The sequence below is a fragment of the Homalodisca vitripennis genome, chromosome 1 (genome assembly GCF_021130785.1).
Source record: "Homalodisca vitripennis isolate AUS2020 chromosome 1, UT_GWSS_2.1, whole genome shotgun sequence".
Taxonomy (NCBI): domain Eukaryota; kingdom Metazoa; phylum Arthropoda; class Insecta; order Hemiptera; family Cicadellidae; genus Homalodisca; species Homalodisca vitripennis.
The window spans coordinates 24,221,398-24,276,583 of NC_060207.1; the positions used below are offsets into that span (position 1 = coordinate 24,221,398).

The 55,186-nt window shown below is 32.1% G+C and overlaps 3 protein-coding genes across 3 annotated transcripts; 2 read left to right on the plus strand and 1 right to left on the minus strand.

Annotated features, from left to right (window-relative positions):
• The first annotated feature begins 4,528 nt into the window (after window positions 1-4,528).
• Window positions 4,529-19,958, plus strand: LOC124358370 (U6 snRNA-associated Sm-like protein LSm8). Its single transcript, XM_046810674.1, has 4 exons — window positions 4,529-4,706; window positions 9,069-9,109; window positions 13,989-14,116; window positions 19,678-19,958. The coding sequence occupies exons 1-4, from the start codon at window positions 4,676-4,678 to the stop codon at window positions 19,766-19,768; spliced, it is 291 nt and encodes a 96-aa protein (XP_046666630.1). The 5' UTR covers window positions 4,529-4,675; the 3' UTR covers window positions 19,769-19,958.
• Window positions 19,959-28,809: 8,851 nt separating this feature from the next.
• Window positions 28,810-30,018, minus strand: LOC124355607 (nucleolin-like). Its single transcript, XM_046806795.1, has 3 exons — window positions 29,799-30,018; window positions 29,251-29,504; window positions 28,810-28,974 (listed from the first exon to the last, which is right to left on the minus strand). The coding sequence occupies exons 1-3, from the start codon at window positions 29,839-29,841 to the stop codon at window positions 28,810-28,812; spliced, it is 462 nt and encodes a 153-aa protein (XP_046662751.1). The 5' UTR covers window positions 29,842-30,018.
• Window positions 30,019-32,371: 2,353 nt separating this feature from the next.
• Window positions 32,372-50,925, plus strand: LOC124358380 (phosphoglucomutase). The gene is given in 10 exon segments (XM_046810684.1): window positions 32,372-32,532; window positions 34,045-34,163; window positions 35,536-35,692; window positions 37,089-37,279; window positions 38,233-38,387; window positions 39,506-39,616; window positions 41,114-41,254; window positions 42,174-42,357; window positions 45,326-45,493; window positions 45,495-50,925. Coding segments are annotated over 10 exon segments (1,422 nt in total). The 5' UTR covers window positions 32,372-32,393; the 3' UTR covers window positions 45,552-50,925.
• The last annotated feature ends 4,261 nt before the right edge of the window (window positions 50,926-55,186 follow it).

The window sequence follows — 55,186 nt, forward strand, 5'->3', positions numbered from 1 at the left end:
TTTTAATTCCTCCCTCCCTTGTCTCCTTAAACAATTTACTAAGCTGTAAGATCTCCTCCTTGCCTTCCAGAATACTTTGATTCACCCATTGATTGGAACTGTTAAAATAGAACATAAAAAATTGAGAAATATTTCATATTTTAAATTGACTGCAGCCTGGTAAACTTCCATCCAAGACTCTACCGCAATTTCTCTGGAAAATTTTTGTTTATTTGTTTTATTGATTTTTCTAGTTAGCTGTTTGTAATTTACATTGTTTTTTTCGGTATTTTTTTTATTTCTGTAATTTGTGCGTCATGGTCTGATAATTCTGTTATGATGCCGGTAGTAACTAAATTTGGAATGTTGCTAATGCAGTTATCTATGGCTGTTGAGGTTGTTGCGGTTATTCTTGTCGGGAAGTCAACCAGGTATTTCAGATTGAAAGCAGTTAAAACATTTACAATGTTGGTATAAGATACATCCCTAACCAGTACATTTATGTTAAAATCACCTACAATTATTATATTACTATTGTTTTTTTAATAAACCGTTTAATAACAATTCTAGTTTCTCCAGAAAATTGTGTTCATTACATCTTATTGGAGATCTATAAATGCAAACTAATGTAATGTAATTTTGTTCAATTTTAAATTTAGTCATACAGTATTCAAAGACTTTCTCCTGTAACAGTGATTCTCATCTAGGTTGTATAAATGCCTGAGTTTTTATACTATTTTTTGCTAAGATCATTACTCCCCCGCCCCCTGATTTTCCCTCGCAAAACTAGCACAAATCTTGTAATTACTAACATTTACTCTTTCTATGTCGTGCCGCGAAACCTTATGCTTGCTTAAAGCTACAAAGTCAGGTTTCAACTCTTCCAAGGTCAAACTTAGCCCATCGATCCTAGACGGTAAATGCTGTATGTTTTGATGAAAAATTGAGATTGTGTTATTTTTAGATTGAAAAACAGTTTTTTTTTTTTTTTTTTTTTTTTTTTTTTTTTTTTTTTTTTTTTTTAACTGAAGGAATGGTTTTAGTAGAACTATTGGAATAAACAGTCTTATCTGAACTATTATTTTGGTAAGAACTTGTTGGTAAGATGACCCTAAAAGAGTTATTTACATTGTATCTAACGGGTGATTGTGTAGTAAGTTTAAAGGGGTGCCTGGAGAAGCTGACAAGGATTCATTCGAGTTGTTCAGGTCAGTCCTTAGTTGGATGTTAACTGGTCGATGAATGTCACTTAAGTTCCAGCCGCTGAAAGAGGGAGTCTCACTGTCACTCGTGTTTAGGTTGTATTTAAAAGATCCGTTGCTGCTCTGCTCCTGCTCCTGTACCATGGGAGATGATGTAGTGGCGAGTTCTAGTCCGTCCTGTGGCTCTGGCAGAGTGTCTGTTTGCTTCTCGACAAGCCTCTTCAACTCCTCAATGAATTATTTATGGCTCAATCCGTTGCAGAGAGTTCTTTTTGCCTTCTGTTCGCATGATACGACAGAAATTTCAGCTCCCGTTGTCCTCTGGAATCTTGCAAGTTTTGTTATGAAGACACTTGGCTGCACGTTATCCCTCATACAACCCATGGGTGAGCAGATCAGCCGCTTGAAGTCTTTTCCTTTGAAGTCATCAATAAACTGCTGGAAAGCCACTTCATAGTCTAAGGGTGTTGGTTTCTCGTAGTATTTTGGTTTTGTAATCATCCCATACACTCCAGCTTGATTTTTTATTTGTTGGTAGGTCTGCTGTGAGCCGACACGATCAGTGGTTGTTGGTTTATTGAAGTTACGGCTGAAGATTACTGCAACCCCCGTCGACATAATATGTTGAAGTTCACCAATATCTGCTGATATTGAGTGGCTGAAAGCTATGGATTGGTCATCTCTGTATTGACTTATCATTGTACTCATGTTTTCTTCTTTAATTTAAACTTTATTCTTAAATGTTGCGGGTAGATTTTTGAAATTCAGGAATGATGATTTTTCTTCTTTTGTTTGTGGTTTGAGAGTGATAAAGTATCCTGATATAAGTCTAGTTATTTTATTTGTAATCATCTTCTTCCCAGTTTTGTTTAGATGAATACCTGCTGTGGTGAACCCCACACCAGGCACTGATGTCATGTCCAGAAAAGTTGTGTTCATTTTTCTTGAGACTTCATACATATGAATGTTGAGGCTCATGATATCTTCATTTACTTTGTTACTGAGGTGAATATCCCGTCTAAAAGGGATACCACCAACTATTAATTTTGCAGGTTTTAGTTTTGTGATGGATGCCTCCAGGTATGTCAAGATATTCTTTCCTTCTAAATTGTAGGCGTCATTTGATCCTGCCAGAAGAATAACGTGGTCTTTATCTGTAATCTCTAAAGTTCTAGTCTGGTCTATTACCTCCTTCAATTTAGCACCCGGTTTAACTAATTCCATAACTTGGAATTTTCTTGCCAAGTTCAAGTCTTCAAGAATGTGGTTTCTTATGCCTTTCCCGTGACTATCACTGAGGATGATTATTCTCTCAACTGGTTCAATCTTTCTGGGTTCCATTAAGGATGAGTCTGTTTGAGCTTCGGCGTCCACTACTTTATTACTTTTGGACACATACACTTTGCTGCCTTGTATTGTTGAGCTCATCTGGTTTCTTATATCTGTAGTTACCTCCTTTTGCACAATTTTCTCAGAATTTGATGTATCTTTCATTGTCAAAATAGTTCGTACTGTAGAAACTTTGATTGAGGATCTGTTATAGATCAAGTAGGCCATATACGCTCTCTTGGATATGCAGGCCAATGAGTCTAGCGGAGGTATGCTTTCTTGAAACAAATGTTTTAGCTTATGATTCAGTATGAGATGTTCAACAGCATGGCTGAGATATATACCACAGTCAGAATGGTTATTTTGCCTTGGACCTTTAATTTCAATCAAAATTGGGGTATCAGTGCACAATGGCTTTAACCCTCCAACTGGCAGTCATTTTTTCCTGTAGTGGCGGCATGTTTTCGAGCCTCGTGCAAGGGTTTTTTTAAAAAATTTATTAAAAATATAAATTAAAAGTAATATATATATAGAAGTATATATTTTTGTGTTCAGAATTAAACATATAATAATATTAGTATTTAAATTTGGCCTTAAAAAAATGTTTACTAAAATTTTTTTTCCATGAAATTCAAAATTTACATTTTTTTTTTTTTTTATTTGGGGGGGACTATACCTAGCAAACCAAGTTATAGTAAGAAAACTATAAAAGTAAGAGTACCATTGTGTGTCAAATTTATTCTAGTTTCAGAAACACATAAGCATTATACAAATTTATGAAACTATAATAACACTATATAACAAAAAGCAGCGATGCGCATAAATTGTGAAAATAGGGTGTATATGTAAGAGTTTGCTAATAAAAGTTTTACTAATACAGTTTTACTTCTATACATGTTATATTGCATATTTTATTACTCAGAATGAAGTAAACTATACAGCAGTAGTAAAATAAATTCCATAACTTTTTTTGAAGAGTCAAAAAAAGTTTCATTTTGTCATTACTCAAAAATTTTGCGAAAAATTTTCGAGAAAATTTATTTATTCTAAAATATATTTATTTGCACTACTGCAATATTTAACAATTCACCACACACTAAACACAACACTAAAACACAAATAAACCTACTAAAACTTACTAATAAACACGACTCGTCACATCAACAACTCAGACGGCATCGACAACGTGGCGGTCACATCTTTTACGTTCCAAACTACGAACTTGGTACGTTGCAACTACAATATAAAGAGGAATAAAACTATAGTATTCCTTAGGCTTTTTTTCCCCGAATCCAATGGTGCATGAATCGAATCGATACGTTGCCGGAATATACTGTTATGAGTGATTATGCAAGGGAATGTTTGTTTATCAAAATTTTGACGAACAACAATCCGCTAAGGGTTATGTTTATCAAAATTTTGATAAACAACAGTTGGAGGGTTAAGTATTTCTGGAGTTTTGACGCTGTTCTCTTAGTAGCCTCTAAATTGTATTTTCCCTTAGAATCGTATGAAAAAAAACTGATCTTTATCTCTATGATATGTTTAATATGGAGCGTTTGGTTTATGGACGCACGGAGCAGCCGCGAGCTGGTCGGTAGTTTGAGTGTTTATTTAGTTTTGAAAGAGCTCTGTTATGTATAGTGAAGTCGGAGCAGCCGCGAGCTGGTCGGTAGTTTGAGTGTTTATTTAGTTTTGAAAGAGCTCTGTTATGTGTAGTGGAGTGAGATTGTGTTTCTACCATAGAGGAACCTTCTCCTACAGAGGAACGTTCTACCAAAGAGGAAAATGTAATAACTTTGTGTTGGGGATAATGTAATGGTGATGTGACAAATTATTCACTCTATGTATACATGTATCTAATCCTACTAATGTAATCACCGTTTACAGGCAACCACCATTATGTTTTTTTATTAAATAAAAATATGGTAATTTTAATTAACAAAATAGCAGTGTACATTAAGGCTTCGTGGGAATTACCCAAAGCCAGCCTTAAGGCAAAAAAGAAAAAAAAGAGCTGGTCGGTAGTTTGAGACAGTTTGAGTGTTTATTTAGTTTTGAAAGAGCTCTGTTATGTGTAGTGGAGTGAGATAACGTTTAATTTCAAATTAGCATTAGATATTGTTGTTTTTTTATTTAAACGACTGCCTATTCAAATTTCTTAAATGGCGTCTGCTTTGGAGAGTTATGTAAATAGTATCCTTATATGTGACTTGATTTAGGTTAACATTCTAACTGGCATTAATTTCCTACTTAGTGTATTAGTATAGGCTTATCTACAATTGTTACTAACTATTAACGGTTGCAATATTTACTGAATATTTTGTATATGTTTGTAAATAATTGTTTAGTTGGGTACACAGATTAATCTTTGTTAGTATGATTGGAAAAATTAGTTGTAGGTTAGGCCTATGCATGCTACCTCCGAAATAAGAAGAATATGGCTTGTACAGTGATTTAGCATAAATCTGTGAACCTTTGGTTTCAATTAGCCTATTTGTAGTGACAGGTCAATTTCGGGTTATTTGTACTTTCCCTGTAAGTATTATATGCCTATTTTGTATTTATTTTTAACCAACCTGTGTTTTCATATATTTGATCAGGCCTATTTCCCATTTTTTATATAAACAATTGTAGACTTTAAAAATATGTGCTCTTTTAGTAGCCTAATAAACATAATATAATAATGGCTGAAGTGGCAAAATACACGTTACACATTTTAAACTATTGCTGCTGTCTTCTTGAACAAACTTATGAAGGTTTCAAGGGGTTAAAAGTACAATTAATGAAGTATAGAATATTATAAGTGAATCTCCATGCTAAGCAATAATTTCCTTGTTCTATATCTGCACGGGGCATCACGTGCTATTTAATAAGCAGAAATCACCACAATCGAATCATGATTATTGAATCCTCGGTACCCAAGACTACAATAAAATACTGAAAACAAAAACGTCAGAACCAACTTACGTAATAGGTATTTCAAATAACATTATAGTTTAGCTGGTTTTAAATCTTAAAAATTAATATATTAACCCTTTGAATGCCAGGGATCTCTCTACGAGACGGTGTAAAAACACGCTTGAGAGCTGAGAGTCTCGTTCCGAGACGACACGTTCCTACACGAAGAATGCTGGAGTCTCGGAACGAGACGATTTCTATTTCATTTGTAGTATAACTTATCTATATAACTATAACTTATCCCATAAGGCCAATACATTAACTAAACTAACCTTTTCAACTTTTTAATGCTGTTAGTGTGCTATCCACAATTTGCTGCCCTCCTCCCACTCACCAACCATGTAGGTTTACCTTTGTACCACGGTGGGTCGACGCGACGTCAGCAGTAGCGAGGTGGCCACGCTAAGCTTGTGTAATAAAACTCAAATAAAATAGGTTGAATTGTCAACATTGAAGTTACGTAATTTTTTTCACATATTCTTAACTTTGGGAATTTTTTACTTTTTTACCAAAATTATTGTGATTTGCACCTTCCTAAGACCATATATAGTTTTGTTCATAAGAACAAGCAGAATACGTTTTGGAATAGTGATTGGCAACTCCTGGGCCATTAATATTCATTGATACGTCACTTTCTTTGCTTAAAATCTGTTTTTGATAGTAGTGAAAGAAACAGAATTTTTCTGTAAACATTTGCCATTGTTCAGTGATACAAGTAATCAGTATCGTAACACTAAGTTTTGATGGTTGCAATCTCTTCCTCAGGTAGATAGCTAACCTAACAAATGTTAACATAACAAATCATACAAGGGGGCATGTCCATGGTAACTCACGTTACATTTCAACGTGGGTCCTAAGTTAATTGTTGAAAATATTTTAATTTTTAAAGCATAATATTAAGCAAAAATATCTTGCAGTATTAAGCAAGAATTATAATACACACTGGCCAGATTTCAACTTCCTGAGACTAATAATTAAGGTAATAATAATTCTCTAGTTTTGGTAACTCTGTTACACAAAAAAGGACGTCATAATTTGAAAGCAAACTTTAACATGAAACAACTTTTGTCCTAAATGTTTAATTTTCTTAATCTAAATACTTAAGATTGGCTCAAGAGTTTGTAGTTTAACTGTGACAACTACAACAATAAAAACTGAAAAACATAATTTTAATAATATAACTATTGACCTAATTGACAGTAACTCACGTTACAGTAACTCATGTTACATTGTGTCTCTTTCCTAAGGACATTTGTTATTTGTAGAAATAAATTTTGTTATGTAATTTTATATATTGAATTGTGTTTAATAACTACTTTAGTATCAGTACACTTAATTATTTTAGTTTTGGATGATTAAATAGTTGTTTTAATTGTAAAAATAATACATCTTTTTACAAGTGTAAAAACAAGTTTTAACTTATTATTTCTAAAAAACAACATATTTTTTTTGCCCTGTTCTATAACTTCTAGTTTGTATTTTTTCTCATAACACAACTATGAAAGAATAAAAAAGATAAGATCAAATAACTTTATGGTAATTACAGACTACATTTTTTTACATGGTTTGATATATAAAGAATATTCACTAACGCTTAAAACAATTAGACAGTCTGTGTAGCTAACATTTTACATTTCTCTGATATTTATTTTGTTTTTAAAATAATAATAATATCTACCACCTTTCATTTTAATTTCTGGAAGAGGCATGACACTCAAAATTTGTCCAAGTTTGACGAAAGTAACATAATTTTCGATTGGTTTGAATGTATAACAGTTTTTATCACTTTTCAAACACATTACTTGGGTCTCCAAACTTGTCAATACCACTTTGGCAAATAGCAACATAATTAAATGTAACCAAAGAACCTTTTTCACTTAGGTGAAGTGGTAACTCACGTTACAACATATTGGTGTGTACTTGAAGTGGGCCTAATAAATCAAATAATAATAATTTCAAAAAAAAAGATTTTATAAGCTTATAATGTAAGGTTTATCTCAGTAAAATGCAAGTTTTATATTTATTAAAAATCATAAGATCAAACCCAAAATATTGGAACAAATTTCGGTAACTCATGTTACACTTATATTTAGAAGTATGTTTGAACAATTTAAAACAGGCATTATATTCTGACCAATACAAATATAAATATTACCATAAATATTTAATTGTTTTGAGGTTAACTATGTTAAGAAGCTTGTTTTGTATTAGTATTAACTCCAATATATAAAACAATGTTTAAAGTGCTATGAATAAACATCTTTACAGTAACTCACGTTACAGAAAAACTTTATATGAAATTCCTGCAAATTAAACAAATTAAAAAATTTAAAAAAATAGTACCATACTTGTAATAGTTTTCTTAAATAGAATCTGTTTTTATTATTGTTATTTGGTTGTGTGTATTACATGAGTAAACTTGAAAAATCTGTAATTTCGGGAAAACTCACGTTACATGAAGTAAGGTTTAAAAGATAACCTAATAGAAAAGAACAATTCTTAACCTAAATTTAAAAAAAAGCATAATTTTAGTTAGCTTTTGTTCCAAAGATGGCTTCTTGGTACTGGCCACCTTCTAGATTAATGTATAATCAGTTATAAAAATTGAGATGTGAGACTTAACAAACAGCCATCAATGAACTCTGCTAACAGGTGTTAACTAAACACAAAATACCAACAAAAATAAAATTTTTTCCTCTAAAAAGCTAATGCTGTTAACATTGCTCAGAATAAATCTTTTATCTGAAAACATTCAAACCGTAGGTTATTTCATAAAAATATTTTTTTTAATATTTTTGTCCTGTTTTACATGGACATACCCAAGGGCGTTGTGACATGCATAAAAGTCAGTAATCACAAGAAACAGGTTGTGTGTCAACTTCATGAACACCATCTCTACAATTCTCGTATGATTTCAATTTTCTAACTATTAAAATTTATAGTAACATAATTTGAGAATTTTATTTCCACTTAAGATTTTACTTGTTTTGTTAGCTATATGAAATATTTTAATAGTCCATTTTTAAAATGTAATATGTACTTTTTTTCTCTTAACTCCTCAACGGTTTCTGACTCAATATTACTTTTTTGGCAATGATATAAAATTGTGCTATTGATGTAATATTTCCTAGATCCTGTTACCACGAATAATATTACAAGAATTAGCAAACGCTATTACATAGTTTTGTTACTTCCTGTTGAATTTCTGGACCTCATTGTTTTCCTCTGTGAATTGTAAATCAAAAACCTCAGCTTCAATTTTACCTTTAGTTTGTCACTAGAATTGTTCAAAAGTAAATAAGTCCAAATAAAGGTACATGTTTGACTAATTAAATTTTTTAACTAAAGTATCGGAATATTTTATTTATTAATTAAAAACATTGTTATTTTAAATGTTTTACTATAAAACAAAATACTTATTTTAAACAGTTTAATAATTAAAAAAATTAAAAGTTCTTATGCAAAAAAATAAAAATGTTGTAAAGTTTTGGTGGTTTTTAATAAAGTGCATTGGGATAAAAAAATAGTATTATTTTTACTTTTGTAATACATTTCTATTTCAACTGTCTGGAGATTTCTTCCTTAATTTCAAAACAGGAACTGTTTCTATAATAACTGCAGATGGACGAAATTTTGTTGTAAGTATAAATAGTGACTATTTTGATATTGTTCATTAGTAGATATTAAACTACTGTACGGTACACTTTTGACATTATTAGGACATTAGAGCAAACATAATCTTTACAGAGTCACTGAGTTTCTTAACGTATCTTCCTAGTGATTGTAGGAACAAATTCTACAAACTAGTACTCCTACAGATATTGAGTTGTATACTTTTTGTGATTAAATCTGTATTGAATTTAAATTTGGCTACTGTCATTTATACAAATTTAATGAATGTTAAAAGTCGTTTGACTGGTATTTGGTCTTCCGGTCATATGTTATTTTGGTTATTTAAACACATATGTGATAGGAAGGGTTAAATACAAGTGGCATCATACTCACCCGGAGGTAGAGATCTGGATTGGAGTCTTCGTGAATCAAGTACTTTTGTGGTTCAGTACTTATTGAAGTATACATGTATATCTTTTATGGCTTCTCCATGGCAACTATAGATGAGCCACTTTGAAAGCGACCTGTTAAGTGAACAGTGTGGGGGGGGGGAGTTAGAGAGAGAGATATGTGGAGAGGGGAGAAGAAACTTGGACTCACTTCCCCCTCCACATTCTTTACCAACCACTCGACCTCAGTGTCGCCACTTTACTGTTTTTTAAACCCAGTAATAATAACAGCTGTTAACAATATTATTTGTTAAAATAGTAGTCACGGCTTTGTTCAGTTAATTTATTGTCCAACCAGAGTCATTGCCAACTTACAGTTATATTGATCACATTTTTTTTTCCGTATTGTTTCCATGTTTAAAAGTGTAGATTTTAATCGACTTAACCGATCATTGTATGTTGGGCTTAAAACTGACGTTTTCTAGTTCTAATAATCAGGTTGTAAACAATAGCGTAAATAATCAAAATCTTTTTCAAGACCAAATAGATTATGATAAGCTATTATTAGAATTGGATTTGATACAGTGGAATGAATTTTTTATAAATAATAATATTTATGATAGTTTTAATTGTTTTTAAAAACATTATTATTTACACCAAAGATAAATAAAAGAAAAGTCAACAAGTGAAAAATGATAAATTAACCAAAGCTAAATTAATCAGTCCTTGGATAAATAATAATCTATTAGAAAAACTTAAAAGAAGCTGTATCATGTTTATAAATGCAGGTCATATGATAGAAATTTTTCGTGCTATTATAGTAGGTTTTGTAATAATTTAAAACTTGAAATAAATGTTACATAAAATCAATATTATTCTAAGAAAATTAATGAAGCTAAGGGAGATATAAAGCCCTTCAATAGTTCATACTTTGAGTGGGACAGTTCATAAAAAGTATGTTAAAATGTAGCCTTAGATAGCAGAGAAATTTTATCGCTGTACATAACAATATGCAATACTACAATGACGATGCTATAAAACCAAACTTATTACATAGGATGTCTTCTTTTTTATTATTATTTTAACAAACGAAATTGAAGTGCTTTTAAAGTTATTAAAAGCTTAAAAATAAAAAAATCGTCTGGTTTGACAATATAAGTATTGCATTGGTGAAAAATGGTGCTCGCGTATTATCCCCTGTTCTTGCTAAAATTAATGGGTAAAAGTAATGGATATGATGTTTCTAGTTTAAACTAGGGAAGTAAATCAACAGGATTATTCATTGATTTCCAAAAAGCATTTGTCTTGGTCGATCATGGCATTTTGTTGTTAAAAATGGAGATGGCGGGAGTGCAAGGTGTGGTCCTAAGCTGGTTTTGCAGCTTCCTCACACTCCTGGAACAGCGTATGCGAGTTGATCACGCTGTTAGCGAGCCACTGCCCGTCACAATAGGTGTGCCGCAGGGAAGTGTTGTCTCTGATATTTATTAATGATTTATGGGAACTCAATTTCAGTGGCAAGGCTAGTGCCTTCACCAACGATATTACCTTCTTTTATTCCCAGAAGAATACGGATTTATTATTTAACCAAAATAATGCTGATTTGTTTATTTGAAAAAATGGGTGTCTTACAAACAAAATGCTTGTAAATGTTGAGAAAACAAAATATGTAAATTTTGTTTTAATAATTTTAACTTTTATTCTGAACTTTTATGTCACGAATTTCCCTTAGTGACATAAATCTATGTAATTGTAAGTATAAGATATAGGAATAGGATAATTTAAAATATCTAGGAGTTACATTTTACTGTAGGCTAACTTGGGAAAAGAATGAAACGGTTTTGCAAAATAAATTTTAAATCTTCAACTAGAAAATGTTATTTTTACGTAATTTTTGTGACGAAAACTTGTTAAAAACCTGCTGTATTTTGCTTTGGTCTTATCAAGATTACAACACGGTTTAGTTTGCTTTGGAGGTACTATTAAATATCAAATAAAGAAATTAAGAGTTGTAGAAAACCATTTTATCAGAATGATTTCTCACAAAAAAAAGACGTGACAGTTGTTTTCCAATTTTTGATAAACTTAAAACACTACCGTTACAGCATCTATTCATATTTAAAGTACTTAGACTATTTTACATTAAAAGTGGTAATTTAGGAACGACGGACTATATATATGAAAAGTAGTTATGAGTAAATAAATCAAAGTATTTTAGAGTAAAAGGTACTTCAAGAAGAGTTTAGTTTAGTTTTAATTCTAAGTTTAAGTTTAAGATGGTGGTGTTTTGGATCAGCAGTAGTGATATCAGCCTTATCAGCTGTGCCCATGAGGACACATAGAGAGAAACCCAGCTGAAACAATAATTGAACTTTTATCTGGATGCAGATAAGATACTTGTAATTTCAGTACCCCACTGGTCACTCCACTTATAAAAGTGGTCAGTCTTTCCAAAAATTGTATCTTGATAATAACTGTACATATTGCTTTTGGAATACATTCAATTCTTTAATTGAGTCAGACTAATTTTAGATCACATTTTAATAATTTTCATCAAAATACAAGTCATAATAATGATTTTCCATACCCCATTCAAGAATTACAATTCTTGATGAAGAGCCAACTTATATAGAAAGAAATATTTAACAGCCTTCCTGAAGACATGACTGATGAATGATATGTAGAAATTTAAGAAATATTGTTTCAAAATTAAGTAGTAGTTAGCATTCAAAAAATTTCGAAATTTAATATTTTGCCTTGTCATATGTTTATTTAGGTCTGTTGCAGTCATGTAAACTTATGTGCCGAATGAAACTCGGACTCTGACAAATACGTATTAGTCCTATTTGTAATTCATTGTGGATAGACAAGGATAGTTGTTTATGACTAAAAAATTAGGTTTATAGTCTACCATCAAACAATCCAATGTGTTATAATCAAATATTTTGAAGGCTTAGGTATTATTCCTTCATCGTCAGACGTTCGTAACCATGGTGTTGGATGGCTTTATCATAACATTAAAATACACTACACAGAAATATACAAATATACACGATAACAGAATACTGCGTATAGGCTGTGGTGTGCCATCCACAATGAAGGAATAAAGCCTTCAAAACGTGCCAGAGTATGTATTAATTATTGATCATACATAGTGAAATAGGGTTTGACCATAAATTTCAAAATTAAAATATACTAAACTATCTTGAAACTATATTAGTCTAATTCAAAAAAGCCCAAAATATGCTATTCTAGGGCACCTTAGAAATTGTCCTAAAACAAAATCAATATGGGTTCCCCAATTCAATTTTGAATTAATAGCAATACACAATGGTTTTACTAATATAGTTTCTATATTTTTTTGATAAACCTATTAAAATTTATTTAATTTTTCTTGGTTATAAAGCAGGTTATTAGCTGAGAACTAATTTACCGCGCTATTAAGAGCTGATTTCAAAATCATGTGCAATGCTGCAATATCTCGGTGCTTGAAAAGTAGTGTTACATCATCAGCATAGCACACAACTGCATCAGCCATAATATTAGATAGCACTTCATTGGCCACCAAAATGTTCAAGAACTGCCTTGTAGAACACACATCTTAATACAACTTGATTCTGAATTCTTATTGTTAATTTGAAACAAACTGTCTTCTGTTATTCAAATTAAGATCTATTTGACCTAAGGTCACCTTAAGACATAGGCACATTAGATTGTTCTGGTAGGCTGTAAACGTAATCTGTTTTAGTCATTATTCTTATGTAAGGTTTTGTGTACAAAAATAACCTATAACAATTGTCCTCATTGTAGAACTTAAAAAAAAAAAAAAACTACCCCTAACATGACCCCAAAAGCCCAAAACCAACCCCATTCAAAAACCCCCCAGTTTAAATATTATCAATGGTATGTAATGTAGTTTGTGGAAATCTGTGCAGCAAAAGCCTTAACAGGTTGAAACTGGATGAAAAAAGTGATATAAATATCTCAGATAAGTTAATTGTACAGCTTGGTATGATTTTTGGTTCTAATATGGCGGCCAATAAAGTTTTTTTTTTAAGTTTTAAGAAAACATAGTAAACATTTATTGAAAAGCTAACATTTTATATCTCAAAAAATGTTTTTGTATCTCAAACGGTTTTTGAAATAATGATAGCATGTAAATTTATAACTCCATTATATTGGTCCAGTATAAAACTGTTTTTGTACCACGTGGTTGGAATATTAATAACACATAAACTATATTAATATTAATACTTGTTCCTACTGAGCAATTCATAATGATGCACTTAAAAAGTTTGATATGATTAGTTTTTTTAATGTTTTTCTCTAAGTCACTTTTCAGAGAATGTAATTATCACATTCAAACATTATTGTGTTAATGTTTTATATGATTTTTGAAAACATTTTGTCTAATAACTGTGCTATCTTTTAAGTTTAACTGTTGGACTGTTCATAATTGTCTTCTTGAAATTATTATGATTAAAAGTGAAGGTACAGACTTGTTTTTTCTTTTCAGGGAACTTTAAAGGGATTTGATCAGACAATCAACCTAATCCTTGACGACAGCCATGAGCGAGTTTACAGCTTGAACCAAGGTGTAGAGCAGGTGGTGTTGGGACTTCACATCATAAGAGGAGATAACATGTTAGTAGTAATGCCTATTTGTTATTCATATATTGTGAGGAAATGTTCTATACTAACCATGTTAATATTTACAACTGTGAGCCATCTATTCTCAAAATATACAGAAAATACAGTTCGGTTTTGTTTTTTATTTCAAAGTACACTTTTTAAGCACAAAAAATTTTTAAAAGTATTTGAACTTTTTTTGTATATTTTAAACCCTAGAACTGGCAATGGTATCACTTTGTACTGACAGTCTATTTCATCAGCCACACAGATGTTTTTTATAATGTATCCCATTTCATAACTGTCAGTCCAAATGCAAACAATTATATGTCAATTTATTCACAAATATTTGGAGAACATTATAATAACAATAACCTATTGTTAGTTTCCTTGTAAATATTATTTTAAATCAAATTTATAAAGACATATTTAAAAATTGTAAATATTCTGTTGTACAGCTGCTTAGCAATAAGTTTTACATCAATACTGTAATCTAAATTTTATTTTGTTACTTGACTTTGTATGAAAAAGCTAGCAGTTTTTTTTGGAATAGGTTGATTTCTAAAGAAATAATATATTTCATGGATAAACACAATCTTATCACTGCATTTATACTTATGCCAGTATGCTGGTTAAAACAAAAAATAAAATAAAACACTAAATTTGAATCCTACCTTGTTTACATATGTACATTACATACAAACGTTCATCTTTCACTCAATGTGACTGGATTCCACTCTGTGTTTGTGGCCTCCCTGTCGAACTGTTCTGGTATAGTGTTCAAGCATATGGTAGGGCTTAGGGTGAACTCCACAATTACATAAAGGGTAGAAAATTGGTTTTCTTTTTCAAGTTTTTACACTCACATATGTGACACAAGTGACAGATCGTGTTGGGGCACAGGGTCAAGGGCATCACCAGGTGGAACAACAAACTTCTCTGTCCTACTCACACAATTGTGAGAGAACACTTACTAGGAAATCACGTTTGCTGCATGGTCTGTCAGGTTTACCTCAAAGACAGAATAAACTTCATCAGTAGAATGATCCATAACTACCTCTCTAAGATCGCATGATTGGTCTCTAAGATTTCACCCATAATGAACAAATAAAACTATAGTCTAAAAAAGCTAAACCACAGTAATAACAACACTTAAATACTATAAAATACATTTTTCCACGAATACTATTGGATTTGTAACTCCAAACACAAAACCGCTCAGCACTTGTTTACAGTTTCACAACAACAACATGGCTTATGTGTATTACGTTCCTGTCAGCTGTCCATTGAAAAAGATAATGGAAGTAAGAAAAATGCCGGCACTATAGTTAATGCTCTGCCAAAATATATCATATATATTAATGGTTAATATATATATATATATATATATATATATATATATATACTAGCTGTTTCCCGCGGCTTCGCACGCTTTTTGTAAGTTTTGCCCGCGTATGAGCATTTCTGGTTGAAGTAAATTATATTTCCAACCCCGATGTAGATTTTACCTTGATGTCACGATCAAGAAAATATGTCAAAAATGTATTGTACATGCATAATGTATTTTATTACAAAGTGGTCTACCACTCAACCTTTAAGTTCTACCAAAAATTTAGTTTAGACAATTATACATCATAACTTAGCGCCTTCAAATAGTGTTTCACTGTTTAATATACGTATCTATCTCGTAATTGCAGGTTATAATGTGCAGGCGCTTTGAAAACTTTTCTTCATTTTATTCGTTTATATTCACGACATAAGCGAATAATTCAGATAATAACTATCCTATCTTCTAAGTTAGACTAAATTACGGATACATGTGAAATTTGATTGAAATTGGTTCAGTCGTTTTGGAGTTTATTGGCAACATACATCGTGACTCAAGATTTTTATATATATAAGATATATATATGGCCTTAAATATCTAAAATTTAAATAGCTGTGCATGTCTTCTTTGGTGACGAATAATTAAAATGTGCACCTTAGATATTGTAACCAAACAAAAAGATCTAAATATGGTTCTCTAGATAAAGTACATTATGTGTTAAATACCAACTTTCATGAAACAGGGTAGAAGTTAAAAAAGTAATGTTATTGCATATTTACATACCTTTATTACTTCTCAGCTCTGTAATAAAGTTTGTCAAGGTTCACCTGCTCCTCATATATGTCTTCTTGCTTCCTTTTGGCTAAATACCTTTTCGCCCTGCATTTCTTTTCAATTTCTTGAATAGCCTTTTCCGCCTGTTTTGATTCTAAGCTCATCACATTTTTTCTTCCTTTCAACACATTGGTTACCAGGAGTTATGATGGCTAATTTGGTCAAAAATTTAAATTTAATAATATTCCCCTCAATGTGTGTTCCAATAGCCTTATAAATGCCCAGTTATAGGATGCTTGTTTTAGAATAAAAGTGGTTTTTGGCAGCCTAAACAGATCACACTGTTCAAAGATTCACAGGCATTTTGAGTGGCCTTGCGTAAGCATTATTAGGTAATGATATTAGTTGGTCCACACAAGTCATGATAATTTTACTAAATAAATGTGCGTTTTTGTTAAATTTCCTTGCTAAATATTTTACATACATTACAAGAGATATAAAACAAACACTAAACTATCAGATTATAATATTATCTAATGTCAAATTTCTAATTTTAAATAATAGAATAAGTTAGCAGAAAATTTTATATGCTTTCTGTGAACAGTGAAGGTATACAACTGGTATTTGCCAAAATAGAACCTCACTAAACTGTGCTGAATGACAAACTAGTAACATCAGAAAACAGATGACTAGACTGTAACACAATAGTACCAACGTCAAACTTTACAGAAAATATTCGACTACAGTAATGAAGCAAAAATATGGTGTGCTACGAGGGTAATTCAGAAAGTAAGGTCCGTTCTTTTTATTTAAAAAAAACCACAACAGATTTTTCAAAAAACTTGTTTTATTTTATTCCTGACATCAATCACTATTTTTCTACATAATTTCCACTTTTGTTTAAACACTTGTCATAACGATCTACAAGTTTTTGAATGCCGGTGTCATAGAAGTCAGCCGCCTGCGACGATAACCAGTCTTGTACTGCTTGTTTCACCTCGTCATCAGTTTCGAACCGCTTCCCGCCTAGGAACTCTTTTAGGTAGCGAAACAAGTGGAAGTCGCTCTGCGCCAAGTCTGGGCTGTATGGCGGGTGTTCTAGCTGTTTCCAACCAAACGATTTGACGAGATTTTGAGTTTGGTTGTCAGAGTGGGGTCTGGCATTGTCATGCAGCAACGAAACTCCAGCTGTCAATAGGCCACGTTGCTTGTTCTGTATTGCTCGTCTAAGGTTAGTCAGAGTGTTGCAATAAGTGGCCGCATTTATTGTTGTTCCTCGCTCCATGAACTCAACTAGCAATATCCCACGTCCATCCCAAAACACTGTCGCCATAACCTTGCGTGTGGACAATGTTTGTTTTGCTTTCACTTTAACTGGTGACGTCGAGTGACGCCACTCCATCGACTGGTGTTTCGTTTCTGGGGTTATGTGGGAAACCCATGTCTCGTCGCCCGTCACAATGTGGTCTAAAAGGTTATCACCTTCCTGATGATATTGGATCAAAAATTCAAGAGCAATACCCATTTTTTTTTTTTTTTTTTGTGTTCCTCAGTAAGCAGCCTGGGAACCCAACGTGAGCACAATTTGAGAAAATCCAAAATTTCAGAAACAATTTTAAACAATGTGGTTCTACTCACGTTTAGAAATTCTATTGCTAATGAAGAAACAGTGAATCGCCGATCTTCACGAAATTTTTCATCGACGGCTTTCACCAAATCTTCGGTGATCAATGACGGCCGACCAGATCGTGGTTCGTCATGGACATTTTCCTGTCCATCTTTAAAAGCTCTCATCCACATCCGCACTTTGCTGTCACTCATTGCATTTGGACCGTACACTTCACTTATCTGTGGATGAATATCCGCTGCTGAAACGTTCCTTGCTGTCAAAAATCGTATCACAGACCGTATTTCACAGTCGGCGGGACGTTCAATAGTTTTAAACATTTTAAAAAGGCACAGACAACAGCAGACTACAACGATTTCGCTGCAAATGGCGTCGTTCTGTTTGTCTGGTTAATGCGAATCGGACCTTACTTTCCGAATTACCCTCGCATATGAAATTTTTGTCATTGGTGATGCAACAGCGATTTATTGCGATTTTTTTTACCAAAGTTTATTATTTTTATAAAGGTATTTGTTTATATAAACCTCAAGTATGTTATAGCAAAATCTTGACATATCTTTCTGAATGTAATAATATATGATTCATTTCATCATAAGATCTATTCAGATGCCAATAAATACAATATTAAAACACCTTGATTTAAAGGGGGAGAGATGGAGGGAGCGAGGGAGAGAGTGCGATAATTATACACTTTTTGACATATTTCTTTGATCATGGCCAATAAGGCACGCTCAAAATTTTTGTCAGCAATATAATTTACTTGAACCAGAAGTGTTCATACATGTGTAAAGTCTATCTGTGAAATTGTGTACAAAGCTGTAAGTAACTGCCAGTTTAATTATAATGTTCATACAAATTAATAAAAAAATTAATTTCATTTTTATAAGGTCTTTATTATTATATTGTAAAATGCCTATGGTTTTTACATTATTATAAAAAATGTATTACCTAGATATTACAATAAATTGTTGTTTTAATAAATAAAATATAATTATAAACCAACTTATCATTCAGCTGATGGAATCTTGCCACTGCTAAGAGAGAATGGTATTTGTTGTTTTTAAAAGTTTACAACTATAAATTAATTTTCTTTATATTTTCTTAATAATTAATGCAAATTATGACAATAGGGCATACACCTATATTGTTACATTATGAATCTGCCATTTAGAACATTTTTATTTAGTAAAGTACAAATAATTAATACCTTAAAGATGGAGTATTAACTTACTGAAATGTTAATAGTAATAAATATTAACCTATTAGTCTAAACCAATGAAACTGTTGCACGGCCCTTTCTTGCTATACAGAATTATACCTGTTAAGGAACAGTAGTTCCAATATCTAATGTTCGAAATTTACAGTACTCACAAATTCATAGGGGCATTAAAGTAATTTATGAGTACTTAAAGTAAAGGAGTATTAACTTACTGAAATGTTAATAGTAATAAATATTAACCTATTAGTCTAAACCAATGAAACTGTTGCCACGGCCCTTTCTTGCTATACAGAATTATACCTGTTAAGGAACAGTAGTTCCAATATCTAATGTTAAAAATTTTACAGTACTCACAAATTCATAGGGGCACTTAAAGTAATTTATACTGTATTCAGTATAAAATTTGAAAATTACCAAAATATTTAGTTACACATTTTGGCAATGTTTGAGGATGTTTAGTGAAGAAATGTTGCCAACTGCACCATAGTATAGCACCAATATTGGACATTGTGTGATATTTATTACATTTGAGCTGTGTCCGAGAAAGATGAAGTACTTCATTTTATGTAATTTTTGCAGTATAATATGTTTGTGTTAAAAATAATAATTATGTTTGTTTTGTTTCCCAGTGCTGTAGTTGGAGAGTTGGACGACAGTATCGATTCAAGACTAGATCTCAACAACCTCAGAGCAGAACCTATAGGCCCCGTGGTCTTCTGATGTATCAACATTAGGATAAATACAAGGAACATTGATGTACAGTGTCGCAGTTTTGTTTAAGAGACATTACATTTGAAATGTAATCCATTGATCATTTTAGAAAATCTAAATAAAACGATTGTACATTTTTTTACTAATTGTACTTTATAAAAACTGTATTTTTAAGAGAATTATTAATAGTTCTAACAAATGTGGTGTACAATTTTTATCCTTCCAGCTCAAACATGCATAGGTAATATTTTAACAAAGTATGTCAATGAATTAGTATTGAATGTAATGGAACAGTACCATTAAGCTTTACATTATGTCTCTACGTCACAGTTTTGAAATAAGTGGACAGAGTACATGAGTCAGCACAACACCTTTGGTCATCTTATTCGCATTAATAAAGTTGTTAGTATATATGAGAAAATTTCATTGATGGATGCAAGTCACTACAGCTGCATACTGCTATACGGTAGTATTATAACTTGATTCTTTTGACTCGTCACATATTATTCGAGAGCATACCACCAGTGGTAACCCCGATTACAATGAATGATCTGCAAAGTCGTTACAAGTATTTCTAGTATTGTTTGGATGCATTGATCTGAATGCACATTAGATCTAGCTGAGAATCCATTTGATCCTTTGTGCCTAATATAGTGCACTGGCTAATTTTCTGTTTATTTACAGCACCTATAATTTCTCGCTGGTACACTGTTGCTTGTCATCTGTTTCAGAACAGTGACATAGCAAAAACATTTTTTTTTTTCAAGGAAAAAAAATCTATTTTCCCCACAATTAGTTCTAAAAAGCACCTTTGCGCCTCCCTTAGTTATATTTATGTCCACAGAATCTGAGACTTTTGCAGAAGCCGATCAGATTTGAGGATTCCTGTTATCTGAAGTCCTAGGAGCTAAGGAGATATTCCCCTAGGAATCTTTTCCTAATTGTAGATATGGCAGGACAGTTTAGCCATATGTGCTCCACTGATTCCTCCACTTCTCTGCAGAATCTGCATTTATCAGTCTGGCTTAAGCCCACCTTTATAAGGTCTTTTCTAAGGGAGCCATGTCCTGTAAGCATCCCTATTATAATTCTAATATCCTCCTTACTCTGATCTAGGAGAGATGTCCACTCTTAAGTATAAGGAGAGATAAACATTTTTGATTGTCTTAATCCTGAGGCCCTACTCAAATTAAAGTATCTTATCTTCTTTTCCAAAACTTTTACAAGAGCTTTGCTGTAGGAGAACGCTATCCCACATCCCGGCTTTGGCCCCACCATAAAGGACTCCACTCCCTTTTTGGCGAGGCTGAAGTACAATAGGTTGATTCTATTTCATTGTTAATTCAATTTGTTACATTCATCTTATTTTGTAAAATTAATTTTTTCATAGTTGGTAGATATGATTTTTATGGTTAGCAAGTGATTGGTGAATAAAATTTGCTTTGTTTAGGAAATTGTGTAGAATGGCATGAGAAAAACTTAACTTAGTGATGAGTTTTGTGAACAAAGAAAATTACTGTTGTGATGATATTGACAGTGACGAAAACTGTTCGACAGATAAAGCCTGTGTCAGTAAGCAGAGGCGTATAAACGTGGCCAGGTTAAGCAGTGCTATGTATTTCAGAATCCTTCTGAGCCTTTCATACAGCTTAAAACTTGTAAAGTTACATATACATGTACATACTCTTTATTGTGTTGTCAATACATCTGTCTTTCTTCAGTATTTATATATTATAAAGGACAAACAAATATTGATTTATATCTATGATGAGTTTTTAGTATGATTTAAAAATTTTTGTTTACTTTAAAAAATTAGTATTTTTTATAACTCTGTGTGCTTCAGCAAACCAAATATAAAAAACAAAAAACTTATTTTTTGGCCCAAGACTAATAAAAGAAATTATAAGTCAAACGGTTATTGATCAGAGGTTATTGTAATTCTCAATAAATATTATAAAATGTAAAGCTTTAAATGTTCTCTGTGGGTCACTGTTTGGACAGAAGTGTGTCCCTTGTTAAAACTGTGGGGAATCATTTGGACAGTTGTGCTACTAACGCTGTGTTATTTTACATGTCATGTGTTGCAATCTTGGCAAAGATCTCTGAAACTTGTTCTCTATGAAGTAAACTTACTATCTTGTTCATGAATATATATTATAATTATTAAACAATATTTTAACATTCGTCTCTGTACAATTTTGCATGCAAAAAATATGCCATAGCATTGTACTGCTCCATACAGTTATGTGCTATATGTAGAAACACTGTCCTGACAGTTACATTATTTAGAAACATAACTGTGTGAAAAATCAAGCTCACCTTGTCCATTTCTGATCCTTTAACATATTATGCAATACAACTAGCAAGTTTTTATGATTATACAGGGCGAGACAGACCACCCGTCTGCAATGTATTGCGGATTAACCGAGAATCCTACCTTTCATCATATTAGCGAAAACCCTTATATTTCCACAAATTCAAGAAAATAGCTTTTAACACCCGAAAGTTCCAAAATGGCACTTTTTGAGTGGTGGGGGGAGGTAGGGGTAATTTTTGAAAGATGTACAAATGTAAAGATAGGTTGAGCTGTACCTCTTTTATAGGTCTCCATTCAATGATTATTTCGAAAACAAATTTATTATTTAACTCCTTGTATAAATGGTGGTCCAAATTCAAAGTTGTACGTTTTTTTTTACTGTTATCTCATTAATAATTACCTTGCACAACAGCATTTTTAACTCCTATATTTCCTAGGCTCTTAGTGGATTAATTTTTTTACCCTGTTTAAAATTCTTTCTTGATTTTTGAACGAAAAAGATATATTTATTGGTTCAGCTGCTATACATCACGAACGGGTGATCTACCTCAACCTCGTATATCTACTTAAAAAATAATGCATGCTGCTGTCTGGATAAAATATGATACAATTTGAAACTAACATAGTATTGTGTTAATCAGTCAAAAATATTAGTAATGGTCAGTTTAGACTGCCCTTGTCATATAATTTCTGTGTTTCACTAAACAGCTAATTCCGACATTATGTGCAGTGAAATATCAGTCAGGCAACCATCCGAATAGTATAATAAAAATTCCCTTCAAAAAACCATACAAAAATGGGGTTTTTATAAATTATTTAATGAAACCTACATGGAAAGTATAACAAATATGGTATTTTTTAAATCGGTAAATAATTTAATTTCTTTTGATTAATTACGTTTGTTGCATTAAAAAAAATTGACTTGAACCATACACCTCCTGCTTACTGTTCTTGAACAATTTTTCAGTATAATATTTAAAAAGTAGAAAAGACATGCAAAAAACGTTGCATTATAGGTACTAAGAGAGCTATGAAAGTTATAAAATTTTGACCATCAACAGTTTTTTGAGCGTAGTGAGTGAACGACACAATCAATAATAAACTTGACACGTTCATGTGTGTCACCAATGACCTTCACTGCTTCATTTAGTAGGCCGGTGTGTGTCACTGGTGCTGCATGCTATAGGCTACAATTGGGTAGTGTGCCACAGATGACGCATTATCTCTATACGTTAATATGGGTAATTTTCAACTTACACCAGAGTTTAAAGCCATGTTTTGTGTTCAAAGCTTATCACATTAATGTTGTTTTAATATATACGGTTAAAATAAAATTGTGTTTTTCTTACATAGCATAATCTTGGCAGTTAAAAAGTATGCAAAGTTTCAGTAATATAAATAAAGGCATTTATTTAAAAAGAACTAATCATTGCTGACAAAAAACAAGAAGAAACAAATATATGGAAATATTTATGATTGATATTCTTCTATAATGTAAAATTATGTCTTTTACATTGTAACAACGAAGGCACATTTGGTCGGGATCATTTGGGCATCCACTACAATGTGACAACCCGTCTAGAGTTTTTAGTGTTTTTTTTTGCTCCCCTTTCAGTACTCATTTTCTCATAACACAGCAGGCTTCACTTTCATGCTGTTCCTGCTCATTGCAACAAGTTGTGATTCTGCGATGGTGTCCTCTGTACGGGTTGCTGCGGTGCTCTGACTGGTGCTTTAAGTGACTTTACTAGTAATTCTCAGTAACATTTCAAATGTTTTCTGTTGATGTTCGTTGAATATTACATAAGCGTTGATCACACATGTCACAACCGAAGCTCAATTGCAACCTTGTACCATTTTGTTCTTTTTTAAAAATTTTTATGTAATTAGCAGATGTTTGTCCGAATAATCAACCCCATTTTTTGCAACATTATAGGAAAGTACAGCTAAAAATTTGCGTACTTCATTATCTCTTCGGTTGCCCCTCTTTATTTATCTTTATAAGTATTTATTTTGACCCCAAACTCATGTAACATGGACTTAATAATTGAGTAAAGTGTGTCCCAGACCTGCAAGACCACCCATATCAGACAAAATATACAAAATTCTGTATGCTTTGTTTGGATTTGAAGTACATTTACTTCGTAAATGAGTAATAAACATGCAAACTTTTTAACCAAAAGTTGTAGATAATTTAATTCTGAAGCAATTGATGTAAAATAGGTCAATAATAAACAAACACAATGATTTTTTGGGATTGTAACTGAGTAATATATCAGAAAATGTCTATCGACGTTAATTTAACATATTTACAGATGATTGTATGTTCAAAACTAGTATTTTATGAATTTTTTTCGAATGGATTTTTTGGAATGAAAACTACCCAGTTTTCATACCTAATAAATAAAAATTCCCCCCTGGAACAGGGTCAACTTTGAAGTAGAGAGTGAATAGAACCAAAATCCAAATCTGTATGTAAATCGATATTGTTTAACCAGTTAAATAACTGCTTAATAACATGTTTATTATTCTTTTTTAATGATTTGTCATAAGGGATGGCTGTAGAGAGCCGTAACTGATTAATGATTCATAAATTATACTAAAAATTGTCAATTGATGTTTCTTCATTGATATAAATATGATTTCAATTGATTACGTGCTCCAATCTAAATTTTTTCGAATTGGGTTGGTTTTAACTCTTAAAAAAGAGCAATCCTCGGCACAAGGTAGATTTTGAAATAGAGGGTAAGTAAACGCTAAATCCAAATTTTCATACAAATCAGTGCTGTATGGAACAAATACACAGTTTACAATTTTTTTACTGTCATTGACTGGACTAATTGCATTTCCACAATTGTTGACGGCATCAGCCAGTGGCTGAAAAATTAAGTACCCCACATTACTTATAGGTATATCTGCTGGACCACGGAATACGGTATTTTAATTTTACCCAATAGCCAAAGTAAGCCTAAGTCTTATACCATAGTCTAACTGCCAAACTAAAACTTGGCAAGATATTGAGTGGCTAGTATTTATGCCAAATATGTGGACTTAAAGAATCTCTGGCAAACCAGACACTATAGTGTGGACATGATAGTGTTTAACTTACCAATGTAGACAGTGTTAGTATGAATGAGACAACATACACAGTGGCAGCCTGAAAGTGAATATATTGATGTAACTTGGCAAAACTCTTCAGCAGCCTGTTTCTATGACGAGCGATTTGCACTTATAGAAGTGTGTGTACACACATCATGTACACTGACAGAATGCAGCAGGGAGCTTGTACACATGCAGCCTGGATAACAAAAAGTTTGTGCTGGAAGTTTGAGTGCCACACACAATGTACTGTTGGCAGCCTGGATACCCATAATTTGTTCTATATATTTTAAATTGCTAGAATGAGATCTTTGTGCAAAATAAATATAGACAAAATGCATTGTGAGCAGCTCATTTACCCACAACCAGAAGTTAGCTCCTGTTTCAACTATTAAGCAAAAGCAGTTAATTGTCCAATATTGTTGGCAGTCGATTTGGTCCCCAGTATGAAATATAGTATCAATTATGCATAATGGATGTTTATACATGCGCTTTTTTTAAATATAAATACACTGTAGGTAATTTGTTTTTATTGCAAATAATATATATTTATAAAAAAACTACAGTATGTACAAGAATAAAATGATCAATTTACTTATTTAAAAAAATGGTATATTTGTTCCTACTTACATAGGGAACAATAAAAAAAGGTGAATACAATTAAATTTAAATCATAAAACTACATTTTTTTATTTCAATAGGTTTTTATCATTCAAGTAAATATAAGTCTACTTTTCCCATTCTTACGTAATAAAACAAAATCCATCCCATAAGTTGTTAAATTTTGTGGAACACTGCAGAAATGCAAAGAAAGTGCTTGGCACTGACCTTGCACTCTCTCCCCTGTAATAATCGTTTGGTACTCAAAGGGTTAAACATACTTAGGAAATTCTTCAAGATCTAGGAACTTCTGTATGGTTTGTATATATAAAAAGTAAATTTTGTAAAATATTTTGAGACTAAAATCACTTATAACAATGTTATTAAAAATTTAAGTCACCAAAGCTTAGGCATAGGCCTATTAGTTGTATTGCCAGCTAGTTCGAATAGCCAATCTTCGGATAGAAATATAGTTTGATTCACATATGAAAAAAAGAGCTTAATAAATAATAAAATCCAACAAAGAATCTGAATAATGCATAACAAGGCTGGGCACAGGATTTATTTATTTACTGTATTTTTATACATTATAAATACAATGACATAAGAAATGGATTCACCTCAAAGCATAAGTTATTTTTCATTTTCTTAAGCTCAGAAATTTATTAAAAAGTATACATACTGTCCAAAAGGTATTTTTGTAGTTCTATCATGAGGGATTTTTCCTCCCAAACCTTGAAGATTACGTGGTAACAGGATCTTCAGTTTACACTCGATGTGCGTAGGAGTTTTCTCAAAAAGAGCTGACCTGTGTCAGGGGAGCATTGATGCATGCCTTTGTATTGTAGGTGTGAACATCCTAGTTCGTTTCAAGATTGAGATTGTCGACATGAAGAATTACCTGAACATTGTAGAAGCCAACAATGTAACTGTCAGATGGCCAAGTGTTGTTTATACCTACAACACTTCCCTTGATGAAGGTCGGCTAGTCCCTTTATGGTCTTATTTTATTGATAAAGATTCTGTTGAGATTACAGCAGGCTGATGATCCACCCCATTCTGCATACCATATCTACACTTTTATCATAGGGCTAAAGTTTAAAATTACGTTATAACCTCCTGAGTCTAGAGTGCCTAAATATAGGCACTAGGTCTCAACCTACCTTGAGTCCCAAATATTTATGGAGCAAATTGGACCAAACGCCTAAGTGCCTTTTTTTTAGGCAATCATTCCGACCCCACTTGAGTCCCAGGGTAAAAAAGTGTTAATTCTTTTACAATTAAGGTTAAATTATGTTCTCATATCATTGTTGTTTGAGAAAAATCACATTATGTATTTTTTTACGTTATTACAAATGGTGTTATAGATGTCCTAAAAATAGGCACTTAGGTCTTTCAGAGGAAAAAAATATTAACGCAGGACCTTAATTGAAAATGTTTTATTATTACATGTATAAGTATAAAAAGAGTTGTTTAGAAGGCATTTTACATTTATTTGTAAAAGTTCATCTTGGAGTCACTGTGAAAAGTTCACTTCGAATGGAACTTTCGGAAACAATTCCGCCCCCCACCTACCAAACAAAGATACACATTACACTTTACACAATATACAGTAGATTTTTTCTTGCAATTCTGCATAGCACACCTTTTTTGAATTCCTTTTGTAACCTCAGGTAGATGAGCTGCTTCTTCAATTCTTTTTTCTGGAGTAGGGTCAGCCCGTACTCGTCTGTCTCCAAATGGGTTATCCACCTTATCTTCTAGATCTTTGTCATTCGAAGCAACAGCTTCATTGGCTGAGTTCATCTCAATTAGCAACTCCCCAAATTTAAGTTTAAAAGTCCTGAATTGCGGAATTCTTTTGGCTGGAATTTGTATTTTTTGTTTGGTTTCCCGCATCTGAAGCCAACTGTTACTAAGGCTCAAATCAAAGAAATGAAGGATACATCTCAATGTCCATTTCTTTGTCCGGGCTCGTGAGGAGCAATACGATAGCATTCTATCAGCTAAGTCTACGCCTCCCATTTTTGCATTATATGCATTGATAACTTTAGGTTGAGAAACATTGATAAACTGTTTGCTGGCCTTAGACCACCTTTTTACTTCACACAAAGGCTCGATTGACTCAGCAGTAGATATCATACATACACAGTTGTTGTCTAACCACTTTGTTATAGCTACTTTTCCCTCTGTCTTTGTTCCATTTTTATCTTTTTCTTCTCTTACAGTGCAAAAACTGGTGCCCCTTTCATTTGCTTTCTTAAACTCTTTGTCACTTGGAAGGTCAGTAGTTTCGGGAATTCTGTCTTTCCTGATTGTTCCAGTTAATCTAAAACCTTTTTTTCAGGAGTTCGTCAGCAAGCCTAACTGAAGTGAAAAATCTATCGGCATACAATGTGTGGCCGGGAACTAAAGACCTAGTAAGCTGAAGGACAGCTGATTCACACTGCCAGAATTGCTCAAGTTCTGGGTTTTCTACGTATGTGGCTGGTCCTTGATAAACAGTAAAATCACAAACAATTCCGTTTGGATTAGCAAGAACATAAACTTTCAAACCCGTTGGGTTGGGTTTGTTGGGTATGTGTTGCTTGACTAGACACGTTCCAGAAAAAGGCACTATCATCTCGTCGATACTCAATTCCTGTGGTTTGTTCTGTTTCAAACAGCCCTCTAAGATTCGGTCCAAGTAAAGGTCTTACCTTCCACAGCCTATCAGCTTTTCTTTCGTCTGCTGTAATTTCGTTATCAAAAACAAGTTTTATAATCCAGTTTCCTAATAAGGAAAAAGCGATCTCTCGCCATGTTGTTTGCTACAAGTGGAATCCTCCACTTTTTTTCCCAACACATTCTAATCAATGGTACTTGTAGAGCTGAAATCACAAAGTTTATGCCTAGCCAAATTTTTAACTCAGGTAGTCTTAGTTTTAGGTCCTTTCCTGTTTTCAACAAGTAGTTCTGATTTGATTTCTCAACTATTTTTTTAAGAATATCATCGTCGAAATACTGCTGTACATACTGTTCAGCTGTCCAGTCATCACTGTCGATAGGTAGGTATGCTGGTTGAGCAATCGTCAAAGGTGTCGGATTGAATGGTCCTGTCCTCCATGGGGGTGAAAAATCCTTGTCCTGATTTTTCGTTTTTTCTCGATTTCTTAGCCCCATCTCCCTTTTTCTTAGTGAGCGCCTTCTTCCTCTTTCCCTGGAACAAAACAATTCCATAATATTTTTGCTACTTTCAAACAATTTAAATAAAAAGATTGTTAAATAAAATAATCTTGAAATTACTAAACTTTTCTCTCAATGGTTCCAGAATTAAACAACCTGACATACATATTTTTTTACTTCCTTTAAATGTACTAAAGCTTTGTTATAGCAACCTTATTATAAAATTACAAGGACTATAATACATATTTTAGTAATAATTTCAAATACATGAGATAATAAGTAATTTTTGGAATTCAGGTAGTTATCTTACTTCTTTTCGCTGGATTGCTTCTGGTTGTGGATCCTCTTCTGACGTGTCTTCCTTACGATCCGGCTCATTGGGAGGCTCGTATGTGGGGTCTTCATCGGTGTCATCACTCCAATTTCCAATAACTTCATTCACATCAAAAAAGCGGTCTCTGTGTCTCAACAAGTCCCCTTCTTCATCATCATCATTTAACGCGCCCTCAATCTCAGAATCATCTAGATTGACTGGTTCGTAGTGAGGGTTTTGATTGCCTTGACCTAAAAACACATAAATAATCAAACTACATTATATATTTGTCAGCTGTTATTATTTTTTTAAAGAAAAACATTTTAGCTAACGACCCTAAGTGACTAAAAAAAGGAACTATAAAAAATATGGGTTTATAGTCTATAGCGCCTAAGTGCCTATTTTTAGGAACTACAAAATAAACCTGTTATAGCTACTTTAAACAAAAGCCGATTGTCACAATTTATCGTTTAAAATGCAGACATAGTTCTTATCTAATGATATCAGTACGAGCTAAGGCTAAAATATATTAATAAAGTACTTACATGAACGTTTTGGCCGGTCACGTTTTTCTGGAGGGTCAGTCATTTTTAGGTTAAGAAGACTGGAGCATACCTAGAGCATTCTGGTGGCAAAACTTTGCACTACTATGGCCAAAAACTGTTCTTTCTATCAAGTGCTGCGACCTGAATGGGAATAACACAACTAGGAGGGACTCTGTGAATTTTTTTTTTGCGAGTGGCTAAAAATAGCCACTTAGGTCTTTGACCCCACTTTAGAGGGATGGTTGTCCAGGACTCAAGCACAGTCAGGCACTTGTACTAAATATAGCCACTTAGGATTTTGACACTTTAAAACACAGATTTACTCTGGGACTCAGGAGGATATAGAAGAACACATTATGATAGTTTCACTTCTCATAAGAAACTATTTATTGAATATAATTTTCACATTGAGAGTGGTTATACAGTGTACTGGCATTACAAATTTAATAAGAACTTAAGGGTGACCAGATAGGGTTGCAGGAAAACAAAGTACCCTCAATGACACTATGACTACGGTTTTGGAAATGTTGGTGTTTCACATAATGCTTTGGCTGCAAAAAAGAGAATCACTGTAAAATTTATTTGAGCAACTATCCAAAAAATCTTAAGAGTATTTGTGGTGTTTTACATTAAATAGAAGAAAGTTTAATTGTAGGGCAAACTTTTTTTGTTTTGATAAAAAAAGCTCTGTTTTATTAGTAAAGGTTTTAGGAGAATCTTTAGTAAACCACTACTTACTTAACTTAACTCCATTTAAATTCTTTGTTTAACATGTTGTTGGTAGCGGACAGTTACTGCTAATTATCCGGCTGTCCAAAGTTTGATACATGACAGGTTTCGCTGGAGGTTAGTGGAGGTGTTGACAACGTATATTGTAGCTAGAGAGGTATCATCCACCCCCCCCCCCCCCCACCCCCCCCCCCCCCCACCCCCCCCCCCCCCCACCCCCCCCCCCCCCCACCCCCCCCCCCCCCCACCCCCCCCCCCCCCCACAAGATATGTGATATCAGTATTTACGCAACAAAAGTCCTTAAACGGTTTGATAAGCTAGCTAATTATGACATCGCAGCCATAAATAATATCAAAGGGTCATACTGATAAGTATTCATGATATCTTTCCTTTTAAAATCTCCCTAGCAGTCAAAGTACTTGTGCGTGATGCCAGTGACAGTAATAGTTCAGGTCACTTGCTTATGAAGCATATGTCCTTAAAATATACTAAAAGAATGATTAATGATCTTTTACTCAGTAATCTAGTTTCTAATGTATTCATTATTTTCTTAGTCATTTCAGAAATTTGTAATGAAAAAAAAAAATTGAAATACTGTATTACAGAATATATTTATTCACAATGTAAAGTATAATAAATTGTTTTGTTACTATTACTTATTATTTTATAGAAATTATATTTTTCTCCGTGTGTTTTACTAATCAGGAATTTTTTTTAAATATTGATTCAACAAATGTCTTTGTGAGAAAGAAATTCTATTAATAAAATTGTAGGTAGTGGCTGAGTGGTCCAAGGCATCAGACTTTGGATCTGTGTAGAGCATAGAGCAGGTTCAGATCTCTCTGTAAATGTAGCATTTTTATCAGTACTTTTGAACCTTGTACTGTATCAATCTCCCCCTGTTCTATTTGATAATATCCTTCCTCTTCCCTTGTCTGTTTGTTCTATTTAATAAGATCCTCCCTCTTCCCTTGTTCTGCTTGATAAGATCCTTCCTCTTCTCTTGTTCTGTTTGATAAGATCCTCCCTCTTCCCCTGTTCTGTTTGATAAGATCCTCCCTCTTCCCTTGTTCTGTTTGATAAGGATCCTCCCTCCTCCCTTGTTTCTGTTTGATAAGATCCACCCTTGTTCTGTTTGATAAGATCCTCCCTCTTCCCTTGTTCTGTTTGATAAGATCCTCCTGGCACAAGCTAGTGGCCCATGTTGAAGGGGCAGTATAAGGGCAAAAAAAGGGGAGGGCATTTCCTCTAAAAAAATTTTTTTTTGTAATAAAAATTTTTTAGAGGAAGAATTAAAAAGAAAATTTGGATGAAATCCAGCATCGAAGTATAATTTCTTGTATCAGGAGCCATAGAAAATTATGATTTTATGGTATATATAAAAACACTACACAGGTACAAATTGGAAAACGACTGTTTTTTTTCTATAATAGTTAACTACAGTACTGTCAATCAAATTATGACATTACTCTCCAAACTGAAGATTTAGAAGTAATTTGTACCAAATGGGTAAAACAGAAAAATGTGTTTGAAACAGGTTTAATTATTTAGATGGAATTCAACATGTATATCTATCTAATCAATACAAATTGAAACATATCGTAAAAATCCTTTGTCTTTCTATCATGTTTTAATAAAAAGGCCTTTCAAAGCAAGTTTAAATAAAATAAATAATACATTTTTGTTTAATTATATCAATTAGAAATTCAAATGGTTTCTGTTACTTAGACCTTCTCGAAGTCTCTAGTAGCATTGAATCCAAAATAAAACCAATATCTAGTACATAAAGAGAGAAAGATTTTATAATGTCTTATTACTATCATTGATTTTTCATTACCAGGTGGCCAAGCTTGTTATTGGCCAAAATGGCATCTTTATCAACTCCAGCTGTATCGTGCCTTATAAGGAAGCTAAAAGTGACTGGTGGCATAGTTTTAACTGCAAGCCATAATCCAGGTGGTCCTGACAATGACTTCGGTATCAAGTTCAACACTTCCAATGGAGGTCAGTCTTTCCATCAGTAGTTTGTAAGACAGTTATATTTACATCTTGGTCATTTTCAAAGTATTTGTTCAGTTAAGGTAAATCATTAACACTGATCGATTTCAATGATTTATTTAAGTTTATATATTTCACACTTATGGTGTACATTAAATCTGGGTATGGTATTCTGTAGTTCAACAATTATTTCATCAACACAATGGTAGTTAGGCAGTGCTGTTTTTATCAACAGCAATAATGGTTATTTTAAATGATTATCATCTCTATCAATTTTATAAACTTATTGGGTATGGTGTTTCTAGTTTTAACAATTACTTTATCAACAAAATGTAAGTTGGCAGTGCTGGTTTTTAACAAAGGAAATAATCGTATATTTCAAAATGTTTATCATCTATTGTTTTATAAAATTAGTTAAAAAATAATTCTATATAAGTTCTAAAGTTATTGATTAGGCTTATGCTTAATTTACTTGTGTTTTTATGATGTTGTTATATGGGAATGATGGTTTAAAACTAGAGTCTTAATGCTCTGGTCTTTTCCTGGGGAGGATATTCCAAACAGTTGCATTCTTTCTCAATCTTCTATAATTCTTCTGTTTTATACTTAACTAATTTAGGCTACTAAGAATCATTAAATTCTTCTACATTTTTCAGCAGTGTAAAGCAGGAGTAGATGATTTAAAGTTTAAAATAAAGTAAGTGAATGTTTTTTAAATAAGTTTATTTTTATTGGCTATTATATTGTAAAATTGGTTTACTTAAAGATTTTTCTTAGACTCCTCAGGACCTTGTAAGGTATAAATGGTATGTAGTACACTACAATGATTAAGATGTATATATATATATATGGAAAAATTCATGTTGTAACCATCATCTTTAGAAGTGATTTAGACAGAATCAATTCTTTGTATCTTTCAAGTTACAGTGGTTTAACTAATATCTTTCCAAAATAATGTCTGTGATATGTAAAACACTAACCACTATCTTTATCAAATATGTAGAAATATTGTATGTAAAAAAAGAATATGAGATTTTGCTTAGCATGAAAAACTATCTGATGTACGAGTATTTGAAGGATTTATTCAGACTTCTACATTCAAAATTCTGTATGAATATAACTTGTCATTTTCATAAGGATTTTCCAAAGATTTTTTCATTATACGGTTTTTAAAATATGAATTACTTAACGTATGCTTACATCTAAGTTTTTGTCAGAACATCAGCAACACTGAGAAATTGTACATTTATGTGGTGCATATGTCAAGGTCTATTCAGTTGGCAGCAGTGAAGCATATTGACTTAATGACTCAAGATGTTGACCGAGCTCTACTGTCACAATAAAAATGGTTTGATTCTTATAGACGCCCCTGCTGCTGTTATGAACTAAATCTTTGAACTCACGAAGGTGATCAAATCCTATATTTTAGTTCCTGTTCTCCAATGTTGCATATTGAAAATTTGACTTAAGATGTTGACTCAAGTATACCGCCACAATAAAAATGCTCAATTCTTACAGGTCCTGCTCCTGATGCTGTTACGAACCAAATCTTTGAACTCACGAAGGTGATCAAATCCTATTCTTTAGTTCCTGCACTCCAATGCCCTATTGACAAAATAGGAACACAAACTTTTAAGGTGCGATAATTATACTTTGTATTTATTTTAGATCATATTTTATTGCCTAAATAGTGGCTAAATGTCTCATTTTCACATTTAAAACATGTTGTTTGTTATAGTTAATGGTGATAGGATAAAAAAGTTCTTCTATTAAAATTGTATAATGATCCAATCAAAGACTATATAGGTATTTTCTTTTTTTTTAATTTCCACCAGATTATCAGTCAGCTGTTAGTTGTTGTAGTATAATGTATATTAGAATATATATTAGACTTATACAACATGCATTTGGCTGGTTCCATTGCATTTTTATAACATTTTGTAGGACAACAATATGTTTGTTTTAAATTGTGTGTTGTAGAATTAATTTCTACACTAACAGTCTTTGTTGTGAAAAGAATGGTGTTAGTATGAGTGTAATGTGAATTCATTATCAAGTGATTAATATTTGCAATAAAGCTAAACTCTGATAATGTTAAAACTGCCAGAATGTTTGCCACATGTACCTATAACTTCTTTTATTTAGGCTGATTCTAATGTAACACTACAAACACTCCTTTTATTACTCCCTGGTGTTTTATAGCTTTTTTGGGAATGTGTAAGGTTTTAGTTTAAATAATGTATTTAAACATGTTAACTAATAAAACCACATTTTTACTCACAAATAAATGGGGGTTACAGTACAAAGAAATTAAGAAACAACACCCTCAAATCACAAATTTTACAAAATAGTGAGAACAACAACAAGTGATGCAATAAACGGCTGTCACAAGTCACATAATCTAGCCAAATCTGATAAGCATCTAGAGACAGTGCATGACAGAAAGTTTGTAATCAGCAGTTAGATGATACATTATTAGATAAACTTTATTAGATACATCATATTTCAGATGGAAAAACTTCTTCTAATGACGTCTTTGTAAACAAAGGTCTATCTATCGCGATCAGAACTACTACTTCCCCAGACGTGTATCTTGTCATGATCGTGACTACTAATGTTGGGAGGTTTTAACATTATATAACTAGTAAATATATGCAGTATTTAATGTAGCTTATGTATGATGAAGTAACAGTGAAAATGTTATGATACAAAGGAGTACTCTGACATGTTCTACAAGAATATTTGTCCAATAAAACCAGTTTATATTTTTAAATTTATACAAAAATATTTTTCTTTTAATTTTGTTTAACTGTTTGTAGGAAAAATATAGCAGCACATTAATATATATAAAAAAAAATCAAATGTATAAAAATGTACTAATTAATAAAGTTTTTTGTTGTACCATATTCAGCATTCATTATTTTAAATGTCAATAAATTATCACCAAAGTGTATAAATCAGAGTGATTTAAATATGTTGTATCATTATTAATTGTGCTATTATTTACAGGTTGACGGAAGAGATTTTGTAGTGGAAATAATCGACAGTGTTCAAGATTATTTATTGTTAATGAAAGAGATCTTTGACTTCAACACACTGAAGACGTTATTGCAGGGCAGCAGTAGCCGTCCACCTTTCAAGTTATTGATCAACTCTATGCATGGAGGTAATGTTAATGTTTGTCTGCAGAAGATAACTGTATGCCAAACTATGTTGTTGGTGCTTACAGTACCTTTCCACTTCTTGATCAACTCCATGCATGGAGGTAATGTTAATGTTTGTCTGCAGAAGATAACTGTATGCCAAACTATGTTGTTGGTGCTTACAGTACCTTTCCACTTATTGATCAACTCTATGTATGGAGGTAATGTTAATGTTTGTCTGCAGAAGATACTGTTTATGTCAGTGCTTTGCAAGTTATTGAATCAACTCCATGCATGGAGGGTAATGTTAATGTTGTCTGCAGAAGATAACTGTTTGCCAAACTATGACATTGGTATTTAGTACCTGGTATTAGTCCCTTACCTTAACGGATTTTTTGTATCTAAATTTATGTTTGTTAAGCAGATTTTTTGCTGGTTTTTAAAGAGACAGGTTTGTAGAGGTTAGATACCTACTTTTTATGAAAAAGGTTATTTTTAGTGCTTTTTTAAAATCTGTTTATTTTTAGCTACTGTAACAAAAAACACATTTTTTACATTGAAATGAAGCCAATCAATCTTTTGTGCATAGGATATTTTCATCATACAATAAACACTAGAAATAAAACCATAAAATATTCCAGGAAAGGTGATATACAACAACACGTGTAGCTATCTGCACTGTGATTATAGCAAACTCTCCAAGGTGCAAACACTCTTGACAGAGGGCCAAGGAAGTGCTGACATCTAATAGAAAATACCAGAACTACATATGTGATGCACATTTGTCATCGAAATACTTCTTGCGCAATATTATGGCAGACAGCAGCATAAAACAGGAACAATATAACAATGTGTACTATTACATCAGTTGCACACTTTTACGCAATCGCTATGAACGTAATATTGTGTCAAACACGATGAAGGGGTTAATGAGGAATTTCTCGTGATGTTTCAAATGTTCTGTAATTTAAAAAAATAACTTATTACACCTCCTATTTTTAAAGTGACAAAATCACTTCATAAAAATTAAATGAAAACTAGGTTTCACTTTTTACATGAGTGTTTTGTTTTTGTATGCCAATAATAAGTTAAGACTTCCCAGAACTGTCATTGCTAGTGAAAACATGATAAGAAAGAGCTTGTCTCATATTTTGACACTGCACCGTGAGTAAATGATTACACTGCTGTCAATAAATGTAGCATGACTGGTTGTTTTTACACAAACGCAGTCTAACAATCATCAATTTGCAAAATACCTTTAATTTAACACTCTTAACAAAACGTCCAAAATCACCATTTAGGGAATTATTAAATTAACAAAACTACCTATAGTAATAACAAACCATTACTTGTATATAGCACTTGTGTGTAATTCACTTGTTAGGTAGTTTTATTTATCCGATTATTGGGACGTTTCAGTGACCGGACCTTATGTTCAACGTATATTTGTGGAGGAATTGGGTGCTCCCAAAGATAACACAATAAACACCATACCGTTGGAGGACTTTGGAGGTCATCACCCGGACCCCAATCTCACTTATGCCGCAGACTTAGTCCAGGCCCTACAGAAGGGTGATTACGACTTTGGAGCTGCCTTTGATGGGGATGGGGTAAGTTCACATTGATTACATTTGAATATCTTAATATAATTCAGCAAATGCTAGAGTACTTGCTGAATAATATTAACCCTTTAGGTACTAACATTCAGATGAGTGGAAGAATGCTGAGAAATAGTAACGTCCGGATATCAGGACATTCAGAATTTCAGTTTTGTATTTTAGATTTTTCAGTATACAAATTATATACGAGATGAGTATCCTATGTGGTTGTTAATACACTAAAAATCAACTTCCTTAATATTTAGAAAATCAAACATCAATTTTTCAAAGTGTCATAACAATTGTATTTTTATTGTGAAACCAATAACAGTTTGTGATTAAAGTTTTATCTATAACATTTATTAAAATAAAACATTTTACTTTTGGAATTTTTGTGAAGTCCCACTCAAGAAAGGAATAATTGTTTAATTTAAATAAGTAATATTTTAGTATTACTTTTAATTTTTTTACATTAGCTCTATGAAAAGATGCTATGTTTACTCTAATAAAATTTATTTATGTACAATTGAAAACATAATTAAGTTTTACAAAAAATGAGGAGTTACAGGTAAAAATTTAAAATACTACACAACAGTCTAAAATCAATCCAGTATTATTTGGTAATCTCTGGGTAAAAGTCACCAATATTGGCCAGACACAAAGACAAATTTTGGCATGGTACCCAAAGGGTCGTAGAATATGTTAATCCTTACATAGCAAGAACTAGATGAAAACAGTTGATGTTTCATCCTGTATTCTTTTTTAAGATATAATATTCTAATCCACATATTTAAGTTTAATAAAAAATATACATGTATACTGGTATGTGTACAACAGTTCACTGCTTCTCATAACATTTTAATGTTTTAAATCAAAATAAGTTCTAACAGTTCATTTTGAAAAAAGGAAATGAAACAAGTGAATTAACTTAATTTGAATGTCTCACATGGTTTGTCTGTGCACAGGACCGAAACATGATATTGGGCCACAAGGCCTTCTTCGTGACACCAAGTGACTCATTGGCCGTACTGGCGAATCATCTGGGATGTATCCCTTACTTCCAGCGGACAGGAGTCAAGGGCTACGCGAGGAGCATGCCGACTGGAGCTGCCGTCGATAGGTAGGAATCTGTGTTCTCTGGGGGCATTCAAATCCGTAAAAAAGTGATAAATAAACAGAGTTTGTTTCTGAATCAAGTATTCAGTTTGAATAATTCATATAGTGAATGAACAATGCAGAAATCTTTATCCTGCCAATAAAACGAATGATGATCAATGTCTGAAAAACAGAGTTCCCTTTGTGTGGTTTCACCCTTCTTGAAGCAAAAATTGTATCCAGCCAGCGGTTTTTTTTTATATATGGGGATTAGTTACAAACTAAGGAAAACAATTTTGACAATATGAAATGCGTTTATCGAGTTAGAACCCTGCTTCTTTTAATTTTTGTAGCCATAGGATTGAGCTTTTGGAGTTTTGTAAGAGAAAGAACCTGTTTGTAGATCAGTTGTGTACGTTTGGCAATAGATAATACAATTTATTCATAATCATTGAGATTAGAGTGGTGTCATTGCAATCATAATATAGTTAAACGAATTGAGGTGTTACACAGTGGTTCAAGAGATGTGGTTGTCATTATTCCTCCGGTTCAAAAATTCCTCTATGGTGAGGAAAGGGCGTTTGAGAAGCCAGTTCATCAATTTCCATCTGAGTTGCTGCTGCCCTGGGGTGTTGATCTTGATCACTTGTGGCAGTATGTTAAGAAAATTGTACACCATCATTTGTCTTGTAATTAATGTTTTAGTTTTTAGTTAAGTAATTTGTATAGCAAATAAGACATTACTTTGAAAAGAGTGGATATTTTTATTGTAATGAAAGTGACTAACCAGCTATATAGCTCATTGAACTGCTGAAGTAATATTTAAGAGGATAGACCATTATTTTAAAAGCTATTAACAAATGATCCTATTAAGCTATTAACAGGATAGTATCCTGTCCCTTTGAGGTGATTACAACATTTAATGAAATTAGTGTATGGTTTAATAGGATTATGTACATTTGCTATATAATAATTGCTATAATGATTGTTAGTGAAGGGGTGCTGTTGGAGGAGGATTAAGATCTTATTCAGGAAACTTTTGTCCTACTTTGCACTGCTAAGGGAACTCAGATAAGTTTATAACATAACTTACAACACTGTTCAATTTGATCAGTGTTGGATTGAATGTAATAAATGTTGCAGGGTAGCTGCAGCCAATAACAAAGAAATTTTTGAAGTCCCCACTGGATGGAAGTACTTTGGAAATTTAATGGATGCAGGCCGCTTATCCTTATGCGGAGAAGAGAGTTTTGGGTATGTATTGATTTTTTCGTGAATGTGTCATCTAAAACAGTATTATACATTGTTGTATTAGTTGTTTATATGATTTTTTTCTTTACTTTAAATATCCTGTTTTTTTTTTGTCTTGTGTGGAATGTCTAAAAATTGGTATCTATTTTCTAGATATGATTAGAATCATACTATACTTTGTTTTGAGAAACCCAGTAATTTTAACTTTTCAATTGACATTGTCAGAAGCCTTAGTCGATGGAATATTTTAGTTCTTTGGGAAAATATCCAGACACTAATGAATAATTTATATGATGTGATAGTAATCTGCTTAGATGAATGTTGGCTAGTTTTATTATTGTTATATGAGGAATTTCATCATACCCACTAGATTACTTGTTCAGAAATAAGTTTATAATCTTTTTTACATCTTGTGGTTAAAGGTAAAAGTAAGGCTGCATTAATATTTTGTTTTGGTTATTAATTATACTAGAACTGTTTCAGTTCTGGGTGGTACGTAATTATTACTCTTTATTATATAAAAAAAATAACTACTAAATAAATTTAAAAATCTCTTTTGGATCAGTGTGCTGGATATAGTACACATTCACTAATCAAAACTGTATTTCCATTTTTTGCTGTCACGTTTATTTTATTTCCTATTTGAGAATTATTTATACCTCATACTATTTTTTTTTTTTTTTATACTAGAACTATATCATTTTATTTAATCTAATAATTTGATTCCTTTCTTCTTTTAGTTGATTAAGATTTAAGTGTTATTTTTTTTGGAAAGCCAAATCAAAATAATATTAAAAATTCTACAAATACTTCATATTTTTCTATGGGAGAAGCATTGTTCAAATCTGGCTATGTTTCTTTTTGCAATGAACTAATAAAACAGATTTATATTGTGGGGAGGAAAAATTTCTACTTTCAATAATTTGACTTCTATTTTAATTTTTCTCTGAGACAGATTCAGTTATTTCCTAGATTTTGCCATTGTGATCAGATAAAAAAAGTAATAATTCTTTTTATGTTCAATTTACTTCTATGAATATTTCTGACAAAAAAGTTGTCAATAGCTTATTTAGTGTTCAAAGTAACTCTGGTTGGGAAGTCAACTAAATATAACATATTGTGACGTAGCGGGACAATACATTTACACATACATTTGTATACATTTTAACAGTTTGTGGTTTTTGCTGTCCTCTAGAACATTGATATTAATATCACCAGCTAATATGATTTTCTCACATTTTTTACCGAGGTGATCTATTAACAAGTTTAGTCTGTCAAAGAAAATTCCCACATTTGAAGCAGGAGATCTATAAACGGCAATTAATCAGTGGAAACTACAATAAAAATTTTTCTGTTTAAACTTATAGCAATAGGAGTAATGACTTATTTTATGTAACGTAAACACACATAAATATAGTAATTTTTATTTTAGACTATTATGTTATTTAATATAAAATGTTAATAATATAGAAGGTCTTACATTTTACGTAACATGTATAGAACTGGCTCTGACCACATCAGAGAAAAAGATGGAATTTGGGCTGTTCTCGCCTGGTTGTCTGTGATAGCACACACGGGTAAACCGGTCCATGAAATACTCCAAGCTCACTGGGCGAAATTCGGTAGAAATTTCTTCACAAGGTAATTTATTAATTACATTTAATTATTTAAAGTTAGACAGCAAAATATCAATACTTATACCTGACATCAATGCATAATGTTGACTACATTTTCTTGGGACCCTGCTAATCACACTGTTAAAAGTTGGTATGTTTCCAACATTCTTTGTTGTAACCATCCGATCCCGGGAGGACTGTAAAATGGAGGGAACAAAGTTACATAAAAGTTGATAGTAATTCACAGTCTTATGACTTACAAGTTACACTTTATTTTTTAATAAATCAGTAAATATATTTTTTCATCTATTTCTGTGTATATATACACAAGTATGAGCAGTATATAACTATTAAAAAAATGATATGATATTAAGCATATATTTTATTGACTCCCAGAACTGTCTATGGCAGTTAGTACTCATATAATAGTATTTTTCTAAACCATTGAAATATCGTTTGAACTAATTTTGTAAATCTATAACAGATTTCATGAGCAAATTTTTAGTATATTCTAAGTCTTTTGTATGTTTCAATGTAACAAGATTACAGTAAATTAACAGTTAAGATGTTATTATTCATCAGTCCACTGACTTACATTGTGTTGTAATGAATTACAAATAGGAAGAGAATAAAGGAATATGATAATTTTGTTTTTCTGTTGAGTAAGTTCTCTGCTGATTTATTACCGTTACACAACACTGATGTACATTAAGATATTCTTGTCCATCCCTAATTTGTTTACTTGCAGCTGTTTGTATAATGGTTTTAGTTGCTTGTCATGTCTTAGAAATTACATAAATTAAAAATATAGAGGTAAGGAAGTGCTATCAAATGTTGAGATTAGTTTACAGTTTTATTTAGGTTAGTGAATTCATATATCTATTACTCCTTATGGGAGATATGTTGCACAGGAAATACTAAAAACAGTGTTGAATAATGTCCAGGTACGACTACGAGGACTGTGAGTCCGATCCTTGTAACAAGATGATGGCGGAACTAGAAGCTTTAGCTACTAAAGCAGACTTTGTAGGCAAGATTCTCACCGCAGGTGGCAAGAGTTACAAAGTAAAAACAGCTGATAACTTCAAGTACACTGATCCAATTGACAACAGCATTGCTAGTAAACAGGTAAATTATTATTTATTGTATAAAAATAACATTTATCTATGAGAATTGTATTATATTAAGAACACATCCACCTCAAGACCTATGTGGTCTTAACCCTAGAAGTGGCAATGCTAAACTTCCACAGTGGCAAGCTCTTTTTTGGCCACTTTGCAGAGTATTTTTTTAGAAATTCACCAAAAATATATTTTTTACTCTAACCTAGTCATGTTGCATACTGAATTCTTCAGAAAGAGTTGAATTTTCCATATTATGACAAAATAAAATGATTTCTTGAAACCTGAATTGGACTTACCATGTGAAAAACCAAAAAATGTTGATTGGGCCCGAACTAAAATTGTAACTTTGACACTTTGTAAAAAATAATAAAAACATAGTTACAGAAAATCCATTATATACCAAAGGTAGAAACAATAATTACCTACAAATACCAAAGAAAAAAGTTTGAAAAATTATAAAAAAAAACAAATAAAATAAATGAAAAAATAAATTTTTAGCAAAATAGCAAAAAAAGTTGTTTTGTTGAAACTGGTAAAAAAAAAACAACCTAAATGCTGTAGAATCTTTGCATACTATATTTTATTTTGAAGAGAAAGAGTTTTTCTACAGATCTACCAAATCGGTTTATTACAGTAAATTATTATTTTTAGTTTTTTGTTTGTGATCAAACTTGAAAATAGCAAAAAAAAGTTGTTTTGTTGAAACTGGTAAAAAAACAACCTAAATGCTGTAGAATCTTTGCATACTATATTTTATTTTGAAGAGAAAGAGTTTTTCTACAGATCTACCAAATCGGTTTATTACAGTAAATTATTATTTTTTAGTTTTTTGTTTCTGATCAAACTTGAAAATGAAATTTGGTACCAGGAAACAGTGAATAACAAACTAACACAAGATCGTAAAAACAATGTCAAATTTATTACAAACCAAAAAGATAGACAATGTTATAATAATAAAGAAAATATATAGCTATATGTACAAGCCAAGAGAAAAGAAACAGTCACGTAGGCCTACTCAGCTAGTTTTGCCACAGACCGCGGGAGAAAACTTAGGATTATTTCAGTTAGTACCATTGATTATTTCATTGTGATGTTGATGATACTATATGAAATGAATTTGAAATTTAGTGGTGAACGCAACTGTGCAAACTAGGCGTAAAAATAATTATCGGATTGCCTAGCAATAAGCGGCAATGTGAAGCGACTTCTAAGACGTCGCTTGCCAGTCACGGCGGCGTAAATAGAACGTCTCAGACGTCGCTTGCCACTTAGAGGGTTAGGGTAGTTTTAACTAAATTTTCGATAGCCGGTACTAGTCCTGATTTACCAAACACGTCACTTACCTCAGTGAACACAAATAACTCTTACAAAGGCCCATAATAAACTGTTCTGGAGCTAAGAAATTTACCATTTGAACCAATTTTTGTATTAGTATAAGTACAATATTACCATAAGTATTATTACAATATTAGTATATAATAACCAATTTTACTTATATATTAGTATAAGTAAAACTGAGTTTCTTTATTAAAATATCATAATAATAAAGTTCCTGTTCTCTCATTTTGCAAGAATTAGTTTTGTAGGTCATAATGTGTGGAAAACGGCCACAAGATGGTCCATGGCAACAACGCTAATAACATATTTTAAATGGAATTTAAAGTTTCCATGATATATAGCTGTTCACAGTTTATCTGGAAATAGGATTTATGGTGGGGGAGTTCTATACTAAAAATATGAACTTGGCTGCAGTTGTATCTGTCTGTGACGCAATGATGATCCCGTGTCGCAAAAGATGTTTTTTGTCATGAGAAATGCTACTCAAGTAAAATTTGTTTTTACTTGGAGATTGATTAACTGATTTAAAGACAAAAATGTTGTGTATTGTTTTTGTATTATTTAGCATTTCTTGTATACAATCCATTAATTATAGCGAGATTCGTACCTGTACAGAGTGTAAAATCTGTAATACTTTCTACCGAGGAGACTGAATGAAGAGAAAGTTAGAAGGAAGCTTTACCAAATTTTCCTTCAACAGTTAAAATATATTGATAATTTTTTTATGACAGGGTCTTATTGAAATCGTGTCGTCCATCGGTCTGTGCGATAACTCTTGATAGAAGGGTCATAGAGATTTGGAACTTGGTACATAAGTTCCTCGTCGTCCAAGAAATTGGATATCAAGGTCAAAGGATAGTCCGTCTGTTCAATAACACTTGTTTGATAGCTCTTAGAAACTTAAAACTTGGTTTCTTCTGGGTCCAAGGAGCTCTCTAGATTTTAGGGTAAAAATGTTAGAGGACTATGTGTCCACCTGCAAGCTACCTCTTTTTTTACTCTGTTGTATAAGTTTATTTTTCGTAATTAGATTTCTTTGAAAAAATTGTAATCTGTGATCTTTTTTCTAAAACAAATGACATATATTGTTTAATTTTGGTGTAAGTTCTAAGGACATAAACTGAAGGCAGTCAAAATACCAGCCCCAGAAAATGTATGTATTACTGCTTCAGTTCCTTTTAGTTTTTCATTATTCTTAAAGCCTTTTTGTTGAAGCAGTATTCTATCTGAACTGGATTTAGTATAATGGTACCACGTAGGTTTATATCATATGCAACATACACATTTATTAAGAAATAATTTATGGTCTTACATTATATACTACAAATTATCAAATGCTGTAGTGCATACAAAATAATGGATACCTTTTAAACTGTGTGACTATGTATTGGATTTAGATATGCAAATCATCTTCATTATGCAATCTCCAAGCAGTGAATCACAAGATCCATGCCACTGTACAGAGGATCACAAAACGATTCCACAATACTGGGGATCACAAAGCAAGACCACAGTACAGGCCAAACAATGTCACTGTACATATACTATAACATCCATGTGTAAAAAGGCTTAATTACAATGTATCCAATGTCTTTTACACCTATTTTCTATTGATGTTCTTAAATATTTCGCAGGGAATCCGTGTGATCTTCGAGGACGGCTCACGGCTGATATATAGACTGAGTGGAACAGGCAGTTCGGGAGCTACGGTCAGACTGTATGTGGAAAGCTATGAGTCGGACCCTGCATCGCTGGGCCTCGACGCATCTGTGGCTCTACAACCATTAATACAGGTGGCACTGGAGCTTTTCCAAGCTGCCTCAGTTCACGGGTCGGGACAAACCGACAGTCATCACGTAATGATGTCTGCATCACATTGTTGGAATCGATAGCATCAAATTTTGTATAGTCACTGTTCAATATTTTGAAACATTTGAAATGAAATAAATCCGTCATAAAGATACGCTTTCTCTAATAATCCATAAACATAAATTTCAACCCTTTCAGTGCCAGACACTTTTTTGGAGTATTAGTCAAACGTGCCAAGGGAACTTTTACAAGTGTTAACCAAAAGCGTCATTCGATTTTTAGCTATTTGTATACAGTTATGAAATGTCATAATGTTGTCATTTATTGCTCAATTTTTATAAGTTTTGTTTTGTACACAAATGTGTATATTAACACTGTATACTAAAATAACTTCCTTAAATATAAGAAAAATAAAAAATTACTACAATAAAATCTTACGGTTCTTTTAACTTTCAAGTTCAACACTCAAATAGTTCTAAAAATCTCTCGCATTCAATAAAATCAAGCACACTTAAAGGACACTTTATTTTCAATATATTTACAAACGTTTATTTTTAATACCAAAATACAATGTATTATATTTTTCTAAATGTCCTGTAAACCGAACACTAGCATTTATGCATGTTCTTGCATGATGTGGCACTAAAAGGGTTAATTAAAATATTGTTTTTTGCATTTTAATTCATAGGAGCTTTAACGTTCAAACTTTCAAAGAATTGAATAATAAAAGTGACATTGAAAAATGGCCATTTTACTTAGATTTTTAAAATGTTAGAGCATTAGTTGTTAGTTTATAAAAAAAATTAATTATAGGCCTATCTATTTTTAATCTAATACTATTTGTTAAGTAAAATTAAAAGACAGCACAAAGTTATATCATATTTCTGGTCATATTTATCTTGGAAATTTTCCTTATAGTATTAAAACTAAATCTTTCATTACTCCAAATATCTTTAAAGATATAAAAAAATAAACAAGCATGAAGTGTTCTCGAGCATAATGGATCCATTTGTTTGAAAACATCTTAATATACAACATTTGTTTTCTAATTATCTTGCCCATTATATTAGTATTAAATATTAATAAATAAATATACTAAATATTTAAATAATTGTAGTATTCAATAGAAATATTATGTATTTTCTCTCCATTATATGATTGCTAAACAAATTAGATCCAAGTGAATAAATATCAATACAATGTGGTAGGGTGTGGAAGGTAGTTATTGAATTTCAGCATGATAATGTATTTCTATAACATTTCTGATTTTGTAAACTCGGAAAATTGAAACCAAAATGTTAATATATTGTGTGGGTTTCTGTGGATTACTTGTTTATTGAAGCAAGTACAGGCAAGTACCTCCTATTAGTTATAAGTAGAACTTGTATATGAAACATTCTATTGATTAACTTTCTCCCATACGAATTGTCTAAAGCGGCAGGCTGCGCTCAAACCACCTCCTACATGAGCGTGGTGTGTAGTTGGATATGTTGTCATTTCCCTGCTATCTAAGGGATATCTGTGTACTTATTGAAACTCCTTTAAAACCAAAATGTTTAACTTTAAAGGTTTGCTACCATACATTTTATTTTGGAAAATACCATTTAGTGTTAAAAAAATATTCATTCCTCAAACAATGGTAGTACACAGTAAAGTTTGTCCATTGTAGGCCATCACTAGCTCGGCTGATACACTTTATTGACTTAATACCGCCTTCTGAAAAAAGGCAAAACCAAAAAAAAATTGTAATTTGCTCCAAACAAGGTTGTTTTTCCAGTTCAAGTAGATTAGGTTTGAAAATAATAATAATGGTAAAAATAAAAATACAATGATCTACTTATGTATGTTATTATTTATATACTCAGCTTGAAGCAAATTCAAATTGGGTTGCAAAATTAATAAAACTGCAGAAAGGCGGAAAAAGGTGTCAACGGGTTAACTATGTAAAAATGTGTTTTTAACTATGTCTGTTATATATAATAATATATAATATTTTAAAATAACAATAATAACTATACAAAGTATTTCAAAATTGTACTAAATATTTCTATGACTTTATAAAATAGTTTGTTTTTATATTCAAATAAATGTAACACTTAATTGTTTAAGTACGTTTTATAATTTTTAAATAACAAATACAACATGCCTTTAAATACAGAATGGCTTGAAATAAGCAAATACCAACTCTTATGCATGGACTGCACCAGAAACATGGTTCTCACGCAATGGAGTGGCCGCCAAAATTCGTATGAGAGTAGGTTAAGTAGTGAATCCAGAAGTATGTAATGTAATATATTGTAATGATGTAAAAATATTATTTTTTTATATATCATGGAGGAGCAAACCTAAGTGGGGTTTTTAAATCGAAAAGTACTTGGCATACAATATCTTTTTATATGCAATTAATCTGTATTGAAAGCATAAAAATTACGCTAAATTATTGGTTATCTATTTTTTTTGTGTTTTGGTCAATATTTCAAAATAATAAAGTTACCACAAGACGGATGCAATAAATTCCAGAAAATACAAATGGTTCATTATTGTTATGAATCTTTGCCTTAAAATAATACATAGGTATGGCAGACCTTGTCCTAATAATGTAATTTTACTTTCTTTGCATTTGTGCCCTGTAAATCCCCTGAACAGCTGAAATACAGTAACAGACTAATTGCATCTACAAAATTATCTTTGAGAAATACCTTATGACGTAGGGTTTGTCTGATTCGTAAAAGACATGCAACCTAAAAATTATCAAAAAAAATCAAGAACCTATGTTATACCAAAAATAATGATAGGAACTGTTATTGATTTGGTAAATACTATTTTAAAACACATCAAAAATGATTAGATATGTAAAGAACTAAAATAACTCATGCCTTGTTAATTTTTCATAATTTGTGTTGGGGCATTGATTAAATAGATTATTTAAAGGATGTCTGTTTGTCGGTTAGTACATTTATTCACTTGTATAAGAAAAAATTAAAATATAGAGAATGTAGGGTTGATATAAAGTCAGTTTCCTTCACTAGTAAATATTTAATTCTGTAATAATTTTAAAAAGAAGAAGACAAACTCTATTGAAATAGACAAGATTAATATTTTAAATTGATATAGTACTAAGTCTTTATTGAGTAATGAATATCAGGGTAATATAAATTCATGGTAATGTAACAAATAAAATTGTACATAATGTGTATAATCAGTGAGAGCTCTCTATTTTTATATTCTGAGGTATAGTAACAAAATTATTACATACTACGTTTACATGAACAATGAAACCACAGTTTTTTATTTATGATAGCTTCAACGTTATTTTGCATCGGAGCAACGTTAGTACTGAGATCTAACTAATACCCAAGAACTTGAAAAGCATCGAGTGGCTGGACTGAATTTTGAAAATGACGATGAAGAAATGGTGAAATCAAATTTATAGTTTTTCTTCATTTGCTACTTGCAGAAGTGTACAATACATGTAAGCGTAGTAAATTTTCCCCATTTTCATGTTTGCGCAAAGATGTAATGTAATGTAAATAGTGACTTGTGCGTACAGCAGAAGAGTCGGGATAGTGTTCTCTTTAACATATTATATTCTTTATCATAAAAATACCAAAATAAAAATGCTTCCTGTAAATTAGTATCCTTTCCATACTATATTTTTAACTGTATTGATCATTTGATTAATGCTAACCTTGTGTGATAATTCTAGTACGTATTGAATTCTGCAGTGTGAATAGTGTGCTCTCCAAATTGCAATACACAGTGCCTGGCATAAGTTAACATTGATATAACGTACCAAATTATTTTATGTACAGAAAAGTGAAGATGGTGTCATTTAAGTGGTTGGGTTAATGTCAATTCATTTGGATGCAAATTAAGGCAAATTTAAACTATTGAAGACAGTAAAAATAAAGTCTATGATTAAAGTTTAACAGAGGTGTCAGCAACACCATTATACTTGTACGTACATTTTCATGACACTGACTTGTAAAAGGGCCTGTGTATTATTTTCATTTACAAATACCTGACCTGCCTAGCAAACATAATGGACTAAACACAAAACATTCCAGTGCCATATAGATAAAAAAAGTGAAAACCATTTAAGAATCATCAGTGGTTCAATTCAAAGAACAAATTAAAAAGATTATTTTTATTTTGTACGTAAAATGTTTTCTTGTATTTTTCAAACTTATATCTATGGGAAATAAGTTAAACAAGACAAACAAGTCTTCAAAAACAAAGACAAAGAGTGTTTCAAGTCTTTCAAATTCTTTGTATTAAAGATTACTTATCTTCTAGGCAGGTCATATGACTATAGAAGATAAACATCGTCTTCATTGATGAATGAGTTTTCATTAGAGGTTCAAAGTTCAAAGTTTTGCTATTTTAAAAGTGTACTTCAAATAAAATTCCGAGCAAATATTATTTTAATTAAATTTTGATGTAGTTAATCAATTTTCTGTCATGAAATTCAATAATAATTAAATATTAATTATTGGAAGTTCATAAACTACACAGCACCGTGTAAGATACTGTGCTATACTTTTAGGATACTGATTACTCTTCTAAAATTATTTAATATTCAAGAAAACAAGTTATGTTATTCTTCGCATATTGTAATATTTCTGTATTTTAAACTTTCTTTATATTCTTTTTATTCAAACCCAATAAATGATTTAACTATTCTCTTTTCAATTAAAAAATGGGGGAAAATTTCCCGAATTTTTCTTATAGAGTAGTGCTACTGAAATATTGTTTACTTAGCATTTACGCACGTTTTTATTACAAAATACTCTTCTGTTTATGTACTCGTATGTAATTATTTTCAGGTACACAGTATGATTGATTTACTTAGTAGATAAATTTGCCAAAGTTAAATTTGTGTAAATTGTAAATATTCTAGTTGGAATCAAGGGACCTGATGTTTTCGTTTGTTCTCGTTACTGTTAGGCGTACACAGCAAGGATTGTTGTTTTTATTTTTTGTACGCTGAAGTAACTGAAGACCTCGTGTTCTCGTGACCAGCATCGACTGCCAGTTTTTGTAAACGCCACTAGATGGAACTGTGGGGATCTTGTATAGTTTACTGTTAGGTTTAGTGTTAGCTGTAGAGGATCAGAGGAAAAGGAGGTGAGGATATTGTTCTGTTCTTGGGAACCTTTCAAATGTTTCTTTGACATAGCTTAGGTTATCATGCTGATTCAGTATTGCGCTTATAAACACTTCTGCTTCTAAACTGATATAAAAACAATGCTATGGACTTTTGAAATGTAGAAACTTTAGTTAGTTTTTAATACTACAATTTTTGGAGTTTTAATGTTTATATGCACTGTTACCCAAATATTATACACGTATGTGATGTTAGTGTGTTAGATGAGAAACATTATTTATTGTTATGTTTGATGTTATTAAAGTGATGGAATTTCCAGTGGTCTTGTCATTTCAAACCTAGAAACTATGAAGGTGTTGTTTATTCTTACTCTTTTTTAGTTCAAATTGAGGAAGATAGCTTATTTATTATAAAATATTGTGTTAATGAACAGGTTTATAAAGTTATAGTGCTGATGATGTTTTAGTTTCATTCAACATGTTGGAAGAAGAAGGTCCAAGGGCATCTGATAGCTTATCCAGTAAACACATTTCCTAAAACAAGCAAACCATTCTTTTTTGCACCTCAAGTTGTTTCTTAAGGAAGAATGGAACACTTATTCTGAAAATTTCATTTTCAGATTTTTATGTATTTTAGCGGGTTTCTATAGAAATTAAAAATTATTACACAAATTAAGTTCACCTTGACCTCCAAAACAAAAAGGTCAATAAACACTGAGTTTTTTCTGATTAAAAAATTAGTTATTATGCAAGTAATTATTTTCCTTTTGCTTAGGTTATATTCAAAGTATTCAATTCTTACAAGTCCAGTAAATTCAAAGCCAAGGTGATTTTGATGCTCTACAAGCTTAGTTATGTAGTGTAAACTTTGATTTATCGTCTTCTACATATCCTCTTCCAGTGTCCTCTGTGAATAACCGCATTAGTAACGAAACATGGAGCTTGAAGTATTGTTCTCAGTGCTTTGGATTGGAAACGTTGAATTATTTTCAGACTCGTTAAAGATGCAGTGTCCCACAGTTGAATCCCATAAGTTCAGATATATATTTCAAAACAACTTTGTATAGTAGTAACAATTTATTTTCAGTAGAGATGTGATTTTCTTCCAAAGAGATGATACATTTTCATAAACTTTCTATTTAGAAAAAGGGTATCTATCTTTGTTCCAAATGTGGATTCACTATGTTAATCACCTATCGAGGTGGATTCCCAAAAATTTTCCCACCTTAGGAGTAAATGTAACATGTAAAGATTTATTTTTATTCTCCAACGTTTATTTACCAACCAGATCTTGGAATTCAAACATGTCCTTCAAGGTTAGTTATATAGCGTAAAGTAAACTTTGATTTCTTCTCTTCTACATATGTAATTCCAGTGTCTCTGTGAATTACCACATTAGTAACAAAACATGGAGCTTGTAGTATTATTCTCACGCCTGTGAAACCACAAATGGATTTTTATGAGAAGCCAAAACTGCAGAGTCATCTATAAAGGTTGCAGTTAACGTCGCTTGGTTCATTGATGTCTTCTGTGAATAGTATATACAAAAACGAGCCCAATACATTTCCCTAAGAAAACTCCAGATTCAATATTTCTCATATCTAAATAATAGTTTTGAAATTTAATTCTGAAGTATCTTTCAGATAGATAATGAATTTGTAGAAAGAATGAGGTAGAAGTGATTTTATCTTGAACAAAAATGCCATCTTGCCAGACTTTACCGAATCAGGCTTACATCAGGAAAACAATGCAGAACAGAATCTACATTTTTCAAGAGTTTGCTTGAATTTAATGGACAATATACAATGGAGTGTAAAGATTGATGATTCGGAATCACATTTAGCGCTCAGCACTCAATGGCTGCAAACCGTTTCAAAATAAATTTGTCAAAAAGCTTCGAAGGAATTGATAGGAGGCTTATCAGTCCGTATGAAGAAACCTGATGAGGTGGTTTGCCAGTTTTTCCTGAATAACAACTTCTGACTTACTTAATAACTGCTTCCAAGAGCTTTTTGGCATTGAAAGATGGTTTGGCGATTCTATGAATTTCTTTATTGCAAAGCTTTCATCACAAGTTGTCAATAGTGTTTGGTTTTAAACACGGTTAAAAAATGGTCGGCAAACAACTCTGCTTTTTCTATATAACTTTTCGGCCCAAGTACAGTCAGTCAGGCTTAGAAAAAAGGAGGGATTGGGTTTGAGGCTGTTTTTATCGTTTTTGGTCACTTTTCCACAACCAGTGTTCTCAGTACACGAAAGGCTGGTCATGAATTCCTGAAAATCATACATTGTTTATGTTTTTTTAACATTTCCTTCCACCCCCCCCCCCCCACCCCCCCCCCCCCCCACCCCCCCCCCCCCCCACCCCCCCCCCCCCCCACCCCCCCCCCCCCCCACCCCCCCCCCCCCCCACCCCCCAAATTTGGGTTTTGATAAGATAAATAATAACAATTTTGCAAAATTCTAAACCTGTACGTACAGACAGAAAGGCAAGGTGACGTAATTTGTACCAAGTAACAATCGGTTGCTTTATAATAAGCGAATGATCGATAAACAATTGTAAGTAATACGCTGCTCAAACTTAGTACAAACAAAGTTGTATTATTTTCTATTATACAGGGTGTTTGAAAAGTATGGGTACGGCTTAATATTTTAAAACCCATAGGAGATATCATCTATAAACTTTGCACAGTGTCATATGGCTATGTAAACTATTTTTCCTTGCTATTACCATGACATCCCAACCATGGGGGGACGGCCCACAGAGAGAAAACATGGAAATCTTAAATTGAAGCATGGGTCGAGTGACACAATAAATACCGATGTTTTTTTAATTTTATTTATTGGTGTTATAAATTTATGACATAATTTGCTAATTGAAAAAAGTTAGTGAAAACACATTGGTTAGTAGAGTGAAACGCCGCCTACCGCATCAGAATACGACGATCCAGTCAGAAATGGCAGCGCATAATGTACTCCACAATGTGTACCTAAAACAACCCGCCATTTCTGATTGGATAAACCTTTTTAGATGCGGTTTGCGGCATTCAAACTCTACTAAGTGAGCTCTTTCAAATGAGGTATCACTCGACCCATGCTTCAATTTAAGATTTCCATGTTTTCCTCTGTGGGCCGTCCCCCCATGGTTGGCATGGCATGGTAATAGCAAGAAAAAAATAATTTAGGCTACATAGTCATATGACACTGTGCAAAGTTTATAGATGTTTATCTCCTATGGTTTTTAAAATATTAAGCCGTGCCCATACTTTTCAAACACCCTGTATAAAATGCGTATATTTTCTTGACATATAAAAATTAAATTCATGTCCGTGGTATTTGAGCAATGGCTCATACAAGAAAAATTGTTTGTCAATAACCTATTACAAAATAACGTGCTGATGTATAAGTTCCAGTAACCTCTTATTGTAGTAACATGTTAATAGGTAAAAATTTAATTAATTCACTACAATATAACATAGATTGATAAAATTATAAATGGGTTAATTCTAATTTTCACTACGCAACACAATTATTGGGTACTACAAAGTCCTTATTTAATATTTGTTATTAGGCTATACATACGTACGTATTATAAATATAAAAAATCAAAGTTAATGTGTTACTAGTAGTATCAAAGTTAAATATAACCTTTACAAGTGCTCACGTGATCTGAGCTTGAATTTGGGTACTATCTCGAGGGATGTTTTTCTTATTTCGCCAGAAGTGCAGAGTGGTATAGAAGCCTGCACTAATGGTCAGGGGCATTTCTGATTGACATTTTCCGACCCCAAATCACGTCCTAGATCGTACAACGTGATATGACGTCGTAAAAGTTGGACGATCTGGGACATCATCAGTGCGTCCTTCGGCGGCACTACCTCGCACTACAGGCGAAATAAGACAAACATCCCTTGAGACAGTCCCCAAATTCAAGCTCAGATCGCGTCAGCGCTTGTAAAGGTTATATTTAACTTTGATACTACTAGTAACATATTTACGATAACCTAATCTAAATATACTTATATTGTATAACATTCCATAGTGCAATATTTTCTTTCCTAGCCTCATTGATTGCACAAAATGGCCTACATTGTTTACTGATTACCGAGTGACCTGACCCAAAACCAGAAAATCGTTATGAGAACACCAAATATATCAGTCCAACTGTTACTGAAATAACAGTATCTCGGTAATAGGTTACCACTGAACTACCTTTTACTGACACTAATACTGCCCATATGTAATGGCAGCATGCACAATGGTTATGCACATGTTTTGCGTCAGACACGTTTATCCTTCAAAATAGTAAAAAGTAAGTAAATGTTGCACTGTTTCGTTTGTTATATTCATAAATGCATATAGCCTAGATTGGTTTTTATTCGCGTAATTTAATTTAAGTAGTTATATCAAAGATTCTTTACTCATATACTCGATATTATCGATCATTCGAGTGTTGGACGCTTATTATACTGCAGTCGAACAATTTACTTAAATTTCAAAACATACGATAAACGTTTCAAAATATCATCGTAAACTTCCTGTTAGCATATTTTAGCTTGTCATTTCGTGAATTCAGTTTT

Excerpts from the sequence above, each read along its gene's own strand:
- LOC124358370 (XM_046810674.1), top strand. The coding sequence starts at position 4,676 with ATGGCGTCTGCTTTGGAGAGTTATGTAAATA. Across the intron at positions 4,707-9,068 it reads TTTGGAGAGTTATGTAAATA|GAACTGTTTCTATAATAACT; the intron begins GTATCCTTATAT and ends ATTTCAAAACAG. Across the intron at positions 9,110-13,988 it reads CAGATGGACGAAATTTTGTT|GGAACTTTAAAGGGATTTGA; the intron begins GTAAGTATAAAT and ends TTTTCTTTTCAG.
- LOC124355607 (XM_046806795.1), bottom strand. The coding sequence starts at position 29,841 with ATGACTGACCCTCCAGAAAAACGTGACCGGCCAAAACGTTCAT. Across the intron at positions 29,505-29,798 it reads TGACCGGCCAAAACGTTCAT|GTCAAGGCAATCAAAACCCT; the intron begins GTAAGTACTTTA and ends ATGTGTTTTTAG. Across the intron at positions 28,975-29,250 it reads AAGCAATCCAGCGAAAAGAA|GGAAAGAGGAAGAAGGCGCT; the intron begins GTAAGATAACTA and ends GTTTTGTTCCAG.